Raw genomic sequence first — 72089 nt, 5'->3', positions numbered from 1 at the left:
AAAGTCTATAGCATATACTTTCCGTATGGTCAATTATAGTTGCCACAATGTTGAGAATGAAATGTGGACAAGACAGCTAAATTTCATATAAAATTTAGTGTATAACAATATCTCATTTAATTTAAGTACCAGATAGGTGCCGTATGTAATATTGAGAAATATTCCGTCTTTCCCGACTGTAACAAAAGTTTTATTTACACTGAGCACGTTTGGCTTTATTTTAAATAAAGAGACAAAGCACTAGAAATTTAAAAAAATTGCATTCAAACGAATATAATTCGTGAAGTAACGCACTTCGATATTGTTTTTAAATAATGAAAATATTACGCTCCAGACAAGGTTTGAACTTCGCGTAGAAGCCCACCACCTTAACCGTGACGCTATCGCAACTCGTCTGACTGTAGAGCCCCATGAAGACTCTAATACGTCACGCAAAATACTGACGAACACTGTTGGTGTGACTATGAATTACTCACGCTTCGTCGAAGTACAATAGGAAATAAACAATTACCGCTGTTCTTTATTGCGAAAAAGCGGTTCGTGTGATTGATACAAACACCTTTCCTTGCTATCGCCTGAATTAGGAGTCTTATTTCTTGTTTGGTTTAATTAATTAATAGAATATGAATCAATTGGTATAAAGAATGCTTTTTCCAAACTTTCTATAAAAGAAAGTCTGCTATCAAGACATTGCTTTTGTTCTATTACTTTATTTATGACTGAACGTTTCCAAAACTGAAGACACTCGTCCATGCTCTGCACTGCAGTCGAGATCTGGCAACGTCGTTCTCTGTTCATTGGCAGACTGTGTTTTGTGACATCAGATGCGCAGAACGAACCTAAACTCGGCCGCCAACATAAATGATGCGCACTTTAGTGACAGACCACAATGGAGGATAAGCTGCGAAATGGTGTCTCATAGACTAAATCCTGAAGAGGGCTCAGAGTACCTTGAACATGAATCTAGTGCAAGGTGGCTTGCTTTTGTAACTGCAAGGTAAGCCTAGCATTTATCGCAACAATGTCAGGGTGCCCAACAAAATAATGACTGGGAAAGCTTATGACTACTAAATGAGACAGGAATCACAATTACTTCCATTTATTCCGATACAATTAGTGACAAATGAGAAACAGTGGCAACGTTAACGCAATGAGGCCTTGGCACGTCTCTGACATAGGGTCGGATGTGAGGTTGGGGGTGGGGGGAGGATTCTAATAACAGAAGTGAATTATTTGTAATCACTAAGTGCACAGCGATTGCCATGATGTTAACTGAAGACACAGTACTGCATTCCCCTTTGAAAAATTAAGAATGACTGTGTTGGTAAACTTCTATGTTATTTGTTTTCGAAACAGCTGAGCAAAATTCAGACAGTATTCTCTTTACTTATTCTGATCATCAATAAATTGACACACAATATTTTTAGCACAACGTAATCTGACATTCAATAATCCCTTCAAAAGAATGGTCCTGACTAACAATAACCTATACCTTTCATGTATCACTTACGTCACAAAAATCTTCGTTACTCAAACTACTGCAATACAGCGAGCGCCAATACTACCAGCTAAATAGAAGTTTCTAACTACTGAAGTCACTAACTACTGATAGGCATAGTTAGGAAATGAAAGATTTTGATAGAGAACAAACAATGTATTTACCTTAATAATGTTCAAAAGTCATTATATATATATATGTCAGTTGATGATATCCAGTATTACAAATTTCCTTTTTCTGGCGGACACACGTCCAGATCGTCCGCTTATAGTAACCTCTCAAAACTCTGCCATCTCTCTCCCCACATCCACCACTGCTGCCGGCTCACCTCCAACTGCCCAACGCTATGCGCTGTTCACATCCAGTTGCCAAACACTACAATAGTGAATATTCCAACAATGAGTCCAACCGGCCACAGACTGCACACAGCACAGTCAGTGATTTTCATACAGAGCGCTACGTGGCGTTACCAACATAAAAACCTAAACAGCCTGCTTACAAAGGGAATATGTTACACCTGTGGTCGGAGCTGAAAGCAGATTGTTCATTGACGTTAAAATACCAGTCTTTAGAGTGAGGCTTGAAGTAACCACATTACTTAAAATGACTTTAAATGTCCCTATACATCATCTCGCAGCTGCAGTTCCATCGCACCATAGTACTACCGTTAAAGGTTGAAGTGGTTGCAGAATCAATCATTCGTGGCACCAACGATCCTCATCATTGGCTAAGTGCACCGAGCGAGGTGGCCCAGTGGTTAGCTCACTGGAGTCGCATTCGGGAGGACGACGGTTCAATCCCGCGTCCGGCCATCCTGATTTAGGTTTTCCGTGGTTTCCCTAAATCGCTCCAGGCAAATTCCGGGACGGTTCCTTTCAAAGGGCACGGCCGACTTCCTTGCCCGTCCTTCCCTAATCCGATGAGACCGATGACCTCGCTGTCTGGTCTTCCCCAAACAACCCCCCAACCCCAATAAAATATATGTGCAGTTCCTTACCCAATTAACCTTTTATAAATGTTTTGATCAGATCTGTCTCTACACGATCATCGTTACATAAGAGTAAATCAGTCAGTTCAGAACTCGGCTCCCGCGCCCGGGTTCCCGGGTTCGATTCCCGGCGGGGTCAGGGATTTTCTCTGCCTCGTGATGACTGGGTGTTGTGTGATGTCCTTCGGTTAGTTAGGTTTAAGTAGTTCTAAGTTCTAGGGGACTGATGACCATAGATGGGTTCGAATGGCTCTGAGCACTATGGGACTCAACTGCTGTGGTCATCAGTCCCCTAGAACTTAGAACTACTTAAACCTAACTAACCTAAGGACATCACACACATCCATGCCCGAGGCAGGATTCGAACCTGCGACCGTAGCAGTCGCACGGTTCCGGACTGCGCGCCTAGAACCGCGAGACCACCGCGACCGGCGATGACCATAGATGTTAACTCCCATAGTGCTCAGAGCCATTTGAACCAGAACTCGGCAACACACTGCATGAACTGAAAGTAGCTGGCTGACAATAACCTATACCTTTCACGAATCAACCGAGCGAGGTGGCGCAGTGGCTGGCACACTGGACTCGCATTCGGGAGGACGACGGTTCAATCCCGCGTCCGGCCATCCTGATTTAGGTTTTCCGTGATTTCCCTAAATCGCTTCCGGCAAATGCTGGGATGGTTCCTTTGAAAGCGCACGGCCGACTTCCTTCCCCGTCCTTCCGTAATCCGATGAGACCGATGACCTCGCAGTTTGGTCTCTTCTCCCCAAACAACCAACCATTGGCTACGTGCAGATTAGCCCGAAATTTTTCTAAGTCCCCAGTACATCAGCTCAGGTGGCACAGTGGTCCGGCGGAGTAAGTGGTGGCTCTCAATGTGGAAGTCTGGTAGCAGGGACACCCGAGGACTGAGTGATTTCTAATCGAATGCTAACTGAGAAGACGTCTTGCGTTGCCGCATTTTGCATCTCTTACTAAATTTAGATTGCCTGGACTCCGATCTTCCGAGCGCTGAATAAAAATGTTGATTTGAAAACACACTAGTCCCCTTCTTCTGGCTTATTAGCCGCTAACGTACCTCCTACCATCTCCCACAGAAAATGGTCGCTTTCTTCCTCTCTACCTCTCTCTGTAACCAATGAGACGGTCTTTGTCATCACCATCCCATTTCTGTCTCTAGCCTGCAGTGTATTTACGTTAGCCAATGCTAGCAGTTCTTACACTGCGCGAACATTTGTTTTTTGCAGATTCAATACGTTTAGCAGTGTCTCACATTTTCAAAGGCCCAAAACTGCAGGTTCGCTACCTGTCTTCGAAGTGTTTGGCATCCGATGCTTGCTGGAGAAACAGTCGGCTTTCTACATTTGAGCACAACAGTGCCTTCTGCTTAAAAGAGAAGCTTCTCACTCCACTCCCAGGCTGTAAAATGTTTTCGCCAGGAGTTTGCAGCATGGGAAATACTTATGCTATCTGTGTTCATTTGGACATCCCTACGTGGCACTACTGAAGTATGGCCAGTGGCTGGTGGGGTATATTATGTTCTGGCCACTCGTCTAATATAGGGTGCCTAACAAGTTGTTTTCCCGGATCGCTAGACAGCAACTCAACCAAATCGTATTAATGGAGTTTATTACAGGAAGTTAAATTGACAATACTTAACTTTGCGTATTCACAAAGATGTGTTGCAAGCAAATAGCGACATGCAGATAATCAATGTCCCTCGGTATATACAATTTCATTGTAAGCAAAACAATACAGTTCAACAGTCACTGCTGCAGCGTCTGTATGACGGCTCGTCTTCCACTCCCTGTGACTAGGTGGCGCGGCGCTTATATTCTGTTCGTGTAGAGGCCGCTCCTGTCTTGTTGTCGTCCTAGAGAGGGGTTCCTTAGCGTATTATTGGCTGACGTCGTCTCACAACCCTCTCTGTGCTCTTCTGTTCTTGATCGTCGTGCTGGCGCTTGTCATTACGTCGGAACATTCCTCCCCCCCCCCCCCCCCCCCCCCCGAAGCAACGGACCGTCGTCGAGAAAGGGAGCGCGACAACGGCGGGGGAGGCAAGGGTGTGGGCGCTTCGCTGGAACGGAAGCTGTGGCTGCAGGGACGTCAAGCTTCCGGTCGTACCCCGCCATCCGGCCTCTGCTCTGGCGGAAACGTCCCCCGGGAAACGTCCAGAAGGGTACGCGTCCACCTCTTGATGCCATGAACCAGATGAAGAAGGCGGTGACTGCTGCAGCGTGGGCGGGTCCAGCTCCCCAGACCACCATCTAGGATAATGTCACGGAAAGGATGACAGTGCCCTCTGTTGGCAGTACTCTGTACTAGGTCAGTTGGACTCTGGACCCCATCGTGAAGACACTGGATTGAGTTACTGCCTCTAATTGTTGAAATAAGCACTGCATGTAAAATAAAAACTTACATTCATCCTATCCAGCACAGGCTGAGTCCTTTTTCCGCCAATTTCTAGGAAGAGGTGGCGGTTGGATGACTTAGGTTATTGTAAGTAGCCCAAGTGACATATTTTCCCGCCATTTTCTTAGGTTAGTGTAGATAGCTGTGGTGTGTTGCATTGTCCTGCTGGATTTTTAACTTCCCTCCATTTTCTGGGGGAGGGGAGGGGGTTAGGTTAGTGGAGGTAGCTCAATTGACCTATCTCCCACCAAAATTTGAACTTCTGCCATGACGTCATTGCGACGTTGCCGTATTGCTGACATGCGGAATCCGCCATCTTGAATAAATTTGGCAATAATTGAGAGTGGGGTGGCGCCGCCCTTGTTCTACTACTCACTAGCTGGATTCTGTATGCCATTGCCTTTACAGAAGGTTTCAGATTCATTTTATGTCAACTGAGGTCCATTGTCTGACACACCGTGATAATTCTCGATATCAAGCACATTTTAATCTGTATATTGAGCAAGCAGTAAAGGAAACAAAAGAAAAATTCGGAGTAGGTATTAAAATCCATGGAGAAGAAATAAAAACTTTGAGATTCGCTGATGACATTGTAATTCTGTCAGAGACAGCAAAGGACTTGGAAGAGCAGCTGAACGGAATGGACAGTGTCTTGAAAGGAGGATATAAGATGAACATCAACAAAAGCAAAACAAGGATAATGGAATGTAGTCGACTTAAGTCGGGCGATGATGAGGGAATTAGATTAGGAAATTAGACACTTAGAGTAGTAAAGGAGTTTTGCTATTTGGGGAGCAAAATAACTGATGATGGTCGAAGTAGAGAAGATATAAAATGTAGACTGGCAATGGCAAGGAAAGCGTTTCTGAAGACGAGAGATTTGTTAACATCGCGTATAGATTTAAGTGTCAGGAAGTCGTTTCTGAAAGTATTCGTATGGAGTGTAGCCATGTATGGAAGTGAAACATGGAGGATAAATAGTTTGGACAGGAAGAGAATAGAAGCTATCGAAATGTGGTGCTACAGAAGAATGCTGAAGATTAGATGGGTAGATCACATAACTAATGAGGAGGTATTGAATAGAATTGGGGAGAAGAGGAGTTTGTGGCACAATTTGGCGAGAAGAAGGGACCGGTTGGTAGGACATGTTCTGAGGCATCAAGGGATCACAAATTTGGCATTGGAGGGCAGCGTGGAGGGTAAAAATCGTAGAGGGAGACCAAGAGATGAATACACTAAGCAGATTCAGAAGGATGTAGGTTGCAGTAGGCACTGGGAGATGACGAAACTTGCACAGGATAGGGTAGCATCGAGAGCTGCATCAAACCAGTCTCAGGACTGAAGACCACAACAACAACAACATCAAACACATAGCAATACATACGGATGAGATGTATAACGAAGGAAGCTTAGCAACAGATCTTTAAAAATTTCAGTCCTATAACTTTTTTGCCCATTAATTAATTCATTGCTAAATACCAAAAAAAGATATAAGATAGCTTCTAAGGAAATCTGAGAGTATGGTCGTAGCAGTTGCGTGGAGGGCAGATGGTGAAACCTCTAGTAGGTGATAAAGTGTTGGATGCCCTCACTTCACCGTAGAATGTGGTGGACAGAGGTTTGCCCAGTCTGCAAATCAAGATAGGTGGCCATGTGTGCTAAATCTGATGACACAGTATAATTCTGGTGCAGGCATATACACTTGTGTTTTGGAGCACGCCATTTAGTGCACTTTAGTGAACATGGGGCTTTGCAGTGGTCGACTCCTATGTATTCCTGTGTTGATCCAATGACATCATCATTATGATTGTATTGGGGTTAGGATCATCAAAACTGGGCAGATGTGGATCTGTCGTAGCAGTTGTGTGGAAGGCAGATGGTGATAACTTTAGTAGGTGATAAAGTGTTGGACGCCCTCGCTTCACCATAGAATGTGGAGAACAGAGGTTTGCCCAGTCTGCAAATCAGGGTAGGTGGCCATGTGTGGTAGATCTGATGACACAGTATAATTCTGGTGCAGGCATATGTGCTTGTGTTTTGGAGCATGCCATTTAGTGCACTTAAGTGAACATGGGGCCTTGCAGTGGTCGACCCCTACAATATAGCAGGTCAGCAACTAGATGCAGTTAATCCCATAAATTATCTGGGAGTAAGCATTAGGAGTGATTTAAAATGGAATGACCATATAAAATTAATCGTTAGTATATCAGATGCCAGACTGAGATTTATTGGAAGAATCCTAAGGAAATGCATTCCGAAACCAAAGGAAGTAGGTTACAGTACACTTGTTCGCCCACTTCTTGAATACTGCTCATCGGTGTGGGATCTGTACGAGATAAGGTTGATAGAAGAGATAGAGAAGATCCAGTGGAGAGCAGTGCGCTTTGTTACAGGATCATTTAGTAATCACGAAAGCATTACGGAGATGACAGATAAACTCCAGTGGAAGACTCTGCAAGAGAGACGCTCAGTAGCTCGGTACGGGCTTTTGTTGAAGTTTCGAGAACATACCTTCTCCGAGGAGTCAAGCAGTATATTGCTCCCTCCTAAGTATATCTCGCGAAGAGACCATTAGGATAAAATCAGAGAGATCAGAGCCAACACAGAGGCAAATCGACAGTATTTCTTTCCGCGAACAATACGAGACTGGAATAGAAGGGAGAACCGATAGAGGTACTCAAGGTACCCTCCGCCACACACCGTCAGGTGGCTTGCGGAGTATGGATGTAGATGTAGATGAAGATGACAGCTGTGGACTACATGAACATCATTGCAGACCACCTTCATCCATTTGTGCCTGAAGTTTCCCTCGACAACGATTGCCTCTTCCAGCAGGATAATTATTTGTGCCACAAGTCTAGAAGTGTGCCACAGTGGTTTGCAGAGAATGATAGTAAACTCATGTTGATGTCTTTCTCACCAAATTCATCTGATCTGAATACATGTGGGACGATATTCGGTACCAGCCCAGCTCCCACAAACCACAGAGCAATCTATGGAAACTGTATGTCTTGTAAATGGTCATGCTTTTGGAAACCTATCAAGTACTTATTGAATACATGCTAAGCAGAATCGCTATTGCATTGCATTCCAAACGTGGATCAATGCCCTATTAACCAGATGCTCATAATGTTTTCAGTGATCGGTGTAAACCAGAAAAGTTTGAGGATCTGTGAACCGATGTCAAGGAATGTGTTTGCCATCTGAGCTTGAATTGTATTGTACTGCATGGAACTGGGGACCTAGAAACGACAGAGAGGTTTCATCCTCGCCGTAGCCCTCAGGGGTTCACAACCCGACAACAGGCTACAACAGTCCACTCATCTCACCGCCGCCCCACACCGAACCCAGCGTTATTGTGTGGTTTAATCCCCAGTGAACCTCCCAGGAACGTGTCACACTAGACAAGTGTAACCCCAATGTTTGCGTGGTAGAGTAATTATGATGTACACATATGTGGAGATATTGTTTGCGCAGCAATCGCCAACATTGTGTAACTGATGTGGAATGAGGGAAACCAGCCCGCATTCCCTGAGGCAGATGGAAAACCACCTTAAAAACCATACACAGACTGGCTGGAACACCGGACCTCGACACTAATCCACCAGGCGGATTCGGCCAGGGATCGGCACACCTTCCCGGCCGGAAGACAGTGAATTAGACTGCACGGCTAACCGGGTGGGCACCATCTGAACTGAATCATACTAAGCACATCTGGGACGACACTGAATGAGATGTGAGCTCTGTTTTGTATGACTTCATGCACAATGGTAAGGAGAGGTGGGCTAGAGAGTGGTGTGGCATCTGTCATCATAGGAAAATCGAGCAGGAGAAGAAATGATCGGGGAACGAGTTAACACAGTAAACAGAAGATTTACTTAATTTGTGTTTCTCTAAGCATAGGAAGACTCATTACAAATAATACAGCAAGAAATGGAGTCCAGCTCACAATGTCAACAAGGAAGAGGCGTTCTAAGCTAAAGTGTGAATGATAGTGTGGGAGCCACAACTAGGCAGTGTCTGCTGAGTGTTACATAGGAAAGTGGCTCCGAGTGTGAGTGGGCTGTGCGGCTACCACCCTCTGTCCTACACCACAACGATAGAGGGCACTCATAGTACAGAGCCACTGGAGGCGTGGCCCAGTGAGTGTGCACCATTGGGTCCACCAAATCCCATATGACCAGTATCAGCATCTTACAGAAACTTCCACCGCTGTGCCAACTTTATCTTGCCTGTGGGGCGGCATTGATACCATATATCACAAGAACCTTAGGGCCAGTTGCGAACAATACCCATTTGTTGTGAGATGCAGACAATCTGTCACGAATTGGGTCGAGCCCCCAGCAATTTCAGTTCTTGATGTGTCCATGCAGTAACGCAATGCCATCACCTTCAAGATAAAGAGGGGTATGCTAGATGGTACATAGTTATTTCTCATTCAGGTGCTCCTCAGTAGAAATTGTACATACTTCACCACATGCTCTGTGGAACCTACTCATGTTATTAACTGTAGATGTGGTATACTTTGCATCTGTCTCCCTAAATGAGTTGTCAGCATGGCTAACTGTGATGCGGAAGACCTGGGCTCAATCAGGATCGGTACCCAGTACTGCAAATAATTTTTACTTTGTGTGAGGACTGAAATGGGATGCACTCAACCTCATGGTGTGAACTGAGAAGCTACTTGACCGAGTGGTAGCTACTAACCCGACACAGGATGGGAGTGAATTGTGCACACCCTCACAGTACCAGTCTGCATCCACATGACGTCATTGGCTGCTGGATGACACAGAAATCAGTTAGGTCCGATGGCCTGTCTGTGAACTGAAGAGCAGTGCTGTGGTGTACTGTTTTGTAAAAGTGGATCTGAAGTGTAGAGCGTCAGCAAATATTGGAATCCAATATCTTCAATGAGAAGACACTCTCTTCAGCGAATGGGAAAATAAATCACTTTGGAATGAAGCCGCAAGCCACACGCTGACTTAGCTTGCTGGCAGATGAAAGAACTGCTATAAGTAAGACAGTCCAAAACCAAATACTAGTCAATAATTTTAAAAAAATATTAATTCACTATGTGGTTAGAAGAAGAATATACCGTTTTCTTCTTCACCCCATAGTCTAGAAGATATTCTTGAAATTAAGCTTAGTAATTACGATTTGTTTTGTGACAGGTGAAGAGTCTGCAGCTCTGTGAGGAACATCCGTTTATTCTTCACAGCGCACGGATGCCTGAATGCCTGGACAATAATAATAATAATAATAATAATAATCTCGAGGCTGCAAAATTTAAGTTAGAATCCAGATATCAAATCCTCCAGAAAAGTACTTCCATGACTCAGAGTCATCTGAGATCAAAAGTGGATCCCCTATTACGATAGTATTTGGAGAATGAGCTCCTGTTGTCATTTATCCATAATGATTACTAACGGTATTCAAAGTATGTGTGCAAGAACAGAGAAAACAGAAGGAAGATGGAGACTATATTGGCTACGAACGAAGTCGACAGAGAAGAATCATGACGCATTTACATTCATAGGGCTTACATGAATTTTCCTTAACTCCTAGAATCAATTCTAGGTGCTAGTCAACCCAGAATAATGAATGAATGAAGTCAGAGAAGTAACTAATACAGTAAAACCGACAACAGATTTGATGTAAAAATGGAAGAGTTTGAACAACGGATTGTACAGCCAACCGGTTGCAAATTACTGTTTGGTGTATTGACCTAGATTTACTAATGTCTTCATTAGAATGAAAATATGATAAACCATAAAATTACATTGCTGCTCTAAATTCGGACCATTGCTTTTTGATAATGTAGCTTAACGGTTTATCTTAATTTCATTCTGATGAAGACACCCTCAGTAGGTGTCGATACTTAGGTCAATGTGCCAATCAGTAATTTCCTACGTTGGAACCAGTATACGGCTGCTGAGTAACAGCCATGTTTAAAACTGTAATGGAAGAGTTAATTGTGTAAAAGGAAAGCAGAAACTCAATCCACTGAGCTCGATTTAGACGGTACAGAAACATCAACCCAGCTACCAGAATATCAAATTGTCTTCTGGCTACTGACTCAATAACAGGAAACATTTTAGTGGCGCCGTTGTTTAGACCAGTCGTACCCCGTGTCGACAGTGTCAGTTGACTCTGGTATGTAACGGACTGGAAATTAGAGCCATGCGCATTGTGTTCGAGTCCTGCACAAAAGGCCATTGTGCGTCCGTCCTTCGCATTGTTTGAGGCTCCGCTTTGACACGATAGCACACGCGATACCCACGGCTTGCACGCGAATGAAAACAACATCAGATACGCGACACGCCTTCGCCGAAGTGGCGTGTAATCTGGCAACGTCGTTCGAGGACGTTTACACAGAAAATACCCACTGCTTTGTGTGTCACAGAACGACGTAGCTTTAAGATGTTTGTCTCTACACAGCAGATAGGGCCACTCATTTTTCCATAGTTTGTTTCGTTATCGCCGGCGGCCAGTTAGCGGGATACTCGGTAATATGTTGTAAAAACAGTATTCATAACAGCTCAAACGATATACACACATAAAAAAAACGTTTTGCATCACCTCGGTTCCGAGAGTTCCGGAACCTGTACAGAAAATTGGAATAGAGATCAACATAAAAATCATTTCCGCCCTTTTTATTGCTCCTGAAAACCACACATTGCATGTTGTACCACGATACAGCGAGACCTTCAGAGGGGGTGGTGGTCCAGATTGCTACAGACACCAGTACCTCTAATACCCAGAGGAACGTCCTCTTGCACTGATGCATGTCTGTATTCGTCGTGGCATACTATCCACAAGTTCATTAAGACACTGATGGTCCAGATTGTCCCACTCCTCAACGGCGAATCGGCAAGATCCTTCAGAGTAGTTGATGGGTCACGTCGTCCATAAGCAGCCCTTTTTAATCGATCCCTGGCATGTTCGATAGTGTTCATGTCTGAAGAACATCCTGAAGGAAGTTATTCACAAGATGTGCACGATGGGTGCGCGAATTGTTCTCCATGAAGACGAATGCCTTGCCAATATGCTGCTCATATGGTTGCACTATCGTTCTGAGGATGGCATTCATCTATCGTACAGCCGTTATGGCGCCTTCCATGACCACCAGCGGCGTACGTCGGCCCCACGTAATGCCACCCCAAAACAGCAGGATACCTTCACCTTGCTCCACTCGCTGTACAGTGTGTCTAAGGCGTTCAGCCTGAGTGGATTGCCTCCAAACACTTCTCCGACGATTGTCTTGTTGAAGGCACATGCGATACTCATTGGTGAAGAGAACGTGATGCCAATTGTGAGCTGTCCATTCGGCACGTGGTTGGGCCCATCTCTACCGTGCTGCATGGTGTCGTGGTTGCAAAGATGGACCTCGCCAGAGACGTTGGGAGTGAAGTTGTGCATTATGCAGCCTATTGCGCACAGTTTGAGCCGAAAAACGACGTCCTGTGGATGAACGAAAAGCATTATTCAACAAGGTGGCGTTGTTGTCAGGGTTCCTGCGAGCCATAATCCGTATGCAGCGGTCATCCACTGCAGTAATAGCCTTTGGGCTGCCCGAGCGAGGCATGTCATCGACAGCTCCTGTCTCTCTGTATCTCCTCCATGTCTGAACAATATCGCTTTGGTTCACTCCGAGACGTCTGGACACTTCCCTTGTTGAGAGACCCTCATGGCACAAAGTAACAATGTGGACTCGAACGAACCGCGGTATTGACCGTCTTGGTATGGCTGAACTACAGACAACACGAGCCGTGTATCTCCTTCCTGGTGGAATGACTGACTGGAACTGATCGGTTGTTGGACCCCCCCCCCCTCCATCTAATAGGCACAGCTCATGCATGTTGTTTACATCTTTGGGCGGGTTTAGTGACATCTCTGAACAGTCAAAGGGACTCTGTCTGTGATACAATATCATCCACAGTCAACGTCTATCTTCAGAATATCTGGGAACCACGGTGGTACATAACTTTTTTTGATGTGTGGTCCTTCATATGCAGTTACGCGTCGCCTAACAGATATCCCGATTTTCACGAGATGTCCCGATTTTTCAGAATGACATGACCGAGTAATTAAGTACCCTGAAGGGGAAGAGAAAGAGAAATGATACTGTAGGGGTCGAGAGGGTATACGATGTTATTTAGGTGATAACATAATCGAGTCAAGTGCACAATATTTGGCAGTATGAGCCCGCTTCTCAGCGTGATGTTTCACCCCTCCGGCCTGGATGCATGCTCTGATTCTGTTGAGACAGGTGTCAAAAAGCCGTATGTCCTTTCCTGAGGTAATCTGGCCTAATCCATCTGTATGTGATCTTTGATGCTGGCACTGGAGCGAAGTTGATGTAAGAGCTGTTCCCACACATGTTCTATCAGGGGTATATCTGAGGATTTTGATAGTCACGATAGTGCCTTAACATCACGCAGAAGGGTTTACAGACACACAGTGTTGTACTGTTGCATTAGAGGTGACCTATCAGCACATGGGACGTCTGTGACACACCGTTGTGTCATCAGAGTTATCTCAGTCCTACCAGACGTGTTCTGAAGTCATACCTAATGGCTCCTCACTCCTTAAAGCTAAGAGTAACACCAGTGTACCTTTCCAACACTTCGGAATACTCTAACGAGACCCGCCCCCAAGTAGCCACCATACTCACCGGCGATAGACATCTGGAGTAGTACAGAATCACGATCCATCACTGCACACAATGTGTTACCATTCATTAGCAGTCCATGCTTCCCGACCATGGCACAAGTTCAAACGCAGCCGTCCGTGTAATGATGTTAACGACAGTGTGGGACGGTAATTCTTTAGTCTGGCTGCTACTAGTCTCCAACATGTGGTGTTGAACGACACAGAATATTGCAGGGAGTCCATTACTTGTTCTCAGGTGGCACGCGCAAGTGTCAAGGGTTACAATGTGCTCGATGCACAATACGTCGATCTTCTCTTGCAGTGATCAGACGTGGTGAACCAGAGCATTTACAACGAATATGCTTACCCTCTCGTGTCCATGTAGTTCAACAGCGGGCGACTCTCACACTGTAATATCTGAGAAACCTGGATATTGCACAATTCGACCAGCCGGTCAAATGGTGACCCACAATGACGCTCCGCTCAAACTCTGTCAGAAGTTGATAACGCTGTCTCAAACGAGTATGCATCACCTCCGTGTCCTTCACAGTGGTCACTCAACACTGAACGATGTTCATACCCTTATATACCCTATCATGCCTGCTAACAACACAAAACACAACAGTAATGCACTTCACTTTGGTGGCCGTTCTATATGTCGCAGAGATTTGAAGCTCGAATCATTCACATATTCACCGATGGTGTGTACATGTAGGAAATTACATTGACATCCGACCATGTCTTCTGAAGGCTTCACGTTCTTTGTCAGTCGCTGTATAATGTGTATATACTTCAAAATGATCGGGTACATTATAGTTCCGAAATAAGTTTCTGAGCTCTTCGATAGCTGTGGCTAAGAAAGAATATGATTCATCAACAGGTGAACTAAAGGATCGACGTCATCAGAAAACAGTCAGCAGCGGGGCTTCCAATGGTGTGCTTACGGCTGTCTCCCTGTTTTCTGCGGCGTGTTTCAAGTTCCTCCCCTCCCCCCTCCCTCTCCTCTCTCACCCATTTACTAGCAGCCACTGTCCAATTAGTACCGTATTTCCATTCCATGGCGCTGACTGCCATAGCGCCTGCCACTTTTACGTTTCGTGCATTCGTTTGTCGGGGGAAAAAGAACACAACAGCAAGCAGGTGACTTTTAGTTGTGTGCATAACGCACGTCAACGCTCACAATTCATTTAGTCATTGGAAATGTGACTAGTAAGTAATTTACAGAATATATATCCATTTTGTAACACAGTAAATAGAAAAATTTCTACTATCAACATGCTAGTTATGTATACACAGTCCAGTCACATTAATGGGACCAACGCATATGATTGGCGTCAACGTGCAATAACCATTCACAGACGGCACGTGAAAGCATTAGCTGTGGAGGATATGTGTGTATGTGGGGGGGGGGGGGGGGGGGGAGCCACGCGGAAAACAGTGCAGTCATTGCCGTAAAGCAGTTCCCAAATGGCTATGTTTATGAACTGCTCACATGCTGCCATGGTTAAACCATACTATGCATGGTAAAATGGCATTATCCAAAACGGGCACTGACACAACTGTACTGCACCACAGATGACAGGGATCAACTACGGCTGTGGAGATGTGTATGGGCGAACAGACATGCAACTGTTGAGCATTTGAACCAGGGGTAAACCAACAGTGTCTCCCCAACGACCGTTCGGTGAACATCGCTGCATATGGGCCTCCATAGTAGGCACCTGGTACACGCACCCATACCAACTGCTGTCTATCGGTGATGAAGGTTGAAATTTACACGCCAGTACCGGAACTGGTCGTCCACTGAGTGGCGACAGCTGGCGTTTGCTGATGAGTCACATATTATGCTCGATCGGACTGATGGCCGTTGGTGTGTACAGCTTGAAACGTCTGAAATCAAACATCCTGCAAGGGTCCAGATGGGAGGGCATTCTCTGGGTGATCTCGTCATTCTGGAAGGCACAATGGATCAACACAAGTATGTATCTATCTTTGGGGATCATGTGCCACTCCTATGTGCAGTTTGCTTTCCTCGGCAAGATGGCACCTGCCAGCAGGACGGTACTACATGACACAGCTCACATTGTACGTGCGTGGTTCGAAGAGCATCAGGATGAATTTACCGCTCTCCACTGGCCACGAGACCCCCCGAATTAAAACCCAGACGAGAATCTGTGAGACCATTTCGACCGGGTTCTACACACCCTGACTCCTCAACCAAGAAACCTAGCGCAGCTGGGCCTGAGACTGGAGTCAGTGTGGCTCCATATCCCTGTTGGTATCTTCCAGAACCTCATTGATTTTCTTCCTGTACCTCTCACAGCATAGTGCGCTGCAAAAGATGGATGTTCAGACTTTTGACAGGTGCCCGCATTGGTGTGACTGGACCGTGTATTAAGTAGCCACACTAAGAAGACTAAACAACGATCCATATTTCATTTTAAAGTTTAGTATTCTTAAGAAACGCGAAGTATACAGTTCTTTATTATTCACATTTAACCCTTTAATGAGCGTTTTTTTTTCTTTTGTATTAAAGACTTTTTGTAGACGAGCTTCTGAGCTAAAATTGTCAGAAAAGCTAATCAAAAACGTTATATTATTCTTTTCAAAATATTTTTATTACAGTCAAAATTGGTACTTTTGATGAATAGAGCAGTACTTTAGACTACAGTTGCCACAGCGCACTAATCTTGTTCGTAACAAATTACTCACATAAGAAAATACTTATCTAATGATCGATCATTTACAGTATGTCCTTTTTTTGGGCCTTGTCCCATCAATTTCTTAAACCACCAGCCCCTAAGTCCCTATTTTCTGCAAAGTGTATCCGGCAACACCGCTTCTGATTCACTTTCAAAGATTTCATATTAATCGCAATTTCGTCTCGAAACATTGGAAATCGTATTTTCCGTTTAACTTGAGATTCCTAATGTGCTTGCACTAGGAACTCAGATGTCGCTCATGAACGTTTCGACAAGCATCTTACTTTACACGAATAAGAAACGTATTGAAAATTTGCTCCTAGACGACGCTTTTAACTCGGCTGATAAATAGGGGTGTAGCAGTACCAAATTCGATATGATATTTTAAATCAGTAAAAATACCTAAAATTGTATCGACCTTTAAAATGTCGGTACAAAAATAAAGATACAGATATGGTCGCAAGTTATCGATTGCTTAGGCGTATTTAAGTTTTTCTTGTAGACCAAACCACTTACTTAGAGTAGCAGGGGGCAAACTGAAATTATGTTATTTTTTCGTGAATCAATTTCAGTACAATAGAAAAGTGAGATGCAGAGAACAAATGTTCGAGCAGTTAACAAAATATTTGCCTCGAAATAAATTTTACGCTACACATATATGCCATTACAAGCTTTTGATTAACACGAAAGCGTTTATTGACAGTAAGCTTATTCTTAACATAAAAACGCGCACTTTGTATACAAGGCTAAATTTAGGAATTATGACATTTTTGCATGTTGCAACTGCAGTTCAAAATCAGTCCTCAAAAAATTTTTCAAGGTATCGGATACTCTATTGTTACTGCATAGGTTGCTGAAATGTGATAGATTTGTTATGCACTGCGTATGGCATCTCATTTTTAATACTTCAGCTATTTTCCTGTGTGTTATATAGTTCTTCGATACGTTTTATATATCATTAAACTAGCAGTGGTAGGTCATCATTTTCGCCCATTCGATACTTCCGATGCTGATACTCTGACATATATTATCGATTGCTCTGTATCGACACCCATACTATAGGTACCGAAACAAAACTATTGATACGTCACTTACACATTACAATAATATCAAAACGTCCTAACCGATAAGGAGAGAAAGTATTGGGAACTGCCTAAAATTGCTGCATTCATACATAGTATAGATATCAGAATCGGGTTTTCTGTAATCATTCGCATGCAAGGAAACATCTTACTGTGATCCAATGGTCCAAAAGGTCTGCTTTTCGTTCTTGGGGCTTCCCATGGAGTTGTGTCGTGTGCCTTCGGACGTGTAATGCTCCTCCATCTGTCTGTGCGCAATCATTTGAGTAGTGATTTCAATTACAAAAAAGTGAAAACGCGGTGTCAGATGTTATTGAGACTCGCCTTTCCTTCAAAATTTATTTTCGTGCTTCTCGATACAGATGAGGTAAGTAATTTGTTCCACTGATGAATGCTAGATTGTTCATTTAATCGACATGACTGTATTCGACAGCATACTCCACCGCAGATTTCCCTGTTTATCACACTGAATACTGACGTTTGTGTTCCATTGATCGTGTATTGAAATATCTGTCAGAGAGAGAAAAGTGTGCATGTGCTAGCAGTGATTTTTATTCCGTTTCGATGATGTTGAGAGTATGATTTTTTCGCCACGTCGACTTGGAGAATGTAAAGTATGCGTCTGAGTTTGGAAGTTAGTCAGAGGTTCGTCTCTAATGTAAATTCCACCCAAGAGATCCCACATTAACTAGCGCAAGAGATTCTGCAATATTAATGTGCGGGGGGGGGGGGGGGGGGGTGCTAGCTTCACATAATAATCTAATAGACTTAAAACAAATATCCACTCTAAAAACATTGATTGGTAGTAATTAAGGTAGGACTATCTGATGAATCGATAAATTCAATACCGTCATCACACTATTACGTTTATTGTCTTTAAATATACACTACTGGCCATTAAATTACTACACCTAGAAGAAATGCAGATGATAAATGGGTATTCATTGGACAAATATATTATACTAGAACTGACATGTGATTACATTTTCACCCATTTGGGGTGCATACATCCTGAGAAATCAGTACCCAGAACAACCACTACTGGCCGTAATAACGGCCTTGATACGCCTGGGCATTGAGTCAAACAGAGCTTGGATGGCGTGTACAGGTACAGCTACCCATGCAGCTTCAACACGATACTACAGTTCATCAAGAGTAGTGACTGGCGTATTGTGACGAGCCAGTTGCTCGGCCACCATTGGCCAGACGTTTTCAATTGGTGAGATATCTCGAGAATGTGCTAGCCAGGGCAGCAGTCGAACATTTTCTGTACTCATGAAAGGCCCGTACAGGACCTGCAACATTCGGCCGTGCATTATCCTGCTGAAATGTAGGGTTTCGCAGGGATCGAATGAAGGGTAGAGCCACGGGTCGTAACACATCTGAAATGTAACGTCCACTGTTCAAAGTGCCGTCAATGCGAACAAGAGGTGACCGAGGCGTGTAACCAATGGCACCCCATACCATCACGCTGGGTGATACGCCAGTATAGCGAAGAGGAGTACACGCTTCCAATGTGCGTTCACCGCGATGTCGCCAAACACGGATGATGCTGTAAACAGAACTTGGATTCATCAGAAAAAATGACGTTTTGCCATTCGTGCACCCAGGTTCGCCTTTGAGTACACCATCGCAAGTGCTCCTGTCTGTGATGCAGCGTCAAGGGTAACCGCAGCCATGGTCTCCAAGCTGTTAGTCCATGCTGTTGGAAACGTCGTCGAACTGTTCGTGCAGATGTTTGTTGTCTTGCAAACGTCCCCATCTGTTGACTCAGGGATCGAGATGTGGCTGCACGATCCGTTACAGCCGTGCGGATAAGATGCCTGTCATCTCGACTGCTAGTGATACGAGACCGTTGGGATCCAGCACGGCGTTCCGTATTACCCTACTGAATCCACCGATTCCATATTCTGCTAACAGTCATTGGATCTCGACCAACGCGGGCAGCAATGTCGCGATACGATAAACCGCAACCGCGATAGGCTACAATCCAATCTTTATCAAAGTCGGAAACGTGATGGTACACATTTCTCCTCCTTACACGAGGCATCACAACAGAGGTTCACCAGGCAACGCTGGTCAACTGCTGTTTGTGTATGAGAAATCGGTTGGAAACTTTCCTCATGTGAGCACGTTGTAGGTGTCGCAACCGGCTCCAACCTTGTGTGAATGCTCTGAAAAGCTAATCATTTGCATATCGCAGCATCTTCTTCCTGTCGGTTAAATTTCGCGTCTGTAGCACGTCATCTTCGTGGTGTAGCAATTTTCATGACCAGTATTGTATATTCGTTCAGAGTAATATTTTATCAGCATAACTATTATCATGACAAGAGTACAAATCTGTCTGCAAACAGAGAACAAGCAACTGAGCAGTTTGCAACTCCTTCTATCTATCGATACTGTACAAAACCCATCAGAACTCTTGCAGTGCGAATAAGTTGGTGAAAGGTGCAACTTAAATGTCGAAGTAAGTTAAGCAATCGTAAGTCTTATACTGTACCCAGCCACTACCTATCAATATGAAGTGGTTTGTTGAGTGCGACGTGTAAAAACCCACAGCTGCTATATTGGGACCTCTAACAACAAATCAAATCACCACAATCTGGAGCTGCGTACATTACTGACCAAATACTGCACGTGGGCCCCTCACTTTCAACGGCTGCTACATGAAGTCATGTGACCTCCGAACAGGTAGCGTCCAAAATGGAGACGGATCGGTATGGGCCACGAAAACTATTAGTATTGCCTGTATGGACGGACAAGCAAACTTCTATGAGATATTCTCTGCAGCAGGAGTTCCTCCACAGCACACAGTGAGTTTCTGTTTCACTGTGTGAGAAGCTGGCCAACGGCGGCCGTTCAACAATTGAAGCACCAATCCCAGCACTTTAACAGGTGTTCTAAGCTTCCCGCTACCATTCCCTGTTAACATTCCTGCCAATGAATGAACTTCCCTTCAATTCTTTCGAAGGCAGAAATCTTTAGCAGATGTCACTATCGTTTAGCCAATACCATCTACTGCGGTGAGCTTATTCTTCTCGGTGTTTCTGACGCTAACAGAGCCTGTTAGAAGTGTTGTGTTATCACGCCACCACATCGGCGGTTGGCCCGGGGTGGGTGGCTGTTCCCGCAAATTTTTATTGAAAAGGCGCACAGCTTGCAGCGCCGAGACGTGCCCTTTTTTTCACGATACGAGCCTCCCGCCGAAAACCAACATTCTACCGTCGTGACGACAGCGAGACTTCATTGCCCCATACTTTGAACCCCGAGATCAAAGAGGGTGCCACCTGCGGTTAGGAGAGCACAAAGGCCGAAGGTCCATATTGTCCCTGATCCGGAGTCACTGTCTTGTCGGGCTGGAAGCATAGGAAATTTTAAAACCTACTCCATTCCCTCCCGTACAGTATTACTTCAGTCGGTACGTTGCACCCGATTACAGATTGCACGCAAGTGGCCAGTTAGTGTGAGAATGTTCCCCACTGGATCACATCAAGGAATGATTGCAAACACCGTAAAAATTAAAGATGTGCAGCTGAGTCGGGTCTTGCAACCTTTGTGGAAAGGTCAGATGGCCTGTCATGTTGGAAGTTCTTCCTCCAGGCCCCATATGACGAGGATCAAACACTATCCTTGTTTATTCCATAAGGCATTTGATTACAACAGTTCGATGTTCCCATAAGTTCAGAGTATGACTGATTTTCGTACAAAAGAAAGTCACAGGCTCGGCTCCTGCAGTGAGCAGGGATGAGGGTTTTAATGTGCGGGTACCTTCTGCACCGTTCAAAAGCACAAAATAACAAAAACGATTATAGTATGGTGCAAGTAAACAAATCACTAAATCTGCCTCGCCGTATTCCAAATTTGCCAGGTGTCAATTTTAAAGAAATCAAGTCTTCTATCATAGGTGGTGGCTGCGGCTTGTATGCCACTACCAGTTCGTTTGTCAGTCTTCTATATGCTGTACATTATGGGGACCTACTCTCATCTCGGAAAATAGATTACAGCTGGTGCCAGAAATACAATAATGTCATCGACGAATATCTTTCTTAATGTCTTTCGTGATGTGGCGAACCCAATGAATGCAGTTTCAAATTATACACTGATGACGCTGCCAGTAGAGAAGATTATAGATACAAGGTCAGTCGGAAAGTAATACCTCCTAGATGTTTTATTTTTGGCCGCTCGGAGTGGCCACGCGGTTTGAGGTGTCATATCACGGACTGCGCGGACCCTGACGCCGGAGGTTCAAGTCCTCCTTCGGGCGTGGGTGTGTGTTTTATTCTTAGCATAGGTTTGTTTAAGTTAGTTTAAGTAGTCTGTAAGTCTAGGGACCGATGACCTAAGCAGTTTGGTCCCTGAGAAATTCACACACATTCGAATATTTTATTTTTGTTTTACAAGCAAAGTAAATGCCACTTACTTACGTAACAGGTACAATATTCACGATTGATTTTTCATTTTTTCAGTATAATCGCCATCTTCATTCACAGTTTTTTTTTCCATTTCGAAACATCAGCATTTTGCCTGTTCGATAGAACTCATGGCCCTGTTTCCGCAACCAGATTCAGAATTTAACCCAAGTCTCGTCTCCAGCCACAGTTTTTGCCAAAAACTCCTCATCCTCGACACTGGAGCACTGGCAACACACTGGACGCATTTGTTTTCCTGATCTCTTTATTCTGGTCGGTTAACCGGTTATCATTTTCGGTACCCAGCGTGCACAAATCTTGGAGTAGCCCACTTTTTCAATGACGGACATCACACTGCCTGTATCGGTAGATAACTGGCGACAATTCATCTGCTGTTCTCCGGCGGTCGTCACGGATGACTGGACGACACGCTGCATCTTGTGTAAAGTCATTGCAGTCTCTGGCAGTTCCGTGTTGCATCAGCCAACTGTGTTTGCCCTTCTGCTTCCACGTAGCGACGACCCCATCGTCTAACGGTGCTGACGTCCGCCGTAGTTCCTCCACATACCTTCCCCAGACTTTCACAAATGCAATTGGGCGTCTCGCGTTCTGTCGTAAGGAATTCAATTCCAGAAAGCTGTCTTACGTACGTTAATGCTGACCATTTTCCAGACTTATTCAGTGCTGTCATGTCTTGATATAAGACGCTTTTCACGGAGGGGGCAATGTAAGAAGGTTTTCAAAGGTACGCCAACTTAATGTTGTAGAAAACAACTAGAAGACATTACTCTCTCACTGGCCCTCCTCTACGTCTACATCTTTATGGTTATTCTGGAAATCACACTGAAATGCTTGGCAGAGGATTCATCGAACCACCTTCACACTAATTCTCTATTAGTCCACTCTCGGACAGCGCTCGGAAAAAAACGAACACCTTTTTCCTTGGCAACGGCCTTGCCGCAGTGGATACACCAGTTCCTGTGAGATCACCGAAGTTAAGCGCTGTCGTGCGTGGTCGGCACTTGGATGGGTAACCATAGAGGCCGCCATGCGCTGTTGCCATTTTTCGGGGTGCACTCAGCCTCGTGATGCCAACTAAGGAGCTACTCGACCGAATAGTACAGGCTTCGGTCAAGAATACCATCATAACGACTGGGAGAGCAGTGTGCTGACCCCACTTCCCTCCTATCCGCATCCTCCTCTGAGGATGACACGGCGGTCGGATGGTCCCGGTAGGCCACTCGTGGCCTGAAGAGGGAGTGCTTTTTTCTGATTTTCCTTACTTTATTATGATGATAGGTTCTCCCTATGTAGGTCGGCGTCAACGAATTATTTTCACATTCGGATGAGAAAGCTGGTGATTGAAATTTCTTGGCCGGCCGCGGTGGTCTAGCGGTTCTAGGCGCTCAGTCCGGAGCCGCGCGGCTGCTACGGTCGCAGGTTCGAATCCTGCCTCGGGCATGGATGTGTGTGATGTCCTTAGGTTAGTTAGGTTTAAGTAGTTCTAAGTTCTAGGGGACTGATGACCACAGATGTTAAGTCCCATAGTGCTCAGAGCCATTTGAACCATTTTTTTTGAAATTTCATGAGGAGATCCCACAGCAACGAGAAACTCCTTTCTATTAATGATTTCCACCCAAAACTTCTATCATGTCCGTGACATCCTCTCCCCTATTTCTTCATGGCTAAGCGTCAAGTCTGTATGTAATCGGTAACATCTGAAACATTTCAGTGAGACAATCTTCCGCCAGACTCTGTTCATCTTAGAAGATACATGTTCCAAGAAGTTTAGTGATTCTTCTACTGGCATATACACTGACTGAAAAAATAATTAATGTAGAGTAAGGCAATTACGGGATTACATCTGTCTAGAGAACATATTAATATTATTAACATAGCAAGATCACAGGTTAATGTAAGCGAAAAATAAGTCACTGCAAAAGAGAAATTGTGCTATATTAGTAACTGGTGTAACCGCCAGAATGTTGAACGCAAGCTTGCAAACGTGCATGCATTGCGTTTGACAGGTGCCGGATGTGAGTTTGTGGGATGGAGTTGCATACCGTTTGCACTTGTTCGGTCAATAAAAAAATAAACTCCTCTCGCACAAGCCATGAAGGCCCAAAGGTACCGACCGGCCGCCGCGTCATCGTCAGCCCACAGGCGTCACTGGATGCGGATATGGAGGGGCATGTGGTCAGCACACCGCTCCCCCGGCCGTATGTCAGATTCCGAGACCGGAGCCGCCACTTCTCAATCAAGTAGCTCCTCAGTTTGCCTCACAAGTGCTGAGTGCATCCCGCTTGCTGCAGGGATCAATACAGCGACAGATAATGCTGGTTGTGTATGACACTGGAGATGTCGTCCGATGATGTCCCATATGTGCTCAATTGGTGACAGATCTGATGATCGAGCAGGCCATGGCAACATGTCGACATTCTCTAGAGCACGGTGGGTTACAACAGCGGTATGTGAGCGGCTGTTATCCTGTTGGAAAACCCCCGTTGAAATTTGTTCATGAGTGGCAGCACAACAGGTCGAATCACCAGTTTGACGTACAGTTTTGCACTAAAAGTGTATGGGATAACTACGAAAGTGCTCCTGTTGTCATAAGAAATCGGATCCCAGGCCATAACACCAAGCGTAGGTGCAATGTGTTTAGCACGCAGACAGGTTGGTTGCAGGCCCTCTACTGGCCTCCTTCTAACTAACGCACTGCCATCGCTGGCACCGAGGCAGAACCAACTTTCATCAGAAAACACAACATACCTCCACCCTGCCTCTACTGCGCTCTCAGTTGTCACCACTGAAGTCGCAAAACGGTGGTTTCCGGTTAATGGAATGCACGCTACAGGGCGTCTGGTTCGGACCTGTCCTTGAAGTAATCGATTTGTCACAGTTCGTTGTGCTGCTTTGGTGCCAGCTACTGCTCGCATTGGTGCTGCAGATGCAGTGCGATGCGCCAGAGCCATACGCCGAACACGATGGTCTTCCCTCTCGGTAGTGCCACGTTGCCCTCCGGAGCCCAGTCTTGTTGCAACCGTTCATTGACGTGACCACCGCTGCAGGCAGTCATGTACTGTGGCCACATTCCTGCCAAGTCTTTCTGCGTTATCGCAAAAGGAACATTCAGCTTCTCGTAGCCCTATTACACGACCTCGTTCTAACTCAATAAGGTGTTGGTAATGGCGCCTATGCCCATTAAATGCATTCTTGACTAATATCAGCTCACTACGTCCAGTCTCCTAGGTAACTAAAGCTCTCGAGCCTTATAGCGTGTATTTTAAGCAAGCCTAATTTACATCCTCATAGTGACGTGATTCTTCAATTTCTCCAGGCGTATTTTTTTGACGAAATAAATCTCGGATGAACAGTCTGGTATGAGTGTGCATAGGACACAATATTTCGGCAATCGACCACGTTTCCATCATCAGGTGCGCTGATGTACTGACCGGCGGTGGGCCGGCGCCATGTATGTATAAGACAATCCCCATCCCGCTCCTCTCTCAGGCGCTTCCTATGAGTCGGTGCGGTCCGCGCCCCGCACGCGGTCCAGGTGCAGCGTCCGTTCTCCCGCCTTCTGGGCGCTGCGTCCTAGGTCTTCTCGTTCAGGAGGGTCTGCCGGGACCGCTCTCGTTATTCTTTCCTTCTCCCCCGAAGTTGGTACACTCTGGGAATTATCCTTTTTCTTCTTAATACGGGTGATCGCGGGTTCCCACGATTTGCTAAGGATGTAACCACTGTCACGATTTAGTTGTGGCTCCCTTTCTCTGATCTCTATGGCTTCTTTGATGACACGGTCCCAGTATTTGGAAGTCTGTGTCAGGACTTTGCTTTGGTCATAATCCATGCTGTGGAGTTCCGACAGGCAGGATGAACTGAGGATGGATCTCAGGAGGAGGCGGCCTTGGCTATTATTCCGTTTTGTAGGACCTTATTCGGAAAAATTGGACGCATTTTACATAAATACCAAGTAAAAACCATCTTCCGTCCTCCAAGCAAAACCAAGAGCCTTCTTGGTACTGTCAAGGACAACCTTGGTCTACGTAAATCAGGGGCTTATCAGATACCTTGCCAATGCGGTCGTGTAAACATAGGGCAGACCATTCGTACCACTGAAGACCGATGCCGAGAGCATCAACGGCACACTAGACTGCAACAGCCCAGTAAGTCGGCAATCGCTGAGCATTGCCTGTCGGAACTCCACACCGTGGATTCTGACCAAACCAAAGTCCTGACACAGACTTCCAAATACTGAGACCGTGTCATCAAAGAAGCCATAGAGATCAGAGTAAGTGAGGCTGGCTCTGAGCACTATGGGACTCAACATCTTAGGTCATAAGTCCCCTAGAACTTAGAACTACTTAAACCTAACTAACCTAAGGACATCACACACACCCATGCCCGAGGCAGGATTCGAACCTGCGACCGCAGTAGTCCCGCGGTTCCGGACTGCAGCGCCAGAACCGCTAGACCACCGCGGCCGGCAAGGGAGCCACAACTAAATCGTGACAGCGGTTACATCCTTAGAAAATCGTGGGAACCCGCGATCACCTGTATTAAGAAGAAAAAGGATATTTCCCAGAGTGTACCGACTTCTGGGGAGGAGGGAAGAATAACGAGAGCGGTGCCGGCAGACCCTCCTGAAGAAGAAGACCTAGGACGCAGCGCCCAGACGGCGGGAGAACGGACGCTGCACCTGGACCGCGTGCGGGGCGCGAACCGCACCGACTCATAGGAAGTGCCTGAGGGAGGAGCGAGGGGGATTGTCCTATATGTACATGGCGCCGGCCCACCGCCGGTCAGTACATTAGCGCACCTGATGATGGCAACTTGGTCGATTGCCGAAATATTGTGTCCTATGCACACTCATCTTCCTCCATGAACCATGGACCTTGCCGTTGGTGGGGAGGCTTGCGTGCCTCAGCGATACAGATGGCCGTACCGTAGGTGCAACAACAACGGAGGGGTATCTGTTGAGAGGCCAGACAAACATGTGGTTCCTGAAGAGGGGCAGCAGCCTTTTCAGTAGTTGCAGGGGCAACAGTCTGGATGATTGACTGATCTGGCCTTGTAACATTAACCAAAACGGCCTTGCTGTGCTGGTACTGCGAACGGCTGAAAGCAAGGGGAAACTACAGCCGTAATTTTTCCCGAGGGCATGCAGCTTTACTGTATGATTAAATGATGATGGCATCCTCTTGGGTAAAATATTCCGGAGGAAAAGTAGTCCCCCATTCGGATCTCCGGGCGGGGACTACTCAAGAGGACATCGTTATCAGGAGAAAGAAAACTGGCATTCTACGGATCGGAGCGTGGAATGTCAAATCCCTTAATCGGGCAGGTAGGTTAGAAAATTTTATAAGGGAAATGGATAGGTTAAAGTTAGATATAGTGGGAATTAGTGAAGTTCGGTGGCAGGAGGAACAAGACTTTTGGTCAGGTGATTACAGATTTATAAATACAAAATCAAATAGGGGTAATGCAGGAGTAGGTTTAATAATGAATAAAAAAATAGGAGTGCGGGTTAGCTACTACAAACAGCATAGTGAACGCATTATTGTGGTCAAGATAGACATAAAGCCCATGCCTACTACAGTAGTACAAGTTTATATGCCAACTAGCTCTGCAGATGATGAAGAAATTGATGAAATGTATGACGAGATAAAAGAAATTATTCAGGTAGTGAAGGGAGACGAAAATTTAATAGTCATGGGTGACTGGAATTCGTCAGTAGGAAAAGGGAGAGAAGGAAACGTAGTAGGTGAATATGGATTGGGGGGAAGAAATGAAAGAGGAAGCCGCCTTGTAGAATTTTGCACAGAGCATAACTTAATCATAGCTAACACTTGGTTCAAGAATCATAAAAGAAGGTTGTATACCTGGAAGAATCCTGGAGATACTAAAAGGTATCAGACAGATTATATAATGGTAAGACAGAGATTTAGGAACCAGGTTTTAAATTGTAAGACATTTCCAGGGGCAGATGTGGATTCTGACCATAATCTATTGGTTATGAACTGCAGATTGAAACTGAAGAAACTGCAAAAAGGTGGGAATTTAAGGAGATGGGACCTGGATAAACTGAAAGAACCAGAGGTTGTACAGAATTTCAGGGAGAGCATAACGGGACAATTGAAAGCAATGGGGGAAAGAAATACAGTAGAAGAAGAATGGGTAGCTCTGAGGGATGAAGTAGTGAAGGCAGCAGAGGATCAAGTAGGTAAAAAGACGAGGGCTAATAGAAATCCTTGGGTAACAGAAGAAATATTGAATTTAATTGATGAAACGAGAAAATATAAAAATGCAGTAAATGAAGCAGGCAAAAAGGAATACAAACGTCTCAAAAATGAGATCGACAGGAAGTGCAAAATGGCTAAGCAGGGATGGCTAGAGGACAAATGTAAGGATGTAGAGGCTTGTCTCACTAGGGGTAAGATAGATACTGCCTATAGGAAAATTAAAGAGACCTTTGGAGAGAAGAGAACTACTTGTATGAATATCAAGACCTCAGATGGCAACCCAGTTCTAAGCAAAGAAGGGAAGGCAGAAAGGTGGAAGGAGTATATAGAGGGTTTATACAAGGGCGATGTACTTGAGGACAATATTATGGAAATGGAAGAGGATGTAGATGAAGATGAAATGGGGGATAAGATACTGTGTGAAGAGTTTGACAAAGCACTGAAAGACCTGAGTCGAAACAAGGCCCCGGGAGTAGACAACATTCCATTAGAACTACTGATGGCCTTGGGAGAGCCAGTCATGACAAAACTCTACCATCTGGTGAGCAAGATGTATGAAACAGGCGAAATACCCTCAGACTTCAAGAAGAATATAATAATTCAAATCCCAAAGAAAGCAGGTGTTGACAGATGTGAAAATTACCGAACTATCAGTTTAATAAGTCACAGCTGCAAAATATTAACGCGAATTCTTTACAGACGAATGGAAAAACTGGTAGAAGCGGACCTCGGGGAAGATCAGTTTGGATTCCGTAGAAATGTTGGAACACGTGAGGCAATACTAACCTTACGACTTATCTTAGAAGAAAGATTAAGAAAAGGCATTTGTAGACTTAGAGAAAGCTTTTGACAACGTTAACTGGAATACTCTCTTTCAAATTCTGAAGGTGGCAGGGGTAAAATACAAGGAGCGAAAGGCTATTTACAATTTGTACAGAAATCAGATGGCAGTTATAAGAGTCGAGGGGCATGAAAGGGAAGCAGTGGTTGGGAAAGGAGTGAGACAGGGTTGTAGCCTCTCCCCGATGTTATTCAATCTGTATGTTGAGCAAGCAGTAAAGGAAACAAAAGAAAAATTCGGAGTAGGTATTAAAATTCATGGAGAAGAAGTAAAAACTTTGAGGTTCGCCGATGACATTGTAATTCTGTCAGAGACAGCAAAGGACTTGGAAGAGCAGTTGAACGGAATGGACAGTGTCTTGAAAGGAGGATGTAAGATGAACATCAACAAAAAGCAAAACGAGGATAATGGAATGTAGTCAAATTAAATCGGGTGATGCTGAGGGGATTAGATTAGGAAATGAGACACTTAAAGTAGTAAAGGAGTTTTGCTATTTAGGGATGGTCGAAGGTCCGCTTCTACCAGTTTTTCCATTCGTCTGTAAAGAATTCGCGTTAGTATTTTGCAGCTGTGACTTATTAAACTGATAGTTCGGTAATTTTCACATCTGTCAACACCTGCTTTCTTTGGGATTTGAATTATTATATTCTTCTTGAAGACTGAGGGTATTTCGCCTCTCTCATACATCTTGCTCACCAGATGGTAGAGTTTTGTCATGACTGGCTCTCCCAAGGCCATCAGTAGTTCTAACTGATGATGATCGAAGTAGAGAGGATATAAAATGTAGACTGGCAATGGCAAGGAAATCGTTTCTGAAGAAGAGAAATTTGTTAACATCGAGTATAGATTTAAGTGTCAGGAAGTCGTTTCTGAAAGTATTTGTATGGAGTGTAGCCATGTATGGAAGTGAAACATGGACGATAAATAGTTCGGACAAGAAGAGAATAGAAGCTTTCGAAATGTGGTGCTACAGAAGAATGCTGAAGATAAGGTGGGTAGATCACGTAACTAATGAGGAGGTATTGAATAGGATTGGGGAGAAGAGAAGTTTGTGGCACAACTTGACTAGAAGAAGGGATCGGTTGGTAGGACATGTTTTGAGGCATCAAGGGATCACAAATTTAGCATTGGAGGGCAGCGTGGAGGGTAAAAATCGTAGAGGGAGACCAAGAGATCAATACACTAGGCAGATTCAGAATGATGTAGGTTGCAGTGGGTAGTGGGAGATGAAAAAGCTTGCACAGGATAGAGTAGCATGGAGAGCTGCATCAAACCAGTCTCAGGACTGAAGACCACAACAACAACAACAACAATGCACACTCATACCAGGCTGTTCACCCGAGGTTTATTTCGTCATCCTCATAGTGGCCCTAATAGCGCCAATCTTATGCGAATGGCGCGAAATTTTAATATACATCATCTTTCAGATTTAGAAACACGCCTAGCAACTGTCGTTTATGTCGCACAACTCCTTCTTGGTGCTGCGACTTTTTTTTCCGCCACTTTACCTGAAGACAGAGAACATATTAACACCAACGACAGACTCTTCAGTAACTGTTGTGGATGTTTGAAGTTTTTAACGCCGTAATTTTCGAAATGTCTTTTTGTGTGTGCAATATTCAAATTCCAAAGCTTAAAAAAATGTAGTGCTATAGTATACACCGGCGACCCTATCTTACTTTGAATAGGCGGTGGCGGAATCTCACTTTTATGAATTTCTGGCCGCCCTCAGAAGAGAGCTGGAAGTTCATCAACTTTGCAGGGGGACTGTATTACATTATGAAAAAGTTATGAAGTTGGATGTCTGCCTGCCAGCTACAGACATCATATATGCATGAAATGTAGACCGATATCATGATGTAATTAAGTAGGTCAACCAGCACGGACGGGCGTCAAAACGAAAAGGTATGTCCACTTAAAGCGGGCACTGCTGATACGTCATAAACGGTTCACGTACAGAAGGGAAGTGTTTCACTGTGAGGCGGTAGGTAAAGCGGCGATTATTTTGATCCGGGGTTGACAGTCGTAACTTTCTTTTTTATCTGAAGAAGTACTAGGTCAATAACTTATTTATAAATGGATAAACTATTTGTTTTAGCTGAGATTCGCTAGCTCTTGTCAGAAGGCGGAAAGCAAAGGAAGCTTAGGGTTTAAGGTTCCTTGACGATGAGGTCATCGGAGGCAAGGCACTAACTCAGATTAGGGATATGGATTCGTCTGTTATAAAACAACATTTCTCGCATGAAGCGTTTCGAGAAACAATTCCCACTGCAGAGTACGTTTTCGTGTAATATGGCAACTTAAGCGTTATGTCTGAAATCTGCGAGCTGCTGCATTAGTCTGGTGACTTTTTCGTAACGTAAGCACGCGCATTTTTGTAATTACCAGGGTGTCTTGCCTTGCAGATACCGACCAAGTTATTTATAACTTTCATTTACTGTTATTATACTTCTGACTCGAATGATGTAACCGGTGTTTCACGCTGGAAACTCTGTAGTTGTTGATATTTATGGAGAAAATATAGAATTATAGACGCACATAAATACTTTATGACGCGAGTCTATTTCTTAATTATCGTTGCGTTTTAGCAGAATACCATATACTGGCTTAGTCACATAAGATGTAACACCACTTTTATTTCCTGAACAGTCCCAGATATCGAATCGAGGTTTTCAGCAATTTATACTATGCTGATGGGCAAGATATATACTGAAGAGCCAAAGAAACTGGTACATCTGCCTAATACCGTGCAGGGCCCCCGCAAGCACGCAGAAGTGCCGCAACACGACATGGCATAGACTCGACTAATGTCTGAAGTAGTGCTGGGGTAATTGACACCACGAATCCTGCAGGACTGCCCATAAATGCGTAAGAGTACGAGGGGGTGGAGATCTCTTCTGAGCAGCACACTGCAAGGTACCCCACATATACTCAGTAATGTTCATGTCTGGTGGGTTGGGTGGCCAGCGGAAGTGTGTAAAGTCAGAAGAGTGTTCCTTGAGCCACTTTGTAGCAATTCTAGACGTGTGGGGTGTCTCATTGTCCTTCTGGAATTGTCCAAGTCCTTCGGAACGCACAATGGACATGAACGGATGCAGGTGATCAGATATGATCCTTACGTACGTGTCACCCGTCAGAGTCGTATCTAGACGTATCAGGAGTCCCGTATCACTCCAAATGCACACGCCCCACACCATTACAGAGCCTCCAACAGCTTGAACAGTCACCTGCTGACACGCAGAGCCCACGGATTTATGAGACTGTCTCAATACTCGTACACGTCCATCTGCTTGACAGAATTTGAAACGAGACTCTTCCGACCAGGCAACATGTTTCAAGTCATCAACAGTCCAACGTCGGTGCTGACGGGCCCAGGTGAGGCGTAAAGCTTTGTGTCGTGCAGTCATCAAGGGTACACGATTGGGCCTTGAGCTTCGAAAGCCCATATCGATGATGCAGCAGTTTGCGGAAAGCTTGTACTTCTGTCACGTTAAACAATTCTCTTCAGGCGTAGCTGTTCCCATTCTAGCAGGATCTTTTTCCGGACGCATCGATGTCGAAGATTTGATGTTTTACCGTATGTTTTACCGTATTCTTAAGAAGTAAAAACTTTGAGGTTCGCCGATGACATTGTAATTCTGGCAGACACAGCAAAGGACTTGGAAGAGCTGTTGAACGGAATGGACAGTGTCTTGAAAGCAGGATATAAGATGAACATCAACAAAAGCAAAACGAGGATAATGGAATGTAGTCAAATTAAATCGGGTGATGCTGAGGGAATTAGATTAGGAAATGAGACACTTAAAGTAGTAAAGGAGTTTTGCTATTTAGGGAGTAAAATAACTGATGATGGTCGAAGTAGAGAGGATATAAAATGTAGACTGGCAATGGCAAGGAAATAGTTTCTGAAGAAGAAAAATTTGTTAACATCGAGTATAGATTTAAGTGTCAGGAAGTCGTTTCTGAAAGTATTTGTATGGAGTGTAGCCATGTATAGAAGTGAAATAATGGACGATAACTAGTTTGGACAAGAAGAGAATAGAAGCTTTAGAAATGTGGTGCTACAGAAGAATGCTGAAGATAAGGTGGGTAGATCACGTAACTAATGAGGAGGTATTGAATAGAATTGGGGAGAAGAGAAGTTTGTGGCACAACTTGACTAGAAGAAGGGATCGGTTGGTAGGACATGTTTTGAGGCATCAAGGGATCACAAATTTAGCATTGGAGGGCAGCGTGGAGGGTAAAAATCGTAGAGGGAGACCAAGAGATGAATACACTAAGCAGATTCAGAAGGATGTAGGTTGCAGTAAGTACTGGGAGATGAAGAAGCTTGCACAGGATAGAGTAGCATGGAGAGCTGCATCAAACCAGTCTCAGGACTGAAGACCACAAGAAAAACAACAACCGTATTCTTGATATTCACGATACACTCGTGAAATGGTTGTACGGGAAAATCCTCACTTCATAGCTACCTCGCAGATGCTGTGTCCCATCGCTCGTGCGCCGACTATAACACCGCGTTCAAACTCACTTAAATCTAGATAACCTGCCGTTATAGCAGCAGTCTTATATAGGCATTGCCTACCGCAGCGCCGTACTCTGCCTTTTTACATATCATTGTATTTGAATACGCAAGCGCTTACCAGTTTCTTTGGCGCTTCAGTGTATTTCGTATCAACAATGCTCTGAACTCTGGTATCAATCGAGGTACTGAAACAAGTATGTTTTTTTTTAATGGAACCATAAACTTTTCATGACTGCATTCACATCTCTTGGAAAGGCAGTTCTAGTGATGTGGCGCTTGTTAGTACTGACGATGAAACCTTTCACAAAAGAGCAGAGAAATGCATTAAAATTGGAAACCAACGTGGCCAGAGTCGGCTATTGCGAAGTAAACAACACCAAGCAGAGCTCAGATGGCAACCTCCGTCGTTTTATACGGCCTGTAAGACATAAATACAGGGTCTTGTATAATTTTTTATGTGGAATTATGGCATATGCTATCTTTTGACGCAATACATGGAGCTTAGGAAAACTGTTTCAGATGTGCGTATTTGTCCATGTTTTTCCGGGAACAGCTGTTGTTTCGTCAGAGCAGTTTTGCATTACCATTGCGACAGCATTTGTTTGACATACGGCGTATAAAAGTAGCATGTGTAACTTTTCCTCATTGGTATAAGTGTCTTAATGCACGGAATTTTGAAGCTGAAATGATCTGCCAATAGACAACTCAGTTCCCGCTAGTTCTGCAGTGCAGACGACTAACAGTCGAAAGGCTTCATGCAATGTCGTACCCTACCATGAGCGTGTTTACAAACCAATACCCGATTTCGGCCAACTTCAATTTTAAATCATTTCTGTGTTTCTTTTGCGAAGAGTTTCAGTCACAAAGTTAACAACCATTATATCACTGTATATGTCTTTTTAAGCGCCCTTAAAAAGTATGTCATTCTATTTTAAAAAATCATGCTTGCTTCAATATCTAGATCAGTGTGTATGTGTTGGGGCTTATGGGCGCTCAACATCATGGTCATCAGCGCCCTATCTAGATCAGTACGAAATTTCCGTTTCTTTATTATGTACAAAAGTATGTGTTCCTTAGCGTACTATTGAGAGGTGGCATGAGCCCCCTCTCATATTTCTATCTTAGTCTGAGTAATTCGATCTTCCCCTCTAATTGCATGCGGTGAAAAGTCGCTATTACTTCACACGCGGACTTCCCACGAAGCGTCTCTCGTCACCCGGGTGGTCCGGTGACAGGTGGGCCCTGCTGATCTTGAAAGGGTTAACCAGACGGGTGTGAGGGAGTCGAGTGAATGCTTTCCAGACGCCGACATTGTCACAATAGCGGCAGAGACGCCCGCAGGGGCCTGAAGGAGCGACTGGGCTAGAGGTTCCGTTACTTCGCAGAAACTTAGCGAAAACACTTTCTGGCGGGAATGTTCTGTGTTCGGTTTGTACGGGTGCTCTTGTGGGAATCGGCTCTCACCTTTCGGTCGGAGTAGGTTACAAGACTGAGCTCTCGCTGCTCTGGACAGCCTGCCTTCCGTTGGCTGTCTAATATACTTTTATTTAATTGTAACTGTTTGACGAAGTTGCTAAAGTTTCGACTTCAACGTAACTTTCCGATTACAGTTGGCAATTGAGCGTTCTGCGTACAAGCGGCCTATGTTGTCTGTCTTGAGCAGTTTTGGCTAAAGTTGACTGTATCGGAGTTACTGTGTGACTTCGCTTGTTAAAATCAATCACTGTACTGTCAGTGATTGTGTGGCGAGCCTTCTTTGTCTCCCTCAGAGGCGCATTTGCATTGCTAGGAAGTCTTTAGTCTGGAATAACCAGACCAGGATAATTTGTTTCGGGCTATACTGGCGACATTATCATCACCACGACGGGACGTTGAAGCAACCAGCGATCGCCTCCGGTACGCCAGATCGTGTCCTTGCAGTTAAGAAGAAAGCTTGGTAATGTACGTCCGCAGCACCGGCAGATAGGGATTTTTCTAGGTAATAATCAGAGCTAAGCAGAGCGCGCCTGTTCGTCTTTTTCTAACTTTGTTCTGTCTTGAGTGTTCATTGTCTGAGTTCTCACTTCTGTAGCAGCAATTAATGTTGGGTTGGCTGTGTGTTTCTCTTAAGATATGAGTTGCAAGGAATTGGCTCCACATACCACTTCGTCATAAATGTCACAATCTAGTTTAGGGGCACGTTCACCTTCACAGCATTTGTTTGGGTATCCAATTTGAGCCAATGTGATGTATTGTAAATGTTTCATGTGTTCTGTTTCTTATTTTGAGTTATAATAAATCATATTGTTATTTTGGACAGAACTTTCATTCTGTTAATCGGTAGAGCAACCCTATCATTTCTCACTACGTTAATGAAACTTTCCTTTATTTAACTTATTTATCAAATGAAATTATTGCAGGTGCCAAACTCTTTTCTACTCCACTTGCAGGGTCGATTACAGTCAGTTCGCGTTTCTTTCTAATCCATGTGCAACAGCAAAAGTCGGAGTTAGAATAGGGGGGGGGGCTTAGAGCATCATTTACATATGTAGATTCTAGAATAATTTAGTGTTAAATACACTGCTAGCCGCGGCACATCGCACTGTTACTTATCAAAAAACTCTTTTCGATGTCTAAAATCGTTCACGAAATAAGAGTTATGTTTTACGTAACTCATCCTGTATATATACTAGATTTGTTTTTAATAGCCCTATGTTTCCTTGAGCGGTCTAATGGAAGATTTGACTTAGTTTGTCTTACTTCCCCAAGACATCCAGGAGCGGAGTATTTTCCTTGCAAGAAAACGAGGTATTTCAAAATGCCACTACGTTTTTGGTACCAGAACACTTCACATGCAGTCTTGTAGTCTCGTGCATAAACCTGCAACAATGTTTGATAGGGGAGAATTTGTTTCTTCTTTCTTGAGATACCTTGTTTTGCGTGTCTGACTTGCTTCTTCAGTTTCCCCTGTCTTTCTTGTAATTTAGACAAAAAAATGTTTTCTCGCTATATTGTCACACATTTAATATTTTAGAAATATATACTTTAGTAAAGCCGGCCGCCTGGTATTCCAGAGCACTATGAAGACCCAGACAATACAATGTAAAAAATTTGATAAATACGACAGTCACGCACAAGAACTGTTACTTGTTGATACTTACCTAAGTACGATACTCTTTATCTGTTTCATTGTTACAGCTATTACACTTTTAAGCTGAACATAACAGTGAGTATGATTTATGATCAACAAAATTGATTTTGAGTTATATTTATGTCACAAAACCATCTGTTGCATTCGCATTTTATACAGGGTGAAAAGTATTTAAACCGACAAACTCTGGTAGGTTGTATGGGACATCAAAACAAATATTTTTCCCTAATGTCATTTTTTCCTAAGAGGATTATTTAAACCGGTGGAGGCCATATTACGCTCTTCAGTTGTTAGAGGCTGTATTACGGTCTTCAGTTGTTAGAGGGCGTATTACCACCACCACCTAGAGACAAGGCCGCGGCGCGAAATTCATAGCAGGTCGTGACGTCACTCCAAGCGGGCCACCATGTTGTGTTTCGAAGCGTTTGTTTATCTACACGTTTGTTGGATCGAGTGCTATATTCGTGCTTAAAACTAGCGATTACAGTGTTTACGTGTAGTGAAGCTACTGTGAACATGGTTTACAAGTGTTGTGTGCCAAGGAGTCGTGGGAATTACGGAACTCGACCGAAAGTAATGTTGTTTTACTTTCCGAAAGATGCGAATCTGCGTTGGAAATGTCTTTCAGCGATTCATCGGGACAATTTCCAACCCACTGAGCACACGAAGGTATGTAAAAACTATATACCTAGTACAATTATTATTTTTTTCTGGTGGAATATTTTGCATTTTGGATACATTTGACTAAAATTGTGAGCAAAAGTTCGCAGTAAATAGGCCTAGTATTCGTTATCAAGTGGCTTTATTTTGATTTTGAAAACGAAATATAAATTTCTGGCTCGTGTTACTTTTTATTCGTGTTTAAATTTCTCTGCAGTTCGTATTTTGTTACGCATTACCGATACGTTTTATTCTCTATTTGTGAGTGGGTGTTGTTTTTCACTCTCGCATTAGTTAGCATGAGTGCTAACGAAAGTTGAAACTGCTGTTTTCATGTTTAAAAAGCGATCTCTCTGTATGAAGCATATCCGTGTTATTTTTCGATGTGTCAAACAATGGAACAAATTAATCAAGAAATAGGTTAAATTTATTATTGACGTTTTCAGCTTGACACATTGTCTCATTCCAACTGCTGCAAATGTCTGCTGAAGGTTTGTAGATTTTCACTGTTGACTTATGCTCAAAATCTGCCATATTTTTACAGGAAAGAAAATTTACATTACAACAACAACGCATAATTGTTTTTGTGAGGTGAGTTAAAAGTGATTGTTTGCTTGGGGAATTTACTCAGCTTTCCTGAGGGAGCTCTATAAACAGTTACACAATATTTATTTAGGATACTGAAGGCAGAGGAATTTAATATTATACACTGCATTAGTGCAGAATTTTTCAAGTGAGTGTAAATAATAGTTGTCTGGTCCAGAAAGAATGTACTTTATCACAGTGCATTTTTCACAAATGTACCTTGTTTTATCATGTATATCGCAATATTATTTACACCCTGTACGTTTTCACTGGCTATTGATAAGTCTTATGCAATTACATTACCGGTAAAAAAAGAATTATAAACTATAGTTTCTGCTATATCGCGATTGATAAAGTTACTTATTTTAACCATTCGGCAAAGTACTCTCCTCTTTGCGTGGTATCATTTGCCAAGATCTCGTTTCGTTATCTCCAGCGGTTTACGAGATATGACAGACGTTATGAATATTTAATTCCCGTGCGTTGCAATCGGAAGTGAAGTTGCTGCAGATGCTCAATTTTTTCGAGATTGGAAGCAGATATTGATCCAAAGTTTTACGAAAATTTCAAAACATCATCTGTATTTCATACTCAGCAATAGAATGTGTAATATGCATCAAACACAAATTCATAGCGACCCCTATTTTTGATGGCAACGTTCTCAAATTTGATACTCATCTGTGAAATACCACAATAGTTATGACCATTATCGAAATGATTGGCTCTTCATCATGAAGCTGCCATATAAAGCTAAAAGTATTTCAGAAATTAATTATTTTTTACGGAATAGGTTCTATAAAACCGTTTGACAAAGATTTGCAGGCCGTGCGTCTCGATTCTTTAAGCGCAGCGCCAAGCCAACCCTGGCCCGCTTTGCGTGACGTCATAAGAGCGCGCCGCGGCCTTCTCTTTAGGTGGTGGTGGTATTACGCTCTTCAGTTGTAAGCAACTGATGTCCACCAGTGTAGTAGTGCATTGTCTCTGTTTACTAATGGAGCGATACACCTGGAATGAGTACACTGATATGGTTGGTGCGTACTACGTAGTGCACCACAACGGACGAGCTGCACAGCCGGTTTATCAACAACAATATCCTAATCGCCGTATCCCGCATCATACAACCTTTGCTGCTGTGTACCAACGTCTGCGTGAGACTGGGTCATTTAGCAGATTTCCTGGACAGGGACACCGTCGCATGGTAAGAACGCTGCAATTTGAGGAAGCTGTCTTGCAGTATGTGGAGGGGGATCCTTCAATCAGCACTCGCGCAAGTGCACGTAACATAGGGACAATCAGACGAATGTAAGAACAGTCTTTCGAGTGCAATTGTTACGTCCATTTCACTTACAGCGTGTCCACAATCTGGAACCACTTGATTATCCACCCAGAGCACAGTTTTCGCAGTGGCACCTGGAACAGTGTGAAATGCATCCTACATTTCCATCCTCTGTGTTGTTTACCGATGAAACAACGTTCGGGCGTGATGGCGTCTTCAACATGCACAATTCGCATGTTTTGAGTGAGGATAACCCACATGCCACAGTTACTAGCGTTCATCAAGTGCGGTTCTTCGTTAATGTGTGGATCGGCGTTGTTGGGGAGTGTTGAATTGGGCCGTATCTGCTACCTAGGCCATTAAATGGCAGGCACTATTACAATTTTCTCACCAGAGCATTGCCAGAATTGCTGGAAGACGTCCCGCTCTCTACAAGACAACGTATGTGGTTCCAACATGTCGGGGCGCCGGCACATTTCAGCCGTCGTGTGCGTCGATTTCTGGACCGACGGTTCACAGAAACGTGGATTGACAGAGGTGGTCCTGTACCATAGCCTGCTCGACCCCCAGATATGTCCCCTCTGGACTTGTTTGTATGGGGAGAGGTGCGCAACCTTGTTTACGCAACTCCTGTTGCATCAGAAGAGGATCTAGTTGCCCGGATAGTAGCAGCAGCAGGAACAATTCAGGATACTCCTGGGGTTTTTGCCCGTGTCAGACAGAACATGATCCGGCGGTGTAACCTTTGTTTACGTGTCAGTGGAAGCATTTTTGAAAATCTACTGTAATTGAAATTGGGTTGTGTTAATGTGTTTTCTCTTGGTCATAAAAAAATGGAAAAGTGTTTGTTGGTTCAATAAATTAGCCGCCAGAGAAATCTTCCTCTAAAGGTTTAAATATTCCTCATAGGACAAAATGACATTAGGGAAAAATATTTGTTTTGATGTCCCTTACAATCTCCCAGAGTTTGTCGGTTTAAATATTTTTCACCCTGTATTTCATGTTTCCCTGGACAGATCGAAAAATTACCGCGTTATATATGACGAAAAGGTCATCCATCCGAATGAGATGTGTGAACAGGTCATGTGAATAGGAGGCAATAAAAAAAATTCAGAGAAAAAGAACCAACTTTGGTCTGTAGCACATTGAGCAATCACAGATTAATTTTGTAGTGTGACTGCTGTAAGGTATGGGATATATCGTCGTTATATTTTATTTTCTAATAACTGTGTAACGGAATAAATCTTGCAGTTACAAACTGTAATTGCGAAACGTAGTTTTTTCGAATAGGTCACATTCATAATAAAAGAGAGAAAGGCAAAGTAAAGTCACGCGTTTTCAATTCACCTGTGATTATTTAATTTACGTTTGTCATCCAATAAAAATAAGGCTTGAGGCACGATCGGAAAAACAGCTGGCGTTTTGCGAGCCGAGTTGTAGAAAGCTGCCTGTTGATAACGTGAGGCGTACGCTCGTGATATGCGAGATTTGAAGTCGGCGCCTACGATGTTCGCCTCGTGACGTCATGTTCGGTAATCAGTGGCGCTATATCCACGGAAAGGCCTACTACGTCTCGTGTAACCTACATACCGTGACAACGTCAGACTCATCACTGATTTTTGAAATAAATACAAATCCCAAATGGCACTTCACAAATCACAACTCGGCGCAGTAGAGTTAACAATATGACTACACAAATATCAGCATACTAATCCGAAATTGTTGGAAGTTAATGTTGGTAATAACTGGAAACAAATTCATGTCGGTCTGTAGCCATACAAGCTGTTTCGGCTGTTATCGAAATAGCGTTTCTCGTCAGTCAAGGCATCGTGGCTTTACTGAGAGTGAACCATTAACACAACTGCCTTACAGGCACACCGATAATCAGTTTGCCGTTAAGCAAGGTGGTGCAGTATGCAGCGATATACGTACGAGGGTAATCTCAAAAGTAAGTTTAAAGCTTGAACATTTAGCTATTTTTCGACATAATCACCATTTCTGTCGATGCATTTTTGTAGACGCTGCGGCAGTTGTATGCCCATGTCATACCAGCTCGCCGCCATGCTGTTCAGAAAGTTATGAACCTCTTCTTTCACCTCGTCGTCGGAGCTGAATCATTTTGTGGCCAAATGTTCTTTTAACCTAGGAACAGGTGATAGTCACTGGGCGCCAAGTCAGGACTGTAGGGTGGGTGGGTGATTATGTTCCACTGAAACTGTTGCAGGAGAGCAACGGTTTGCCGAGCGATGTGTGGGCGAGCGTTGTCATGGAGAATTTGTACGCCCTTGCTAAATATTCCTCTTCTCCGGTTCTGGATTGCCCGTTTGAGTTTTTTCAGCGTCTCACAGTACCTGTCAGCGTTAATTGTGGTCCCAGTGGGCGTAAATCGGACCAACAATACCCCTTTCCGATCCCAAAAAACTGTTGTCATGACTTTACCGGCAAGCTGTGTTTGTTTGAATTTCCGCGGTTTTGGCGAAGATGGATACCGCCAATGGCGTGATTGTTGTATGGTCTCAGGTGTAAACTGGTATGCCCAGGTTTCGTCACCCGTGACAGTTGAGTCCAGAAAGTTGTCCTGTTCGGCTGCAAGGCGGTGAAGAAATGCGCAGGAAGCATCAACTCGTTGCCGCATGTGGTCCTCAGTCAGCATGCGTGGCACTCATCTTGCGCACATCTTCCGGTAGTTCAATGTTTCCGTTAAAATTCTGTGAGCGGTGCTTCGGGAAACCTCAGGAACCAACGTGCAGGGGTCATCCAGGGTGATCCGCCGATCTTCACGCATGCTTTGCTCAACCTTCAACACTGTCTTCTCAGAAATTGACGGTCTCCCGCTCCTTTTTTCGTCGTGAATTTCGGTCCGACTAGCTGCAAACTCCCTACACCACTTACGAACATTTTTGACATCCATGCACGACTCACCATACACTTCCGTCAATTCGCGATGGATTTCAATCGGAGCAGTGCCCTTTCCGTTCAAAAACAGAATAATTGGGCCCAATTTGCACTTGGCGGTAACATCCAACGGGAGCTCCATTCTCAACGGCTGCCAAGACAAGACTGAGCGCCTCAGCGTGGCGTGCATATGTTTACATACAGCGAATGAAGCATTCTTCATAACAGTGTGACTAACTGCCACTCAGAGTTCTGTACTTAAAAAAAATAGGAGACCTTACTTTTGGGATTAGCCTCGTAGATTCTTTTCGTAAGCGTTTTTGAGATAGTGCTATTACTTACTAATTTCGGCAATTCCATACAGAAATAACGTTTTGGTGGAAGTTAACATTTTACGGAAGTGTCTGAATATTATATAGGTAGTTGTTTAAAAGCAGTGCCATGGAACGGCTAGTATAAGTTGGTGAAACAGTCTGTGGTTGGGCCTTGTGATGTAATTGAGTGGAAAGAGTGGGAACTCAGTCGCTCGCACAAATTGTGGAAGCCAGCCAGCTAAATTGGCTCACGTAAAGCGTTCTTTTCGCTAGAGTGGATACAACGAGCGACAGACAAGATGCTACAGACCTGCTGCAAATGAAGAGTATGATGAGAACGTTCCTTAAGTCAATAGCTTTATTGCCCTATCTAGGAAGAATTTCAAACAAGATCGGTCGTGTCATTAAGATTCGTGGTGTTAAATGTGTTTTGAGACCTCCCTTCAAGGTCTCGGCTCTTCTATGGTGAGTGAGGGATGAACTAGGTCTCAACGACGGGACGTCCCCACTTGCAGTTGCGTTTTGTCACATGCTGGTCACGGTATTAGGAACGTTACACACGCTTACCAAAGCGTATCCATGTTTTTGTCATCTCTTTGTGTTTCTCTTTTTTTTTTCTTCCATATCATCTATTCATTATTTATCGATCATTCTCTGAAGAGTCAACTTCTTTTCCACCATGTTTCCACCAGTATACTTTTCTATTAGATGGCATTACTTACATTCTAAAAGATCGCAATGAGGAGACTGCTTAAGATCACAATGAGGAAACTGCTTAACGCAAGGTCAATAGGAAAGACATTTCTTTTAACTACGCACGTTCATACAGCCTGATAAAAAAAGTGAAGCTCCCAAAAGGGGAGGGCGACACAAAATGAACCTTCACCAGCTGGGAGGATATGTGATGTTGCGAGGTGCCGGGGCTAACAGTGTATTTATCACTAAATTCTACTAGAATCCACATATGTAAATCATGCTCTAAGCCCCCCCTATTCTAACTCCGACTTTTTCTGTTGCACAAGGATAAAAAAATACGCGAACTGACTCTAATCAACCCTGCCAGTGGAGTAGAAGAGAGTTTGGCACCTGCAATAATTTAATTTGATAAATAAGTTAAATAAACAAAGGTTTCATTAGCATAGTGAGGAGTGATAGGGTTGCTCTATCGATTAACAGAATGAAAGTTCTGTCCAAAATAACAATATGATTTATTAAGACTAAACACAAATTAATAAACAAAAACACATGCATTCTAATTTATGATACATTAAATTGGCTCGAATTGGAGACTCATACAAACACTGTAAAGGTGAAGTTGCCCCTAAACTAGATCGTGAGGTTTAAGACGAAGTGGTATGTGGAGCCAATTCCTTGCCACTCAAATCTCAAGAGAGACACACCGCTAACCCAACAGTAATTGCTGCTACTCAAGACAGAACAAAGTTAGAAAAAGACGAACAGGCGCGCTCTGCTGAGCTCTGATTATCACCTAGGAAAATCCCTATCTGCCGGTGCTGCGGACATACGTTACCAAAACTGTCTTCTTGACTGCCAGAACACGATCTGGCGTACCGGAGCCGTTGGCTGGTTGCTTCTACGTCCTCGACCGAAAGGCGACTGCCGACTACCTAGAGCACCCGTACAGGTCGAACTCACAACATTCCCGCCCCCACGACAGTGGCCGTGGTTACGTTCCAATCAGCAACTCGAAAACCGGCGGAAATTCCACTCCATTGCCGGAGCACTACCATTCCACCAATGGAGATTCTTGGCGCCAATTTCTGTGCTGATTTTGCTACGTCACGGAGCTATGCCCTGAGCAAGCCAATCACAGTTACTATTTTGCAGAAAGCGCGGGAATTTTCCCGCCACAGCTGCCTGGGTACATAAGTCATTCCCACGCCTCGCTGGTAGCCCGCCCGAAAGTGTTTTCGCTAAGCTTCTGCGAAGCAACGGAACCTCCAGCCCAGCTGCCACTTCCGGCTCCCGCGGGCGCGTCTCCTGACAATGTCGGCGTCCGGAAAGCATTCACTCGACCCCCCACACCTGTCGGCCTACCCTTTCAAAGTCAGAAGAGCCCGCCTGTCACTGGACCACCCGGGTGGCGAGAGACGCTGCATGGGAAGTCCGCGTGTGAAGGAATATCAACCCTCCACCGCATGCAACTAGAGAGGAGAATCGTAAGATAGAAATATGAGAGGGGGCTCATGCCACCTCTCATTGCCCCTACGCCATTTTAGATTGTAATTGGTGAGCGGTTGGCTCACTTAGGAGCAAGGTAGTGAGTCAATCGCCCAAGAACAATCTTAAAAACTGACTCCACATGCCGCACTCTATAAAAAAAATCACTGCAACTGAAAAATGCAGCTCATAGAGGGAGGATTATTTATGATGTAGCCAACTTCACCTTCTTAATATGGAACACTAACACTCACATCACACATCCATACCCAGGGAGCCCCTTCCAAACACCGATTCACACAGACATTCACGCTCTAAATATGGCCCGGGCATGTGAGCCAAATATGGAGCAGTTTATTCTTTACAATCAGAGTTGGAGTGCTCTGCAATTAAATGCCCAAGATGTTACAACAATTTTAATCATTAAACTAACCTGAACTCACTCACACATGATACTATTTAAGTTAACAATCTCTTTGTGAGCTTTCAGAATCTAATTACAACCTCCGATTCATTCTGTCTCCCTGCAGCAAGAATAACCTTTACAAAATGTTCCCTGAACTGATGGTCCATTCACAATGACAGTGGTGGTATCTGCTTCAGTTTATGGGGACTTCAGGCACACTGTTCGCATACACACAACAATAAATACAAAATACAAAAAAAACATGGTGTGGAGAACAATACAATAATTTGTAATAAGAATTACAGTGTAAAACACAAACACATACAAGGTATAACATACATTACAAAACCAACACTAGAGAAAGAAATTTAAGAAAGAAAAGAAAAAAAAGGTTCATGGGGCATCAAGTTGTGCGTGCACATTGCACAATGTTCACGACTGTGCTGAGAATGAGGCACTAAATCACATTGTTAGAAATATTCGAAGCACTTCACACATTACACCTTACTGACATCACAGAGGGCTAAACGTCGGGTGTTGTTGCTACGTTGTTGCAACGGCAATAGGGTTTGCTGGAGCATCTGCAGTACTCTGTTGAGATCGGACCAAGACCCACGCATATGATGATGGCAGTATGGTAGGAAGACACAGTGATAGGCTCTCCTCACGTCGATTAATTGTCTCTGAGGTCTACTTGTTGGGATACATCACTAGTCTAGGCCTCTTCTCTCGCTGGACAGTACTTTATGTTTCCCAATATTGCAGTTCGACGAGGGATGATGGCACGTGGAGTGACTCCACAAGTGTGTGAGGTCATCCATACAGGATCGAACTAGGAGCGACGATTGCTAAAACTGCTCTCTAATAGAGAGGAGAAGTTATAAATGAGGCCATACATTTGTTAGTGTGGCACGATACTGCTTTGTGTATGCAGATCGGCCAATGCTAGTGAGTTGTAAAAACCCAAACAGGTGAGTATAGAGCGTCCCTTTCTGTCCTGAGGCACATGAGGCGCAGGTTCTGACACGATATGTGATCTTCTTCGTGTACTCACGACAACGTGGTCTGCCGCAGGGAAACCCTCCAAACGGCTGCCGCGTCTGGAGAGCTAGCAGTCTGTCGCGTGTGGGTCGCGTGTCAGTGTCAACGGCCAGCCTCACTTTCGCTTGTGGCCCGGCGAGGGCTGTCTGCCGCCTAGTCCCTCAGGTACACGGCCCCGTGCTGTCAGCTCGTAGGACCGGATGCTCTCGCCCTTCACGTCAGGTGGGGTGCTGACGCTCTTTTCTTGCAGGTAGCCGCAGACCTCTTGTTCCCGCTCCGGCCGGCCTCCGCATTGCCACGATCCCCGTCATCTGCACAATTCTTACAAAAATCTTATGCCTAACTTTTTCCCATGACCTTCTATGTTATAATAAATTTACATAATGAAACATTGATGGTCTGTCATTTCAGACACTCTTATTTTACTTTTATAGTTATTAATCTATGGCAATCATTATAACATCTAATCTAGACATGGAAGTAATTTATTTTGATATATGTGTAGAGACCGATCTCAGTATGTACATGGTGTGTGATAACTGATGCTTTGTAATGGATGAACAACTAAATGTGCGGGCCCGCACTAATATTACTATTAATTATATAGATCGACAGTAGACATGCTCAAGAATTAACTACCATATGCCAACGATCTACATTCTATGTCTTCTGAATAAATTATGTTATTGCAACTATTCTACGTTCGCTCGCCGGTCATCCCTCCATCTCGGGTCTGTGATTTGATGACCTGAAAAATAACATCCCAACAGGCGCGCCCAAACACAACACTTGTGGTAGAAAACCCCCACAATATTAATCTAGTTATTGTTAAATCCTACAGTTTAACTTATCCTAGTATATCGAACCCCCCCCCCCTTTTTTTTTTTTTTTTATACACAATACTCTTACATAATTCCTGTTACGTTGAGATGCCTCGCTGATCGCCGCTATTGACGACAGTGATGTGCGCGCCGTACGACATGACCTCCGAGTTTTCATTACACCTCACTGAAACTCCAGAGACTGGGTTAGCCATGGCTATACGCGACAATAAATTTATAGTTGCAACTTCCTTCTCTATGTGATGCAGTTTTCGCGATCAAAGCACACCTTTCCAGAAGCAATGTAATATGACCGAGCCAGTGGTGGTTCCTGTTGAGCATTCAGTCGCCCAACACACGCCAGCTACACAGTATGTCACGAATATCCAAGTATAAGTCCCTGGTTATTCATCTGTGACAGTCACGAGCAGCACGCTAAATCCCCAACCAGCACATTGGCATGGTAGGCTTTATGCTCGCATTTCTCTCGTCTAGGGCACCATTGGAGTCAAACGCTCACAGGATCACCCCGACTTGCAAGACAACGATGCTGGCGCAGCTCTGCAAAAAACTATACTGCCCATATTCATCCTCGAAATCACGCAATATACCACAATCTTGCCGTGCACTGACGCGTCCCTGCAATCATTGGTATGAACGTTTCACGAACTGGTTGTGGCCGCTATTGAGCGTAACACGACTTCTCAGAACGCTTCTAAGAGCACGTTCTTGTATGCGCCCGTTTGTGCGACGTCTCGTCACTCATCTTTATCCCTCAACATGGACACCAGATAGGAAGGGACAAAAACATTGCTCATGAAAAGGTAGTGTCTCCTACTCCACCGACATTGGAAGTCGCGAACATAAACAAAAAAAGGATAGCAGCAGTACATTCTTATGTGAGACAATGCAGCGTGTTAATACTTTTAACAATCTTAATCTATTAATGCAACAATTATTGTTCCCCGAAGAAAGGTTCATATATTTGCCTATTCTACTATGTACACCACTTAAACTACTATTATTCCACGAACTTCTTTGTGTGAGAGATGTGGTGGAATCCTATGGACTAGCGCCAATCCCTTGTTAGACTCCCCCTCCTCTGACGTGCATTAGGATTTGCAGGTCTAATTTCAATCTCCTGGTTCTCCTGTTGTCCTTGATTTCGCTCTCTCCAATTCCGGTCGCTTTGCCGTTCGTTATTCCTCCTGTCCCAGATTCCTTGTCTAGATTGACCCTGCTCCCTGACGTTCTGGTTTCCGTGTCTCTGGTTTCCATAACCTTGAGTAGCGTAACCTTGATTTCCGTAACCCTGGTTTCCTAACTGACGAGTGTGATTTTGCGATCTGTTGTCGTCTTCCCTTGCTGGCCCGTGGTATTTGTTATTTTGCGCCTTCTTCCTGTCCTTTGCGTCTTGTTTATCGAAGACTACTTCGAGTTCGCGCAATAGACTCTTGAATGCTTCTATGTCAGATCCACACTTCCCGACAAGTGTCTGTTGATACCTAATAGGCAATTTGGAAAAGCAAAATTTAATGATTTCTCCGTTGCTATATGGACTATCTAAAAACTGATTCCTCTTGAGTAAATCATCAAAAAATTTGGTTGCGTTCCTATGCCCGGACACTTCCAGTTCAGGACAAAATATTATTTCCTCTTTAATCCTGTCTTGCGTTTCCTTTGACCAGTAGGTCCGCAGGAATGCATCAACAAATTCCTGATAGGTCCGACACGTCGCTGCCACACCCCGCATCTTTTCCGCGGCTTGGCCTTCGATGTGTCCACACATGAATTCTAATTTTGCGTGGGTTGGCCATGATGACGGTAATGAATTAGTAAACTGCGTCACCCAGCTCTTCGGATGCATCGACCCTCCATTATCTCTGAACTTTTGGAATTTTAGTATCGACAGGAAGTGATTGTGATCAAAATCCTGTCCGATCCTCGCACTGGTGTTGTCACTCGTTTCCGATACTTGCACGTCTGCTGAGTGTCCTGATCTATCTTGCTGATAACTGTGATGTGCTACCTCTGTATCACAGTGGCGGTGGCACTCAGAATTCACTCTCCTAAGTGGGCTACAATTATTGGAGCTATTACTAGGTGTTTCTGCGTGTGCATTGTTAGTTCCGCCCTCTGTCAGTGGGCTAGAGCACGGCGGGCTTTTCCTCGGAGACACAATTCTGTGTACTTCATCATTGGTATCCGAACGCGCAGTACTCGTGTGCCCTTTTCGCTCTAGTTTTGCTATCCGACTCTCTACTTCTTTCATTTGTTTCGTGATGTTCGTAACCGCAATATTACCTTGGGTTTTTAAGAACGCTAGGGATTTTGAGTGGGCTTGTGTCGCACGTCGCAAGCGACCTGCGAGTTGAGAAGTTACTTTTGCGACTTTCATTGCTCCCATTGCTGCCGTTTTGGCTAGGCCTGCTACTTTTTGTGCTACCAGTGACATTTGTTTTGCTTCTCCACATTCTTTCTTTATTGTTAATAATTCGCCATGAATTTTCCCTATATGCGAAATTATTGCCTGAGTGTCCTTCTTACGCTGTTCGTCAGCTTCTTCCTTCTCCTTCTTACGCTGTTCTTCAGCTTCTTCTTTCATTGATCGTAGGAAGCTCAGTATTGGGTTAATGTCATCATTTTGATCCTCGTCACACATGGGTGATGTAACTCTGGACACCTGGGCGCTAGAGCTCTGACGTGACCGAGCTGGCCTCTGTCTGCACTCGTTCGTTTGACTATAAACTTCTGCTACTGTCTCGACCTGTGTGCCTGTCTCTGTTCCATCCTCCAATTCACTATCATAATCATCGCCGCGACGTTGCTCTAAAACCGCGTCCAAATCACCTTCCTCATCAATGACCCTGTCGTCCTGTCCTAAAAATGTGCCCATCTCATCTGCAAACCTATCCCCGTCAGTAACGTGTCTCTTATCCATTATAGTATCCACTTTTGTTTTAGCTTCGCTCACTAATAGTCGTGCCTTACTTCTCGTGATCATTCATGAGAGACAAAATTTATCTAAAATACACAATAAAATAATCTACTCCCTGTATTTTTACACATAGACATAAAATTTCAACAACGCTGTTCCAACGCTGTAATTACAAACACAATTTTATGTGGTACAGAAACCGCACACAAATCCGACAAAGTGCGATGTGGTACGGACACCACATCAACGAAACACAAAAAACAATGAACAAAAAAAAAAATATATACACCGAAAACAAAAACTGTAATCATGCGCCGCTACGTAAAACTAAACGCGGAACTACCATAAAAAAACTTGGGTATTAATCAATAAAAAAAAAATTAGAGAAAAAAAATTTGAATGTTCGTACTAAGAATACTGTTTGTTAATCAGTGATTCTCAGGAAAGATCCGAGGCTAATGGTCGCCATATTATGCGAGGTGCCGGGGCTAACAGTGTATTTATCACTAAATTCTACTAGAATCCACATATGTAAATCATGCTCTAAGCCCCCCCTATTCTAACTCCGACTTTTTCTGTTGCACAAGGATAAAAAAATACGCGAACTGACTCTAATCAACCCTGCCAGTGGAGTAGAAGAGAGTTTGGCACCTGCAATAATTTAATTTGATAAATAAGTTAAATAAACAAAGGTTTCATTAGCATAGTGAGGAGTGATAGGGTTGCTCTATCGATTAACAGAATGAAAGTTCTGTCCAAAATAACAATATGATTTATTAAGACTAAACACAAATTAATAAACAAAAACACATGCATTCTAATTTATGATACATTAAATTGGCTCGAATTGGAGACTCATACAAACACTGTAAAGGTGAAGTTGCCCCTAAACTAGATCGTGAGGTTTAAGACGAAGTGGTATGTGGAGCCAATTCCTTGCCACTCAAATCTCAAGAGAGACACACCGCTAACCCAACAGTAATTGCTGCTACTCAAGACAGAACAAAGTTAGAAAAAGACGAACAGGCGCGCTCTGCTGAGCTCTGATTATCACCTAGGAAAATCCCTATCTGCCGGTGCTGCGGACATACGTTACCAAAACTGTCTTCTTGACTGCCAGAACACGATCTGGCGTACCGGAGCCGTTGGCTGGTTGCTTCTACGTCCTCGACCGAAAGGCGACTGCCGACTACCTAGAGCACCCGTACAGGCCGAACTCACAACATTCCCGCCCCCACGACAGTGGCCGTGGTTACGTTCCAATCAGCAACTCGAAAACCGGCGGAAATTCCACTCCATTGCCGGAGCACTACCATTCCACCAATGGAGATTCTTGGCGCCAATTTCTGTGCTGATTTTGCTACGTCACGGAGCTATGCCCTGAGCAAGCCAATCACAGTTACTATTTTGCAGAAAGCGCGGGAATTTTCCCGCCACAGCTGCCTGGGTACATAAGTCATTCCCACGCCTCGCTGGTAGCCCGCCCGAAAGTGTTTTCGCTAAGCTTCTGCGAAGCAACGGAACCTCCAGCCCAGCCGCCACTTCCGGCTCCCGCGGGCGCGTCTCCTGACAATGTCGGCGTCCGGAAAGCATTCACTCGACCCCCCACACCTGTCGGCCTACCCTTTCAAAGTCAGAAGAGCCCGCCTGTCACTGGACCACCCGGATGGCGAGAGACGCTGCATGGGAAGTCCGCGTGTGAAGGAATATCAACCCTCCACCGCATGCAACTAGAGAGGAGAATCGTAAGATAGAAATATGAGAGGGGGCTCATGCCACCTCTCAATGTCATTGCAATGATTACAAAATCGTGCAGCTGACGTTACAAAATATGACGAGCAGTGCCATTTTTTGCAACCAGCCACAGTGCTGTAACGCAGAGGTAGCTTCTTTGTTGGTTATACGCCTCTTTGTAACAGAAAAAATTTTGACGATGCGGTACAGTTTTATCCATTTTATCTGAAGTTTATGGTACTGTGAAGCTTTAGCGGCCGTATTGCACTGCGCGGACTTCTCTTTTCTATAAAACGACCGTGCATCGTAAAATGTTTATTCCCTCCTGCTGTGTGACCTCATGGCATCGAGCGAGGTTCATGAGTGTCGAAGCATGGAACTCCCACACTTCTACTGCACAAGATCTTTTACGAGAAGTGTTATATTCACTGGTTAGAGAGTGAAAACTTTTATCGGCCGACCAGCCATTGCTACACTTACAACACACTTGTCATAAGTTGATATTTGCATGGATGTGAATCACAGACTGCCAGAAGACCGGAAAAAAAAGAATTGAAAGGTTGAGAGGTGGCATGAGCCCCCTCTCATATTTCTATCTTACGATTTTCCTCTCTAATTGCATGCGGTGAAAGTCTGCTATTCCTTCACACGCGGATTTCCCACGCAGCATCTCTCGTCACCCAGGTGGTCCGGTGACAGGCGAGCTCTGCTGAACTTGAAAGGGTAAGCCGACAGGTGTGAGGGAGTCGAGTGAATGCTTTCCAGACGCCGACATTGTCACGCCCGCAGGGGCCTGAAGTAGCGGCTGGGCTAGAGGTTCCGTTGCTTCACAGAAACTTAGCGAAAACACTTTCTGGCGGGCTACCAGCGAGGCGTGGGATGACTTGTGTTCCCAGGCAGAGCCGGCCGCGGTGGTCTCGCGGTTCTAGGCGCGCAGTCGGGAACCGTGCGACTGCTACGGTCGCAGGTTCGAATCCTGCCTCGGGCATGGATGTGTGTGATGTACTTAGGTTAGTTAGGTTTAAGTAGTTCTAAGTTCTAGGGGACTGATGACCACAGCAGTTGAGTCCCATAGTGCTCAGAGCCATTTGAACCATTTTTTTCCCAGGCAGTTGTGGCGGGAAAATTCCCGCGCTTTCCGCAAAATAGTAACTGTGATTGGCTTGCTCAGGGCATAGCTCCGTGACGTAGCAAAATCAGCGCAGAAATTGGTGCCAAGAATCTCCATTGGTGGAATGGTAGTGCTCCGGCAATAGAGTGGAATTTTCCGCCGGTTTTCGAGTTGCTGATTGGAACGTTTAACCACGGCCACTGTCGTGGGGGCAGGAATGTTCTGTGTTCGGTTTGTATGGGTGCTCTTGTGGGGAGTCGGCTCTCGCCTTTCGGTTGGAGTAGGTTACAAGACTGAGCTCTCGCTGCTCTGGGCAGCCTGCCTTCCGTTGGCTGTCTAATATACTTTTATTTGATTGTAACTGTTTAACGAAGTTGCTGAAGTTTCGACTTCAACGTAACATTCCGAGTACAGTTGGCAATTGAGCGTTCTGCGTACAAGCGGCCTATGTTGTCTGTCTTGAGCAGTTTTGGCTAAAGTTGACTGTATCGGAGTTACTGTGTGACTTCGCTTGTTAAAATCAATCACTGTACTGTCAGTGATTGTGTGGCGAGCCTTCTTTGTCTCCCTCAGAGGCGCATTTGTATTGCTAGGAAGTCTTTAGTCTGGAATAACCAGACCAGGATAATTTGTTTCGGGCTATACTCGCGACATTATCATCACCACGACGGGACGTTGAAGCAACCAGCCATCGCCTCCGGTACGCCAGATCGTGTCCTTGCAGTTAAGAAGACAGCTTGGTAACGTACGTCCGCAGCACTGGCAGATAGGGATTTTTCTAGGTGATAATCAGAGCTAAGCAGAGCGCGCCTCTCCGTCTTTTTCTAACTTTGTTCTGTCTTGAGTGTTCATTGTCTGAGTTCTCACTTCTGTAGCAGCAATTAATGTTGGGTTGGCTGTGTGTTTCTCTTAAGACTTGAGTTGCAAGGAATTGGCTCCACATACCACTTTGTCATAAATGTCACAATCTAGTTTAGGGACAACTTCACCTTCACAGCATTTATTTGAGTATCCACTTTGAGCCAATGTGATGTATTGTAAATGTTTCATGTGTATTTGTTTATTATTTTGAGTTATAATAAATCATATTGTTATTTTGAACAGAACTTTCATTCTGTTAATCGGTAGAGCAACCCTATCATTTCTCACTACGTTAATGAAACTTTCCTTTATTTAACTTATTTATCAAATGAAATTATTGCAGGTGCCAAACTCTTTTCTACTCCACTTGCAGGGTCGATTACAGTCAGTTCGCGTTTCTTTTTAATCCATGTGCAACAGCAAAAGTCGGAGTTAGAATAAGGGGGGGGGGGCTTAGAGCATCATTTGCATATGTAGATTCTAGAAGAATTTAGTGTTAAATACACTGCTAGCCCCGGCACCTCGCAAGGTTTGTGGCGCGGTGCTGAGGAAGGATCTTGAAAATGAAGTGGACTGATAAGATGAAAAATAAGGAGGATTCCTGCAAAACCGCCTAGGAGAAAAACATGTGGAAAACATTGATAAAGAGAACAGATAGGTTGATGGGACATGCGTTGATAGACAAAGGAATAACTCCCACCGTACTAGAATGAGTCTCACAGGGCAAAAACTAAAGAGGGAGAAAGAGTTTTGGAATATATCCAACAAATCACTAGGTGGAAGTACTACTTTGAGATGAAAGGTTTGGCACAGGAGAGAAAATTACGGTGGGAGTATCAAACCTGTAAGAAGACTGATGAAAAATAAATACAGTCATTCTTCCACAGGTGCCCCTTTAATGGTTTTTATCTTGAGATAAGAATAAATCTTTTATTGTTATTTGCAGCAAGCACATTTACTTGATAATCTTTGGCATTTTCAGTGGTCTACAAAGAAAAGAAGAGATAATTGTTCAACAACAAATAATGTTGTGAATTATATAGTTATTCCTGGCAGCGCGTTTAGGTTACCTAAATATTTGTATTATACACTAACGCTAATGTAAATTGTAATACCAAGAGACACGAGCCGCCGCGCGGGATTAGCCGAGCGGACTGATGACCTTAACAGTTAAGTCCCATAAGATTTCACACACATTTGAACATTTGAGACTCGAGCCCAATATTCAACAAACTTTCTGGAGATGTACATCAGGTAATCGGTATTAAATGATTGAAGTTATATGAAACTGTACATCTTCTCATCGCATCCCAGACATGCTTAATGTGTGACGAATCATGCTACTGGGCAGTCTAGTCAAGGATCTGCCCATTATTCAAGGCGTTCGTGGTATGAACCGCACTGTGGAGTCTTGTTTTATGTTGTGGAGATATGCCATTTGGTGCCATTTGGTTTACCATTATTGTCACATACTAGCGAGTTTCGGCTTCTACAACTACATCTACATGATAACTCTACATTTCACTCTTAAGGAGAAATCTGGTGGTTGAAATTTCGTAAAAACATCTCGTCACAACGAAATACACCTTGGTTTTAGCGATTGCCACCTCAACACACTTATTGTACACTACTAAAAATGGTTCAAATGGCTCTGAGCACTATGGGACTTAACATCTATGGTCATCAGTCCCCTAGAACTTAGAACTACGTAAACCTAACTAACCTAAGGACTTCACACAACACCCTGTCATCACGGGGCAGAGAAAATCCCTGACCCCGCCGGGAGTCGAACCCGGGAACCCGGGCGTGGGAAGCGAGAACGCTACCGCACGACTACGAGCTGCGGACTATTGTACACTACTGGCCATTAAAATTGCTACACCAAGAAGAAATGCAGATCATAAACGGGTATTCATTGGGCAAATATATTATACTACAACTGACATGTGATTACATTTTCACACAATTTTGGGTGCATAGATCCTGAGAAATCAGTACCCAGAACAACCACCTCTGGCCGTAATAACGGCCTTGATACGCCTGGGCATTGAGGCAAACAGAGCTTGGATGGCGTTTACAGGTACAGCTGCCCATGCAGCTTCAACACGATACCACAATTCATCAAGAGTAATGACTGGCGTATTGTGACGAGCCAGTTGCTCGGCCACCATTGACCAGACGTTTTCAATTATATTGCGTTTTCATTTATTTATTGAAGGGATTTTAGGAAAAATTATGTCTAGCAACTCCGCTTTAGTGGCGTTGTCTTCAGTAACATTGGTATTACGGTACGATGAAGTGTTAATAGAAAATTTGTTTCTACTTTCAGAGATACAAAGCTTCACTTGTCCTGAAATAAAATCCAATGAAAAAACAACTGTGTTGTTATTGGCGAAATTATTGAGTAATGACTGGCTGTGCACAATGGTACAAAGTTTGATCACGAATTTACGTACAGGTATAGCTATACAGTGAAAACGCATTTATACGTTTGTCACCGCTACGGTTTTCACACTCTGACCTTGTATACTGTGCACTTTTTCGATTTTGTTTGGAAAGCTACCCCGCTTACATGTTTGCTGTTTATACGTTTCCGCGTTTTTACACTATTATTTTCAACACTGTCATTTTTGTTGAACATACACGTTATAAAGACCAAGAAATCGTCACGAAACGTTAAGTATGTGGTGTGAACAGGAATTGGTTTGCTGTCTGCATGCAACTTTGTGAGGCAAACTGAGGAGCTACTTGACTGATAAGTAGCGGCTCCGGCCTCGGAAACTGACATACGGCCGGGAGAGCGGCGTGCTGACCACATGCCCCTCCATATCCGCATCCAGCGACGCCTGTGGGCTGAGGATGACACGGCGGCCGGTCGGTACCGTTGGGCCTTCATGGCCTGTTCGGGAGGAGTTTTAGTTTTTTGTCTGCATGCAAACGCGCAGTCGCTATCGCGGGCCGTATTTACAGGCCTACAGCATACATGGCGACACTGTTGTTCGTGACCTTGCGGCAGTTGGTTTCAGAGATAAGGAGCGGGAGCGCTGCCAGCGGTCAGACAGTCACAACACATGGCAGCGGTATGCAGTTACAGTTGACGATAGTGTGAGCAGCGACACTGTACACTGGGGTGAAACTACTAGTGTTTTTATAGTGAGTGAACTCAATTTTCAATGTAATTTCCAATTTTTGTGCATGCGAAAATGATGAGTTCGTCCCAAACAAAGGAAGATGTCTTTCCATTCAGAAGAAAATAAACACGATTGAAGAAGTGTAAAGAAATACTAGTGAACCTACAGTGAATATCCTAAAGCGTCTCGGAATGCCATATTTTACTTTTAACAACTGTGTTGGTCAATGAAACGCACGGAAGATCGATTTTTTTAGATAGTGCTTTGAAAGCCAGACTAAGCGATGAGAAACGCAAACTTAACCAGGGTAGAAAGTTTGCGGACTTGGAAAGATGCCTACAAACTTGGTTTCAGCAGCAGTGTGCACCTAATGTGCCTTCTTCATGCACAATGTGGGAAGGAAAGGCTTTGGAATTCGCAAAAAAGGTAAATGGTGAAAACATTAAAGTTTCTTATTGGTGGTTATTCCGTTTCAAGGTAGGATGTGGGGACTAACGACAGTGTTTATCGGGAGACCAACAGCACAGATTACGTCATCGCAGTATCTCTTAACTTCCAAATACAGTCTTAAAGATATTTACAACGCACGCAAAAGAAGATCTTTTTTAAACTTATTGTCGGGTAAAACACTAACATTTAAGAGTGAGCACCACTTTCAGGAAAAGAGAAGCAAGCAAAGAGTGTCCTTTCTCTTCACGTCAAATGGAGATGGTTCTGATGAGTTTCAACCAATACTGACTGTCCGGTAAGCGTGAAAATGTGTGTGTGAAATCTTATGGGACTTAACTGCTAAGGTCATCAGTCCCTAAGCTTACACACTACTTAACCTAAATTAACCTAAGGACAAACACACACACCCATGCCCGAGGGAGGACTTGAACCTCCGCCGGGACCAGCCTCACAGTCCATGACTGCAGCGCCTCAGACCGCTCGGCTAATCCCGTGCAGTCCGGTAAGCCTCGGGACTTCAATCGTATCCCACCGACTACAAGAAAGAAGGAATAGATGACTTCAAAACCTCTTCAGGTGTCAAGTCAAAACGTTTAACGTTCGCATGCGTCGTGAGAAGAGGAGATAATTCTACTTCTGGACACGTTTTCGGATCACTCTCCGGTACTACAGTTCAGCAACACAGAAATGGCAATGGAAGTACCGTAGCGTTGCATTAGATCAAGAAATGCCGGTGACGACAAGATGTGCACAGTAACTCTCTGTGTGCATTTAAAGTTTATAGAAATACATTAAGAAGTTTTATTTTAATGTTAATCTCTCTTGTACAGTTATTTCATAATGCCCCTGCGAAAACGTGTAAACGAGGTTCTACTGTATTTGCAGCTTGCGTCTGAAGCCTGGCTAAGAATGAAAACAAAACAAAACTGTTGAGATAATATCCTTACTTTCAGACATATTTCGGGCTATTGTAAACAGCATCCAACGTATCACAAAAACCTTGGAAATTGTGGTTTATAGTACCAGCTAGTTATAATTAAAGTGCAGCTACTAACTGCAGACCTAGGCCAGTGGAACCTGGTACATATTCCAATGCATAAATGTGGAACCGATTTACCTGGAAAAAAAATTAGTTCCAGCGTCAGCCACCAGGAGTCAATCTGGTGCTGTGAATGCACGAAAGACAAACAGGAATGTTGCCATGTTAAAGGATTAGGAATGGGACTTGGGCAGGAAAGGTCAAACAAGTGAGAAATGCAAAATGTTGATTTTATTATTAACTGCTGCTTACACAGTTTGCTTAATATAAGCACTGGAGACGCGACAAAATGGTGTTCAAAAATGGCTCTGAGCACTATGGGACTTAACATCTGAGGTCATCAGTTCCCTAGAACTTAGAACTACTTAAACCTAACTAACCGAAGGACGTCACACACATCCATGCCCGAGGCAGGATTCGAACCTGCGACCGTAGCAGTCGCGCGGTTCCGGACTGAAGCGCCTAGCACCGCTCGGTCACCGCGACCGGCGACAAAATGGTGTACAGCGACAGATTTGCAACTAGTGGCCAATATTGGAACTAATTTTTCCCCTGCATAAACTGATTCTGCAGTAACCGATTAGCGTACCTTCCAAGCTTCGCTGCCATACGATACTCGCAGCGCACACAGGACGTCCATGAGCATCTGCACATTAGTAACAACCGACCGTATCTCACCAGTTGCCAGGTACCTCTGTGTTACTTTTGATATGTGTATCTGTCTATTTTACAATAGAAGAAACACAGCTCAAAAGTAATTCGAAATTGATTTTAGTCATTCGAAAGTGGTTTTCAAATACCACTGTGTTCCCTGCCAATAAACCTTTTTAGCGTGTCTGACGCACATGCGATTCCTTTGGTGAATCTGTTTTCATGTCCAATATTTGGATTTTCTGTTTGTTAAGTTTCTGTAAACTCTTGAGCTAAAATTTGCTCAACAATTTTTACTCACGCACGATTTACTTCAGTTGTCGTCACCTTAAAAACTGTGCCACAATAAATTTATATCGCGCGTGTGGTAACATTTATTGGCCTCGGAAATAAAAACTGCGAGGTTTCATGTTGTCCTTTTAAAGCCTTCCTTTCGCAGGCACAGTTTTACCAGTAATATGGAAGTGATTCCATCTTTTGCAACTGTGTAAAGTCTAATTTGGCCCAAACATGTTTCAGTTTATTTGAACAATTTCCGGCTTCGCTGTCATAATTTTGAGTTTGTTTAAAAATCGGTTTAACGAGATCAGAAACACTTGTCTAACATTACTGTTTTATTGTTAACATTTTTTGGATCCTACAATATTTCCATTCAGTGCAATATGTTAAAAATCGAACACTATAACTAAATAAAATTAAAATAAAATATACTACTATAAGACTTCTTAAATATTTTGCATGGTGGGGGACTGTAGATATTTTATTTAGTTGTATCAGTTTTATGTGTGAGGCACAAAACTGTTTTACATAAAAATATAATATCTAGATATCTTAAAAAACTCGAAGGAGTAAAAAACATTTCTCAAGGCTGAGTACTAGTAAATGCTTTCGCGCTGTACTTTTATACATGGGATTATTCCTAACATGTCCACTCCAAGCCTAAGACCTAATAACCTCTGCCTGTAGCATTTGTTGAAATTACGAAGTGAATAATCACCGTGTCACCTGTAGAAGAACTATCGGACACCTTTAATGTAATTCGGAAGAGATGCAGATGCCGTTTTTAAGACAAAATGGACTCACTCACTGTCTGTAAGACTGGACAAAAATTCCGCTCACGAAAATTTCAATTATTACAATGGTGGAGGCCACTTTTTCTAATCATTTGAAAATGAAACATGACTCACGATGGCTAAACGACGCACAGAACTGTCATTAATGCGTTGCTTTGAAATTATGTTTTCAACTTTTCTACACTTAAGTGAATGAGCAACGAACGATAAGAAGGGCAATCTCAATAGGAAACAAGAGAAAGGAAAGTTTTTACATTATTTCGTCACATTTATATTTTTACAAAAGAAATAATTTAAGCCTTTTATGACGTATTCTGCGTCATGTCTCAGGTGAACTTCCAGTTCTTTGCTCCGTTACTTTACTATCTCAGGCACTTTGCCTCCTTAGTAATTATAATTTCTTACTCGTAAGAGAGGAAACACGAATAAAAATAAGAAAAATAACTGAAATCTACAAAAGACGCGCCATAACACCTCCTAATAGAGGGACTCATAAAACGTAATTAATGAAAGACTCATTTTAAACGAGAACTGTTTATGATCTCGTTAAACGGATTCGTTTACAAAATCGGAATTGTTATAAAGGAGGAAGGAGGAGATTAGTGTTTAACGTCCCTTCGACAACAAGGTCATCAGAGACTGAGCACAAGCTCGGATTAAGGAAGATAGGGAACGAAGTCGGCCGTGCCCTTTCAAAGGAACCATCCCAGCATTTTCCTGGAGCGATTTACGTTCAAATGGCTGTAAGCACTATGGGACTTAACATCTGAGGTCATCAGTCCCCTAGACGTAGAACAACTTAAACTAACTTAACCTAAGGACACCACACACACCCATGTTCCTAGGTAGCATTCGAACCTGCGACCTTAGCAGCAGCGCGGTTCCGGACTGAAGCGCCTAGAACCGATCGGCCACAGCGACCGGCTGGAGCGACTTAGGAAAATCACGGGAAACCTAAATCAGGACGAAATTAGAATTATATTAATACTTTCAGCTGCCAATAGGCGTTGATATGTATCAACGGGGACAGGTGAAAATCTGTGCACTGACCGGGACTCGAACGCACGACCTCCTGCTTACATAGCAGACGCTCTATCCATCTGAGCCACCGAGGGCACAGAGGATAACGCGACTGCACGGACTATCTCGCGCACGCCTCCCGCAAGACCCACATTCTCACCTTGTATGTCCACACACTACACTCGTAGTGTCCCACCCCAACACCCTCATTACTCGTGGAAGACATTCTTACCAAGTCCCGTAAGAGTTCGGGGAATACGTGTGTATCAGACACGATATCCATATAAATACATATGGTAAATCAGGACTGGCGGACGCTGATTTGAAACATCGTCCTCTCGAATGCGAGTCCAGAGAGTTGATTACTCCGCCACCTCGCTCGGTGTAATTGTTACTGTCACCACCGAAACTACTGTCAATAAAGCGAGACACGTCTCTTCCAATTAAGACTTCACGCAGGCGTAAAAAACGAAATAGCTCGCATATTACTCGCAAGGTCTCGTTGGCTGTGGATAGGTGTCTGTAAATGGCTTTTAATTGTTGTGGCTGTCGTGTCAGCTGGCATGACAGGGAGCCAGCGGGGTTTCTCCACAGGCATGTTGGCTGGCACGAGTGGGGTAGGGTATACACGTGCAAGTTTTCAATGTGCGTGAAAACGCGGCTTAGGACTCGGATGTGTCGATACAAAAACCCGCCCATGGTGAGGGTAGCGGGGTTTTAATAGGCGAGCCGAGTTCGTTCAGACTAACGGGAGGGGCTTGGTGCTGTTAGGCGAGGGTGGGGGGGGGTGAGGGGGAGGAGGGGGAGCGGCGGCCTCCCGGACACAGTCGTCTCCGCCGCGCCTTCTCATCGCCAGCTGAAGCCTGGCTCAGTCACGCCAGGAGGGAGCGTAACAGTTAGTCCAGCGTGCAGTCAGTGCACGACGCCGCGACGCGAGCTGGCAACAGCGGCCGCGTCTGCAGCAGCTGTGCCCTGCTGCGCTGCGCTGAACAAGCAGAACACAGCGCGCCGCCCACCGCTTCCGGTCGCTGACAAGGGCCACACGGCACACACACACACACACACACACACACACACACACACACACACTATGCCTGGCACCGCGGCGGCGCGCGGGCCTGGCAGGCTACTCGCCTGCTAGTCAGTACCAGATCACACGATAAGGCGATGACAGGAACAAGCGACATTGCGACCTTGAAATGATCGTGATGCACCGAGGAGCCAACGGAACTGGTGACCTGCCTAATATCGTGTAGGGCCCCGCGAGCACGTAGAAGTGTCGCAACACAACGTGGCATGGACTCGACTAATGCCTGAAGCAGGGCTACAGGGAATTGAAACCATGAATTCTGCAGGACTGTCCACCAATCCGTAAGAGTACAAGGGGGTTGAGTGAGATCTCTTCTGAACAGCACGTTGCAAGGCATCCCAGATAAGCTCAATATTGTTTATGTCAGGGGAGTTGAGTGGCCAGTGGAAGTGCCTTAAACGCAGTAGAGTGTTCCTGGAGCCACTCTGTAGCAATTCTGGATGTGTGGGGTGTCGATTTGTCCTGCTGGAATTGCCGAAGTCCGTCGGATTGCATAATGGACATGAATCGATGCAGGTGATCAGACAGGATGCTTACGTACGTGTCACCTGTCAGAGTCGTATATAGACGCATCAGGGGTCCCATATCACTCCCAAATGCACACGCCCCACGCCATTACTGAGCCTCCACCAGCTTGAACAGTCCCCTGCTGACATGCAGGGTCCATGGATTCATAAAGTTATCTCCATACCCGTACACGCCCATCCGCTTGATACAATTTGGAACGAGACTCGTCCGACCATGCAACATGTTTCCGGTCATCAACAGTCAAATGGTTCAAATGGCTCTTAGCACTATGGGACTTAACAAAAAAATGGCTCGGAGCACTATGGGACTTAACATCTGAGGTCATCAGTCCCCTAGAACTTAGAACTACTTAAACCTAACTAACCTAAGGACATCACACACATCCATGCCCGAGGCAGGATTCGAACCTGCGACCGTAGCGGTCACGCGGTTCCAGACTGAAGCGCCTAGAACCGCACGGCCACACCGGCCGGCTCATCAACAGTCCAAGGTCGGTGTTGATCAGCCCAGACGAGGTGTAAAGCTTTGTGTCGTCAGTCATCAAGGATACACGAGTGAGCTTTCGGCTCCGAAAGCCCATATCGATGGTATTTCGTTGAATGGTGCGCACGCTCACACTTGTTGATGGCCCAGCATTGAAATCTGCAGAAGGAAAGACCACAAAGATAAGATCAGAGAGACTACGGCTCGTATAGAGGCATATAGGCAGTCATTTTTCCCTCGTTCTGTTTGGGAGTGGAACAGGGAGAGAAGATGCTAGTTGTGGTACGTGGTACCCTCCGCCACGCACCGTATGGTGGATTGCGGAGTGTGTATGTAGATGTAGATGTAGGGTTGCATTTCTGTCACGTTGAACGAATTTCTACAATCGTTGTTGGCCCCGTTCTTGCAGGTTCTTTTTTCCAGCCGCAGCGATGTTAGAGATTTGATCTTTTACCTGATTGCTGATATTCACGGTATACTCGTGAAATAGTCGTTCGGGAAAATCCCCACTTCATCGCTACGTAGGAGATGCTGAGTCCCATAGCTCGAGCGGCGACTATAACGCCATGTTCAAACTCACTTAAATCTTGGTAACTTGCTATTGTAGAAGCAGTAACCGATCTAACAACTGCTCCAGACACTTGTTTTATATACGCGTTGTCGACCTCAGCGCCGTCTTCTGACAGTTTACATATCTCTGTGTTTGAATACGCATGCCTAAACCAATTTCTTTGGCGCTTGAGTGTAGGTACAAACAAAAGGGGCCACTAGAGGACAATGAAACAAGCAAATAATCCTAACAAAATATTGTTCTCGAAACCAGTGCTTTCTCCTGTATGAGTTATTATGTTTGAGGACATAGCATGATCGCCTAATCACGGACTGCCCGAGGATCCGCTCTTCAGATACGCGTTTGAAGACGAATGACGTACAACAGACTTGGTGCTCGGATTGGAAGCTCTTGATGACGTGTCTTCCGAGTTTCCGGTTGTTTGCGTATTTCTCTGTTGTTGTTCAATAAATATACTTTTAAATTTTTGTCTTAAAAAATTCTCTGCAGTATTCTGACCAAGAAAATGTTTACTTCGAAGAAATTGTTCCTACGGAAGCCTCAAAATTAGACGAATTTATAAGTGTCTGCACACTAGAGTTCACCCCCATGTTACGCAAACACCCTGATTGAAAACAGAACTCTGTTCTCAGTTTTTTTAATTACTTTTTAGCCTCTAATGTCCTAGTGGCACAAGACTATTAGTGCAGTAATTACGTGGTACGACTCAAAACCCAAACGAGAGCTTTAACAACTGTATATCGTAACGGATACCAGAAACTGTTCCAGTAGGACTAAATACTTTGAAAATAGATGTGCTGGATGCTGTGTGTTCCAGTGATCGTGCAGTGTCAATGTTGGAGTTAATGGAATCTGTACGAGTACATGTTACCTATGAGTGCAGGAGACTCTTCGAAGCAGAGAAACCAGTGCTGGAAGCCACCAAAGAAGCAAGAATAAGAAGTCTGAAGTAGGAAAGGGAGGCAAAGCAGCACCAGAAACAAGATGAATATCGACCTGGGGTGCTCAAGTGTTATGCAGGGTTGGTATAGGAACAATCTCTACCTTCAATTTCCAAGAATTTCCCTTTGCTTAATATTCTGTTACACACTGATTAAAAACTATTACAGGCAGAGGGCTGAAATTTTGTATACCATCTTAATAGCTACCTTACTAAAAACGAGACTATTCATGACTTTAATTTGAAAATTCGACAAATTTTTAAAGGAAAACTATGAGTTAATTACTGAAATTTTTTATAATCATTATTAAAAATATTTGGAACCATATAATTTATGACAGCAACATCTTTTTAAAAGTCTACCTTAAACATAATAGTGTGAAGAACTTGCAGAAAAATAAATCGAGCTTCTACTTCGTTTGTATTTCGACATGCTGTACATGAGTAATTAACATGCTTTATTTCACTTACAATACAAAATACACTACTGGAAAAAATTATACACACTTTTAGACGTTTCCAATTCGCTCATGATTTATTGTTGCTACAGTACATATGGAGTATATAAAATGAATACATTTTCTTATCAAAAGGACAAGCAGTTCAAGCGAGCGAGGTGGGGCAGTGGTTAGTACACTGGACTCGCATTTGGGAGGATGGCGGTTCAAATCCGCGTGCTACCATTCTGATTTAGGTTTTCTGTGATTTCCCAAAATCGCTTCAAGCAAATACCGGGATGATTGCTTTTTTGTAGGGCACGACTGACTTCCTTCCCCATCCTTCCATAATCTAATGGGAGCAATGACCTCGCTGTTTGGTCCCCTCACCCAAAATCAACCAACCAACCAACAAGCGGTTCTCAGGTACCAGGTATCGACCCATGCTGAAACATCCGTATTGGTAGGTGGTGTAGCCTGCAAAGGCACCAATGTAGGCACTGACTGGTATACAGTCGGTCATATACAGGGAGGTCCACTGATCATGACCGGGCCAAATATCTCAGGAAATAAGCGTCAAACGAAAAAACTACAAAGAACGAAATTTGTCTAGCTCGAAGAGGGAAACCAGATGGCACTATGGCTGGGCCGCTAGATGGCGCTGCCATAGGTCAAACGGATATCAACTGGGTTTTTTTTTTAAATAAGAACCCCCATTTTTTATTACATATTCGTGTAGTACGTAAAGAAATATGAATGTTTTAGTTGGTCCACTTTTTTCGCTTTGTGATAGATGGCGCTGTTATAGTCACAAACATATGCCTCACAATTTTAGACGAACATTTGGTAACAGGTAGGTTTTTTAAATTAAAATACAGAGCATAGGTACGTTTGAACATTTTATTTCGGTTGTTCCAATGTGATACATGTACCTTTGTGAACTTATCATTTCTGAGAACGCATGCTGTTACAGCGTGATTACCTGTAACTATGCAATAAATGCTCAAAATGATGTGCGTCAACCTCAATGCATTTGGCAATACTTGTAACGACATTCCTCTCAACAGCGAGTAGTTTGCCTTCCGTAACGTTCGCACATGCATTGACAATGCGCTGATGCATGTTGTCAGGCGTTGTCGGTGGATCACGATAGCAAATGTCCTTCAACTTTCCCCACAGAAAGAAATCCGGGGACGTCAGATCCGGTGAACGTACGTGCCATGGTATGGTGCTTCGACGACCAAGCCACCTCTCATGAAATATACTATTCAATACCGCTTCAACAGCACGCGAGCTATGTGCTGGACATCCATCATGTTGGAAGTACATCACCATTCTGTCATGCAGTGAAACATCTTGTAGTAACATCGGTAGAACATTACGTAGGAAAACATATAGCACCATTTAGATTTCCATCGATAAAAAGGGGGCCAGTTAGCCTTCCTCTCATAATGCCGCACCATACATTAACCCGCCAAGGTCACTAATGTTGCACTTGTCGCAGCCATCGTGGATTTTCCGTTGCCCAACTGTGCATATTATTCCGGTTCACGTTACCGTTGTTGGTGAATGACGCTTCGTCGCTAAATAGAACACGTGCAAAAAATCTGTCATCGTCCCATAATTTCTCTTGTGCCAGTGGCAGAACTGTACACAACGTTCAAAGTCGTCGCCATGCAATTCCTGGTGCATAGAAATATGGTACGTGTGCAATCGATGTTGATATAGTATTCTCAACTCCGACGTTTTTGAGATTCCCGATTCTCGCGCAATTTGTCTGCTACTGATGTGCGGATTAGCCGCGATAGCAGCTAAAACACCTACTTGGGCATCATCATTTGTTGCAGGTCGTGGTTGACGTTTCAGATGTGGCTGAACACTTCCTGTTTCCATAAATAACGTAACTATCCGGCGAACGGTCCGGACACTTGGGTGATGTCGTCCAGGATACCGAGCAGCATACATAGCACACGCCCGTTGGGCATTTTGATCACAATAGCCATACATCAACACGATATCGACGTTTTCCGCAATTGGTAAACGGTCCATATGTAATATAAAATGGGGGTTCCTATTTAAAAAAACGCAGTTGATATCCGTTTGACCTAAGGCAGCACCATCTAGCGGGCCAACCATAGCGCCATCTGGTTTCACCCTTCAAGCTAGACGAGTTTCGTTCTTTGTAGTTTTTTCGTTTGATGCTTATTTCGTGAGATATTTGGCCCGGTCACGATCAATGGACCACCCTGTAGATGGCGAACACTGGCCTGGGTTGCGTTATTCCAAGCCTGCTCGACATGTTCACATAATTCTATAATAGTTACTGGTCGACAAGTCGCACAAGTCACTTCTCATCCCATTATATGTCACAGTGCTCGATTGGAGACAAGTCTGGATATGGTACTAGCCAGGGAAGTTGCTGCACTTCTTGCACAGCATGTTGAGTTTCACAGGCAGTGTGTGGGCGAGCTTTATCCTGTTGGAAGAACAGATCACTTTCCTGTTGCAAGAACAGGTCAAACAACATTCTGCACATACCGAGCTCTGGTTAGCGTCCCCTCCAGAAACATCAAAGGTGCCTGAGAGTTGTAGCTTATCGCACACTAGATCATAAGGCCTGAGGTACGCCAGTGGGTCTTGGGCCAATGCACTTTAGGAGACAGCACTTACCATGTCTCCGTCATGTGTGCAAATGAGCACCACTTGTGTGCAGGCAGAATTAGCTTTCATCACTGAAGACTATAACAAGCCATTCCATCTTCCACTGACTGCACCAGTGACGCCGTGCAAGTCGATGTTGTGGCATTCGTGGAAGACAGGCAAGACATGTATACCCGTAGTTCCACTGATGATAACCGGTTAGCAACATATCAGGGCTCACAGGCCCTCATATCTGTGCTCTGGTGGCTCTACGATCTGCCACTGCTCCCTTACAACGCAACGATCGCGGCGGGCGTATGTGCTCATTGCTTCTATGAGTGTGTTAGATGACCCAAACCTTCCATTCTTCCGCTAATGTATTGTAGCATTGGCTGTTGTTATACCGCGCCCAGCTGACAGCTTCGCAGTGCCTGTCGGCTGTGTTTTGCCTCGTAACACACAACACTCTTGCCTGCCTGCGGCTGGGTCTGTTGCAACTCACTTCTGCTCTGTCGTAATTTTTTACCGAATATGGTCGATACGCTAGAGGTGGCAGAATGTTCACGTGGCCACTGATACCAGTGTCGTTGCACAGCTGATGTACAAGTCCAGCTTGTGGCATGTCTCCGAAAGACCATCCTGCCATTTGGAAGGTAACAACTTGACCATTTCAAACCTGTTCAGTCGGCTGTAGAAAGTAAAAGTGCCTCTGTGTGGCGTGGTTGCCTGTTTGCTTCACATGTTTGCACCACACCGAGCCTTCTAACTGTGAGCAGGTAGGTACAGATGGTGTTCTGGTAGTTATGCCACTATGCTACCTTTTGGCGGGCAACGTTGAAACCATTATCACTATATCTGCTATCCCCCAGGTGGCATATGCCGTCAACGGATGAAAATCAGCGTCGTCTTTCCAGGTGCATTATTTTTTTCCGGCGGTGTACAATTCAAGGAAAAGTGTGAGACAAAAAGCTGTGGTTCATACATCAAATTTTTCCTCAAGATGGTAAGCATCACATGGGCTTCCAAATCTTATTCTTTGACCAACACTGTTTAGAAAACAGACAAATTTTTCAAGATTTGCACTTCTGTCCACGAACCATTCCTCTCAAATATCCAAAAAAACGTATGTTTCTCAATCCCTCTCCACCTCTCATTTTACACACACATACATCGCATCACATCACCGAAGTTCCCTCTCCACCCACCACCCCCGTCGCTCTTGCCCCAGTCAAAAGGACACACCTCAATACTTCTGACGAAACATTCAAAATTACGGTAACAATGAACTTAAGGATAACGACGAACGACTGTGCAGCGACAATAACATAATGCCTCTAAATGAGTAAGGAGACCTAAGTTGTTACTTGCACATACGAACATGTGAAAAAAAGGGTGAGGCTGGTGTATAAAAAGATGTGAAAACAATTTACACTATAGCAATAGAAAGAGATATCCACCAGCGATAAACAACATAACAGTGAAATTAAGATACTGCCTACAGGAAAATTAAAGAAGCCTTTTGGAAAAAAGAGAAGAAGCTGTATGAACATCAAGAGCTCAGAGGGCAAATCAGTCCTAAACAAAGAAGCCAAAGCTCAAAGGTGGAAGGCGTATACAGAGGATCTGTACAAGGGAGAAGAAATTGAAAGCAATATCACAGAAAGGGAAGAGACGTGGATGAAGATGAGATGGGAGACACGATACTGCAGAATAATTTCATAAAACTGTGAAAGAACTAAGCCGAAGCAAGGCCCCAGAAGTAGACGATATTTCGTAAGAACTACTGGTAGCCTTTGGAGAGCCAGCCATGATAAAATGCTTACATCTGGTGTGCAAAATATATGAAACAGGTAAAATTCCCTCAGACTTCCAGAAGAATAAAGCAAATACAATTCCAAAGAAAGCAGTTCTTGACAGGTGCGGTAATTATCGAACTCTCAGTTTATTAAGTCATGTTTGCAGAATTCTAACACGGATTGTTTCCCGAAGAATGGAAAAATTGGTAGAAGCAGACCTCGGGGAAGATCAGTTTTGATACCGGAGAAATGTGGGAACTTGCGAGACAGTACTGACCATAAGAATTATTTTAGAAGTTAGGTTAAGGGAAGGCAAGCCTGCGTTTATAGCATTTGTAGACTTGGGAAAAGCTTTTGACATTGTTGACTGGAATACTCTCTTTCAAATTCTACAGGTAGTAGGGGTAAAATACAGGGAGCGAAAAGCTATTTATAACTTGTACAGAAATCAGACGTCAGTTATAAGAGCCGAGAGGCATGAAATGAAGGCAGTTGTTGAAAAGGGAGTGAGAGAGGATTGTAGCATATCTTTGATGTTATTCAATAAGTACGTAGAACAAGCAGTATGCGAGGTGCCGGGGCTAGCAGTGTATTTAACACTAAATTCTTCTAGCATCTACATATGTAAATGATGCTCTAAGCCCCCCTATTCTAACTCCGACTTTTGCTGTTGCACAAGGATAAAAAAATACGCAAACTGACTCTAATCAACCCTGCCAGTGGAGTAGAAGAGAGTTTGGCACCTGCAATAATTTCATTTGATAAATAAGTTAAATAAACAAAGGTTTCATTAGCATAGTGAGGAATGATAGGGTTGCTCTATCGATTAACAGAATGAAACTTCTGTCCAAAATAACAATATGATTTATTAAGACTAAACACAGAATAGTAAAAGAAACACAGGAAATATTTATAATACATCAAATTGGCTCACATTGGAGATTCACACAAACACTGCAAAGGTGAAGTTGTCCCTAAACTAGATCGTGAGGTTTAAGACGAAGTGGTATGTGGAGCCAATTCCTTGCCACTCAAATCTCAAGAGAGACACACAGCTAACCCAACAGTAATTGCTGCTACTCCAGACAGAACAAAGTTAGAAAAAGACGAACAGGCGCGCTCTGCTGAGCTCTGATTATCACCTAGGAAAATCCCTATCTGCCGGTGCTGCGGACATACATTACCAAACTGTCTTCTTGACTGCCAGGACACGATCTGGCGTACCGGAGCCGTTGGCTGGTTGCTTCGACGTCCTCGACCGAAAGGCGAGAGCCGACTACCTAGAGGACCCGTACAGGCCAAACACACAACATTCCCGCCCCCACGACAGTGGCCGTGGTTACGTTCCAATCAGCAACTCGAAAACCGGCGGAAATTCCACTCCATTGCCGGAGCACTACCATTCCACCAATGGAGATTCTTGGCGCCAATTTCTGAGCTGATTTTGCTACGTCACGGGGCTATGCCCTGAGCAAGCCAATCACAGTTACCATTTTGCAGAAAGCGCGGGAATTTTCCCACCACAGCTGCCTGGGTACATAAGTCATTCCCACGCCTCGCTGGTAGCCCGCCAGAAAGTGTTTTCGCTAAGCTTCTGCGAAGCAACGGAACCTCCAGCCCAGCCGCCACTTCCGGCCCCCGCGGGCGCGTCTCCTGACAATGTCGGCGTCCGGAAAGCATTCACTCGACCCCCCACACCTGTCGGCCTACCCTTTCAAAGTCAGAAGAGCCCGCCTGTCACTGGACCACCCGGGTGACGAGAGACGCTGCATGGGAAGTCCGCGTGTGAAGGAATAGCAACCCTCCACCGCATGCAAATAGAGAGGAGAGTCGTAAGATAGAAATATGAGAGGGGGCTCATGCCACCTCTCAAGTAAAGGAAAACGAAGAAACATTTGGAGAGGGAGATTGAACATCAGGGAGAAGAAATAAAAACGTTGAGGTTTGCCGATGACATTGTAATTCTTCCAGAAACAGCAAGGTATTTGGAAGAACAGTTGAATGGAATGGACAGTGTCTTCAGAGGAGGATATAAGAGGAACATTAACAGAAGCAAAACAGGAGAATGGAATGCAGTCGAATTAACTCAGGCAATGCTAAGGGAATCGGATTAATATCGAGACACTTAAAGTAGTAGGTGAGTTTTGCTATTTGGGCAGCAAAATAACTGATGATAGTCGAAGTAGAAAGAATATAAAAAGTAGGCTTGGAATGGCAAGAAAAGCATTTTTTAAGAAGAGAAATCTGTTGACATCGAATACAAATGGTTCAAATGGCTCTGAGCACTATGGGACGTAACTTCTGAGGTCATCAGTCCCCTAGAACTTAGAACTACTTAAACCTAACTAACCTAAGGACATCACATACACCCATGCCCGAGGCAGGATTCGAACCTGCGACTTTAGCGGTCGCGCGGTTCCAGACTGTAGCGCCTAGAACCGCTCGGCCACCGCGGCCGGCGACATCGAATACAGATTTAAGTGTTAGGAAGTCTTTCCTGAAGGTATTTGTGTGGAGTGTAGCCATGTATGGACCTGAAACATGGACGATAAACAATTTAGATATGAAGAGAATAGAATCTTTCGAAAGCTGGTGCTACAGGAGAATGCTAAAGATTAGATGCGTCGATCACGTGACTAAAGAGGAAGTACTGAATAGAACTGTGGTGACAAGAAATTTGTGGGACAACGTGACCAAATGAAGGGATCAGTTGATACGACACATTGTGAGACATCAAGGGATTACCAGTTCAGTATTGGAGGGAAGCGGGAAGGGGGGGGGGGAGCAAAAATCGTAGAGAGAGACCAAAAGATGAATATAGTAATCAGATTCAGAAAGATGTATGTTGGAGTGGTTATTTGGAGATAAAGAGACTCGCACGAGATAGAGTAGCATGGAGAGCTGCATCAAACCAGTCTTCAGACTGAAGACCA

This window comes from Schistocerca nitens, chromosome 7, assembly GCF_023898315.1.
Source record: "Schistocerca nitens isolate TAMUIC-IGC-003100 chromosome 7, iqSchNite1.1, whole genome shotgun sequence".
Lineage (NCBI taxonomy): Eukaryota > Metazoa > Arthropoda > Insecta > Orthoptera > Acrididae > Schistocerca > Schistocerca nitens.
Note: the sequence above shows the minus strand (reverse complement) of the source record.